The sequence below is a fragment of the Phascolarctos cinereus genome, unplaced genomic scaffold (assembly GCF_003287225.1).
Source record: "Phascolarctos cinereus isolate Bilbo 61053 unplaced genomic scaffold, phaCin_HiC Scaffold_5;HRSCAF=322, whole genome shotgun sequence".
Classification (NCBI taxonomy): Eukaryota; Metazoa; Chordata; class Mammalia; order Diprotodontia; family Phascolarctidae; genus Phascolarctos; species Phascolarctos cinereus.
In genome coordinates this window covers 446,846,971-446,915,813 of record NW_027555958.1, presented here as the reverse complement: position 1 = coordinate 446,915,813, position 68,843 = coordinate 446,846,971, and the positions used below count along the sequence as shown (strand labels likewise).

Here is a 68,843-nt window from a genome sequence, read left to right as displayed (position 1 = left end):
GATGCCCCCTAAATGTATTTTATACTTAAAAACAGAATAAGTAGGAGAGCCACTTGCTTTCCCATCCAGTACTCCTCAAACATCCGCTGCAAGGGGGCATCCAGCTTTGGCTTGAAGACCTCTCGTGAGGAGGAACCTCCCGCCACAGCAGCCTGTTCTACTTCGACATGGCCTTGCTGATTAAGAAGTTTTTACGTGCACATCAAGCCTAAATCTACCTCTGAAATGTGTACCCAGTGTCTTTTGGGGTCAAGCTGCATAAATCTACTGCCTCTTCCACAGGACAGCCCTTCAGACAGTCCCTTCCAGGTTTTCTCAACATGACAGCAAGCATTTTTAAAGCACCTCCTATGTTCCAGACACTAAGAAAGACAAGAACCCTGTGGCTGCCCTCGAGGAGCTCAGAGCACACCTGGTAGAGACAACCTGTAAATAACTATGTATGAACAAGCGGTGGCCAGGAAGGGCTCTGGGCCTCCTCATGGGCCTCTCCCATCCTGCTTGCCTTCTTGGATCCTCCAGCTTTGCAGTGTCTTTCCTAAATGATGCCCCCAGAACCCAACACTATCTTCGAGGTGTAGCTTGAACAGACGAGAAGACAGCGGTCTTGCCGTTGCTGTGGCCCTGAGCCTGGCGCCTTGTTGTGCAGCTTACGGGCCCATTGGCTGCCACCTCACACTGGTGGCTCCCTATCCATCCGGGCCATCCCCATCTTGCACTTAGAAAACTGAACTCCCGTGTACAGAGCTTCCCACTTATTTCTATTGAGGGTCATCTCACTCCATTTGCCCCAGTATTCTAACCCCGGGAGATCTTTTGGGTTGCATACTGACTTTGTCATCTAGCGTGGTAGCCTGCCCCTGTGACTTGGTGCCCAGTCATCGATAAAAATGATGAACAGCACAGGGCCAGACTCATGCTTCTGAGTATGTATGACAAATCTTTGGAGCTGAGCATCCAGCCAGCTCTGAGAGCTGCTGACATGCAACAGCTGGAATGTGACCAAGGCACAACATGATGTCAGACCTTGACTGGACAGGTCATTGTTACCCCTGGCTCTCAGTGGCCTCATTTGTGCCCTGAAGGGCTGTCACGAGATGCCTCTGTGTAGTGTTCCATAGCTGGGCAGCCTCTAGACAGCTCTTGACCCCACTGGCTGACAAGTGGCCGAGGTCAGCCTGGACCTTCCATGAACAGCAATGAAAAGTAAACCGTTCAGCAGCCAGGCCATTTCTCTAGTCCTTCTCCACGTTTTTGTCACAGTGAGTCTTCTCCACTCCATATGTAGAATGTGTGTCTTTGACTCTTCCTTCTGCATTGTGTTTAGTGTAACTTTCCGCACCCAAGCCCCAAGCTTTGTGAGGGACTGACGGGGGGTCCTGCCTGCTCTCATCTCAGGCACTGCCCCACTGCTGGCTTTGGGCCTGAAAGGCTACCCACAGCCCATGTAGCTAATGACTGGGATACCCATTAGAAATTACCCATTTGGGTGAGGTGATAAGATCAGGCATCCAGCACCCAGTAGACTTTGCTCAATTATTGGGTGTCATTTGAATTTTAATTACTCATGATAATTCTTATGTGGCTCAAGTAATTTTGGAAAAAGTAATTAAAATGTGGTCATCTGAGGACTAATCACCCCTCAGCTATTAAATCTGGGCTAAGCATTAGAGGGAGAGGGTCTGGATTTGCCGAAAAGTGTGGTTCCCATGGCCTGCGCTTTCTTGTCTCAGTTCCAAGCTATCTGACTCTAAAATGGGAAAGCTTATTGAGTTTCGAGACCAAAAACTGGAGAAAGAAATTAGTAATGAATTCCCCCAGAAGATGTGCAAGAATCCAGACTGGGCCCCATGGACCTTCTTTACAGCATTGCAGAAGTCTTTGGAATGGAAGAGGAGAGAGTCCGGAATGAGGGGCCTTGGTGACACAAAGATAATTATTCCCTCTTAGAGCTGGGAGGAGCCACATTCAAGAGTGGGCCGATTCCAAGTAGGCCGTGTCCTTTTCTCACCCATCCACATAAGGCCACTCCAGAGCCGAGGCTAGTGCCTCTGACCGTCAGCCTGGGGCTCAGAGAGGACAGCAGAGGCCATCACAGCCATTCCCACACAGGCCAACATGGATTGGGGGGCTGTGTACCACCTGCAGAGCCAGACAGGACGTTTCTTGTGATTCCAGGGCATCTGTGAGGTTCCAGGGCAAGTTCAGACTTTGTCTCATCTTCTCTTATCTAGACAATGGCAGCAGCCCCCTAACATCTCTTGTTGCCACTCTCTCCACTCCAGTCTGTCCTACCAAAAGTCATCTTCACGTACTACTGATCATGTTTGCTGCCTTACTCAAGTACCCTTAGTGGCTCCCACTGCTTCTTGAGTAAAATATAAACGCTTGATTCCAATATTTAAGCCCCACCATAGTCTGGATCCAAACAGACTTTTTTTTACCTTAACTCCTACTGTGCTGCCCCAAGTTGTATCCAAACTGGACTGCTCACTGTTCCCTTGAACTTGATTTTTAGCCTTCCTTTTCCATCTTTGTTCATACTCTTCCCTCTGCCTGAAATGTCCTCCTCCCCTTCCCTCCTTGACTGTGCTACTCAGCTCAGAGGACACCAGTATGGAGTCTCCTGATTCACCTTAGCTGGAAGTGGGCCTCCCTCCCCAGAGTACTTGGTTTCGACTTGTCCTGTGGTCGTTCTCGGCTGGCTAGAGTAGATCCGTTTGTGTTCACTAACCCCCTTCTCTGCTGAGCCCAAGACTTCTTTGTTACAAGCAGCCACACTATGGGCAGAAGCTAAGAAAAACAGAGGCGAACCTTCTGATTCTCTTCTAACAGCCCCCTCCTTCCCTTGGATGCCTACATGCCCATCCAGCACTGGGGGACTCTAGGACACACTGCAGCCTCCAAATGGGAGGTTTCTGCCCAGCAACCAGGGAGCAAACCAAACCAAACCGTCACTGACCCTACATGAAAGGAGACAAAAGGAAGCGGTAGTCAGTGTCCAAGTCAGCGTATCACAGGTTCTTCTCCAGGAGTTGGACAGGTGCAGTAAGTGGGGCACAGGATGTGATTTTCTCTGATGCCGTGACTTTGGCATGCAGTTCCCATGAGCCCATTTGCATGGTACGCACCAGCATCTGTCAGAAGGTGAAGGAGAGACATTGTACAGGGCACTGACAAGATCACCCAGCTGATTCAGCAACATACATCTTGATAGTCTGGGGAAAGTAGACCCAGGGCAGGACAGAGGAGACAGGTTCTAGGTTAAGAGGTGAAAAACCATTGAATAAGGGCCTGGGATAGGCCAGGCAAAGGAGTTAACAGTCTAGGCCTAGACTCTAGGGCCCTCATGGAACTTATGTTTCTCATAGGGGAGAAAGCTTGTGCATACCTAAGTAGATGTGTCATATGTGCAGACTGAATTCCAAGGTTTGGGAGGGAGGGCATGAGCATGGTGGGACCAGGAGAGGCTGGTGGTGGAAGGTGACAGACGCCGAGGCTTGAAGGAAATTCCAAGCATTCCAACGGACAGAGGAAAGAGGGCCAGCATTGCAGGAACACTGGTGCCAAGGCAACCCCACAGGCCATTGTGGTGAGGTCGCAGAAAGCATTGATGGAGTAATGTATAAGAAGGCCAGGAAGGTAGGAAGCGCTTGTAGCCTGCTGAGAAGCCTCACTCGTCTATGCCACGAGGAAGGAGGCAGAAGGTATTGGACAGATGGACTAGAAGTACAGAAAGTACAAAAATGAAATTGCCCATTTATTGACAGACAAGAAACAATGGTCACTGAGCCAGAACTATGTCAGAATAAGCGTCTAGGTGAAGTCCGGTTATTGGCTGCCTAGTGCAGTGTCCATAGAGGTTAAGAGAGGAAGGACAAGAAGACACTGCCTGCATTTACAGCACCTCCTGCTTAACCCTTTTAAACAAACCCTGACCCTGACAAATGAGAAATAGATAACAGCATTGGATCCAAAGATCTCCATTTCACAAAAGTTCTTTCAGAATCCCTGTGGGGTTGTGATCCCATCACTGGGGCCTTCATTTCTGCTCCTGTCACACTCTTTTAAACCCTTTGGAATCTGGCTTCCAACTTCATCATTCCACTGAAACATCTCTCTCCAGAGTTACCAGGTTTTTTGGGGGGGGGGTTGGTAAGGCAATTGCGGTTAAGTGACTCGCCCAGAGTCACACAGCTAGTGAGTGTTATATGTCTGAGGCTGGATTTGAACTCATGTCCTCCTGACTCCAGGGCTGGTGCTCTATCCACTGTGCCACCTACCTGCCCCTCAGTTCTTAATGGACAAATCTAATGACCTTTTTTCACCATTCTTGTCCTTGACCTCTCTACAGCCTTTAAGCCTACTAATCACCCTTTCATCCTAGATACTCTTTCTTCTCTTGGTTTTCGTGATCCTTCTCTCCCGGTTCTCCCACCTGTCTGACCACTCCTCTGTCTCCTTTGCCAGATCTTCGTCCACGTCGTGACCACTAATTGTGGATGTCCCTCTCGGTTCTATCCTAGGCCCTCTTCTCTTCTCCCTCCCTACTGTTTCCCTTGGTGATCTCATCAGTTCCCATGGATTCAGTTATCTCTATGCAAATGATTTCCGGATTTCTATGTCCAGCCCTAATCTCTCTCTCACTTGAGCTTGTCATGAATCAGCAACTGCCTTTTGTCCTACAGGCCTCTCAAACTCAATATTTCCAAAACAGAGCTCCTCCATCATTCCTCCCAAAGCCCCTCCTTTTCCTGACTTCTATGTTATTGTCAAGGCCACCATCGTCCAGTAACCCAGACTTATTATCTCTGTTATTCTCAAATCCTCTTTCATACTTACTCTGAATGTTAAATTTTGTCATTTCTGACTTAACCATACCTCTTGTGTATGTTCTCTTCTCTCCATGCACACAGCCACTACCCTTATCACTTCTCACCCAGATTATTGCAACAGCCTTCTCACTGCACTCTCTGACACTAGTATCTTCCCACTACAATTCTTGCTCCACCCATTAACAAAAGTGATTTTGGGGCAGCTAGGTGGCGCAGTAAACAGAGCTCTGGCCTTGGAGTCAGGAGGACCTGAGTTCAAATCCAGCCTCAGATGCTTAACACTTACTAGCTGTGTGATCCTGAGCTAGTCACTTAACCCCAAGTGCCTCCCCAAAAAACAAAACAAAACAAAAGTGATTTTCCTAAAGCCTAGGTCTGACCATGATATGACCATGTTATCTTTGTGGCTTCTTGTGTAATCTATAAATTTCTGTCATTTCTTAGTCTTGAACCATGTGTTCCGATATATTTTTTCATCATCTTCATAGGATGACATGAGCTGTCAGTCATCAAGTATTTCTTAAGTGCCTACTATGTTAGTCACTGTCTGTGTTAAGTGCTGGGGCTACAAAGAAAGGCAAAAAATAGCCTCTGTCTTCAAAGAACTTACATTCCAATGGGAGAGACAACATGGAAATAACTGTGTAAAATATGTATCTCTACAGTGTAATTGGGAGATAATCTCAGAAAGAAGAGGCTAGTGGGGAGGAGAGGGAGGAGGGAGACTTGGAAAGGGCTCCCCACAAAGTGGTGCTTGAGCTGAATTTTGAAGGAAGCCGTGAGGTGAGGCGAGGGTGAAAGGTGTTCCAGGCAGAAGCACAGCCAGTTCATAGGCTCAGAGGTGGTATAGCATTGTATTCAGGAATAGCAACCAGGCCAAAGTTGCTAGTTCATAGTGTGTGTGGAGAGGGCAACATGGGAAAGTACGGGCTAAGTAGGAAGGGGCCACATTGTAAAGAGCTTTAAAAGCAGAACAGCGGACTTTATACTTGATCCTAGAGGTAACAGGGAGTCCCCTGGAGTGTATTGAATAGGAGGGTGACAGTCTTCCGGGGGGGCGAAGCCAAGATGGCGACGTGAAAGCAGTGACTTGCGTGAGCTCTCCCCCAAACCCCTCCAAATACCTATAAAAAATGGCTCTAAACAAAGTCTAGAGCAGCAGAACCCACAAAAAGACAACCTGGATGATTGATCAGAAAGGTATATCGTGCTGGGCTGTGAGAGGAGCACAGAGTGGTGTGGGCACGCAGGCCTCAGCGAACCTGGAGCAGGCTTCAGAGGACTGAATCGTGGGCAGCTGTGGTGGTTTCCAGACTCCCCACCCGCTAAAGCCAAAGACAACTTAGAAGGTCAGTGGGAAAAGTCTGTTTCTGCGGTGAGAGAGGAGCTAGGTTTCAAAGCCAGTTCCAGAGCACAGAGCTCAGTCGCTGGGGGGGTGGCTGTGTCCTGAGCTTCCAGCCCATAGACTGAGGGGGAATCAAGTGGCTGATCAGAGGGGGATTGCAGGGATCTCTTTGCCAGTGCTGAGGCAGGAATCTCTTGCTTTGCCCGTGTTTGGATCTGGGTCACAGTTCTGGGCGGCGGTGCTGGGGTGAGGAGGAGCGCTGGCATGGTAGAGTTTGTATTGGCTGTGGAGAAGAAACCCTCCTCACAGTTCCAGGACAGAAAAGAGTGCTTGTGGTCACTAATAGACCAGAGCACAGGCCAGGAAAGGAGTAAACACCTTGCCCCTTGTCATACCACCTTGCAAGAACTGAAAATGTACAGGTCCCTACAAGTATCTCTGAAAACAGCTGTACAAACCCCGAAGCTTGGGACAGTACATTCTCCACATTGGAAGCAGACTGTTACCTTAACAAAGAGTTCAAAACTCAAGTAATTGGCCAGGATCATGAGCAAGCAGCATAAAAAAGAGTCAGACTATATTATCTTACTTTGGTGACAAAGAAGATCAAAACATACAACCAGAAGAAGACAACAAAGTCAAAGCTCCTACATCCAAAGCCTCCAAAAAAAATATGAATCAGTCCCAGGCCTTGGAAGAGCTCAAAAGGGATTTTGAGAAGCAAAGAATAGAGAAAAAACTGGGAAGAGAAATGAGAGTGATGCAAGAAAATCATGAAAAACAAGTCAACAGCTTGCTAAAGGAGACCCAAAAAAATACTGAAGAAAATAACACCTTAAAAAATAGCCTAACCCAAATGGCAAAAGAGGTCCAAAAAGCCAATGAGAGAATGCCCTAAAAAGAAAATTGGCCAAATGGAAAAGGAAGTCCAAAAGATTACTGAAGAAAATACTTCCTTAAAAATTAGAATAGAGCAATTGGAAGCTAGTGACTTTATGAGAAATCAAGACACTGTAAAACAAATCCAAAAGAATGAAAAATTAGAAACAATGTGAAATATCTCATTGGAAAAACAACTGACCTGGAAAATAGATCCAGGAGAGAGAATTTAAAAATTATTGGACTATCTGAAAGCCATGATCAAAAAAAGAGCCTAGACATCATCTTTCAAGAAATTATCAAGGAAAACTGCCCTGATATTTAGAACCAGAGGGCAAAATAGAAATTGAAAGAATCCACAGATCTCCTCCTGAAAGAGATCCCCAAAGGAAAACTCCTAGGAATATTGTAGCCAAATTCCAGAGTTCCCAGGTCAAGGAGAAAATATTACAAGCTGCCAGAAAGAAACAATTCAAGTATGTGGAAACACAATCAGGATAACACAAGATTTAGCAGCTTCTACATTAAAGGACCAGGGCATGGAATATAATATTCCGGAGGGCAAAGGAGATAGGATTACAACCAAGAATCACCTACCCAGCAAAACTGAGTATAATCCTTCAGGGGAAAAAATGGTCATTCAGTGAAATAGAGGACTTTCAAGCATTCTTGATGAAAAGACCAGAGCTGAATAGAAAATTTGACTTTCAAATACAAGACTCAAGTGGAAAATGAAGAGGTAAACAGGAAAGAGAAATCATAAGAGACTTATTAAGGTTGAACTGTTTACATTCCTGCATGGAAAGATGATATTTATAACTCATGAGACCTTTGTCAGTATTAGGGTGGTTGGAGGGAAAATTATATGTATGTATGTAGATAGATAGATAGATAGATAGAGAAGATAGATAGATAGATAGATAGATAGAGAGAGAGAGAGAGATAGAGCAGGGTAGTTGAAGATTAAGGGGTCATATCTGGAGAATAAAATTAAGGGATGAGAGGATTATACTAGAAGAAGAAAGGGAGAGGTAGAGGGGGGTAAATTATCTCACACAAAAAAACAGAAAAGTCTCTTACAGTGGAGGGGAAACGGGGGAAGGTGAGATGGAATGAATGAATCTTATTCTCATAGGATTTGGCTTAAGGAGGGAATAACATACACATTCAATTGGGTATGGAAATCTGTCTTACCCTACAGGAAAATAGGGGAGAAGGGGACAAGAGAGCAGGGGATGATAGAGAGGAGGGCAGATTGGGAAAGGGGTAATCAGAAGCAAATACTTCTGAGGAGGGACAGGGTCAAAAGAAAGAATAGAATAAGTGGGGGCAGGATAGGATTAAGGGAAATAGAGTTAGTTTTTCACAACATGTCTACTATGGAAGTGTTTTGCATAACTGCACATGTATAACCTATATTGAGTTTCTTGCCTTTTCAATGAGGGTGGGTGGGGTGGGAGGAAGGGAGAAAATTTGGAACCAAAGTTTTAAAAATATGTTTAAAAAAATGTTTTCACATGCAACTGGGAAATAAGAAATACAGGAAATGGGGTACAGAAGTCTATCCTGCCCTACAGGAAAATAGAAGGGGAAGGGGATAAGAGAAGGGGGGGGAGATAGAAGAGAGGAGACTAGGGGAAGGATATTCAGAATGCATGCCATCTTGGGGTGGGGGAGGGGCGAAATGGGGTGAAAATTTGAAACTCAAAATCTTGCAGCAGTAAATGTTGAAAACTAAAAATAAATAAATTTATATTAAAAAAAAAAAAATTAGGAGGGTGACGTGGTCAAGCCTGCGCTTTAGGAGGGAGACCAACCAGAGGGCTGGTATAAGCCAAGCTTGCTGTAGTCCACACAAGAGGTGTGGTCACTTTGTGAGTGAAAGGAAGGAAATGAATGGGTTTGACAGAAGATTGGGAAGGTGGGGGAATAAGGAATTCAGTTTAGGATATCAGATATCCAATTTATGCTCAAAGGGCGGTTGGTCATGTGAGAAGGGAGGTCAGGAAAGAGGTTAGAGCTGAGAATATATACAGATGAGGGAATCATCTGCATTGGGATAATGAAATCCATGGGAATCAGGTCACTAAGTGCAAGTAGAGAGGGACAAGCATAGAGGGGCTAATCCAGAGCACTAGGGGATACCCAGGGTTAACCATCATAACCCGGATGAAGACCCAGCAAAGAAGACAGAAGGAGCCGTCAGACAAATGGGAGGAGAACCAGGAGAGTAGAAGGGCCTTGAGAGTTCATCTAGTCCAACGTCATTATTTTAGGAGAACTTGCCCAGAATCCCACAGATAGTAAATGGAAGAGCCAGGGTTTGAATCCAGATCCAGGAGTCTTTCCCCTGCACCACATTGTCCCTCCCAGGCCTGTCTTACACATAGTAGGAACTTTTTAAAGTGTTTGCTGGATGTGGTTGAACCTGGTGCTCTTTCTTTCCTTCATCTTTTTTTTGCTTTTGCTTTTTTGGTGAGGCAATCTGGGTGCCCAGGGTCACAGCTAGTAAGTGTCAAGTGTCTGAGCTTTGCACTCAGGTCCTCCTGACTCCAAGGCTGGAGCTCTATCCACTGCACCGACTAGCTGCCCCTGCGGGGCTCTTTCTAGAGGGTCTTGTTGCCAGTCTGAGGCTGACTTTCTTCTAGGCAGGGATGGCTGCTCGAGGTTTTTGAGCAGAGGAGCAAATCCATTTGTTCAGTATGAACTGATGAAGTGCCTGCTACTGGGTGTTCAAAGAAAGTTTATTCTCCCAGGGAAAACAGCATGGACACTGATAAGTCAGTATGAAATCTGTACCAAGTAATTGGGATAGGGAACGAGTACTAATGACTAGGAGGTGGGGCTTGACCAGAATCTTGAAAGAAGCCTTGGATTCCAGGAGGAGGAGGTAGAGGAGGGATGCACTCCAGGCCTGGGGATCAGCCTGTATAAAGACATGGAAGTAGAAGAGCCAGATTGTGGAGATCCGTCAGTGCCAAAAAGAGGAGTGTGTATTTGGGTCTAGAGGCAAAAGCAATCCACTGAAGTTTCTGAAATAGGAGAGTGACATAGATCTATGCTTGTGGAATATCAGTTTGGGAACCGCTTTTGTTCCAATAAAATCAATGCAGCTAGGATAAGAAGGGAAGCTGTTAATTGGGGAAAAAATCTTTGCTGTAGATGTCTCAGATAAGGGTGTGATAGCCAGCAGCTTATCTAAGGAGCTAACCCAGGTATCCTGAGAGCAAGTCCAGTGGACGAGTAATCCAAAAAAAAAAAAAGGAATTTCAAACTATTAGCCATATGAAAGATGTCACTGATAAGAGAAATGTAAATCAGATAAACTTTAAAGTTTCACCTTATACCCAGCAAATTGGCCAAATAAAGAACAAAAAAATAGGAATGATCGGTGTTGGAGGGGTTGTGGAAAGAAGACCTGACTGCTCTGAAAAACAATTTGAACTTGTATTTTAAATGTGATTCGAATGTGCAGACCCTTTGACTGTCACCGTCCAAAGTCCCATCCAAAGGCCACACATAACAACCGAATGTTTGTAGCAGAACTATTTGTGGCAGCAAAGAACTGGAAACAAAGTAATTATCCATGCTGTGGCTCATGAGTGGAATGGAATGTCCTGCTAAGCCCCAGAAATTACAAATATGAAAAATTCCTAGTTGAATGGGAAGTCCTGAGGACTGATGGGGAGAGAAACGTGCAGAGTCGGGCAGTGACTGCTGACGTAGTGCCCATGGAAGGAGCAGGCACTAACCCGAGCTCTTCTGCGTGAAGAAGGGCTGGAGGAAGAAGACTTCTGTCCTTCCCTCCTCTCCAGGGAGGGGATGTTCCATAGGGATAAGGCGTGGCTGAGGGGCTGATCTGGCTCCGCAGCCTTAGCCTTTCCCTCTTTGTATCCTTTTTACAAGGGACAGTGAGCTTGAGGAAAGGGAGGAACATATTCAAAAATGGAGGTGATATTTTAAAAAGAGGCACAAAAAAAGACAGCAATAACAGTGTTTACGCTAAAAATGTGGGACTTTCGCTTTGGCAGCTGTGTGGGCTAAGTAGAGAGGGGAGAGAGTTGGGGCAGGGAGACTGAGGAGGATGCTGTTGCAGTAGTCCAGGTGAGAGATGGTGAGGGGCTGGACTAGGGGGTAACTGTGAGGGTTTGGTATCAGGGATGCAGCACTTAGCACAGTACCTGGCACATAGTAGGAGCTTAGTCAATGTTTAATACACCTAAAAACAAGACTGAGCAACAGACTGGCCATGGGAGGGAGGACAAGGGAAGAGTTGAGAGAGACACCGACATTGAGAGCCCGGATGGTGCTTCATTATTTTGCATGAGCTTCCGTTGGCCCTCCTCTGGGCTTTAGGACCTCTCCCAAGAGTCAGCGTGAGTTAAGACCAGGGGGATGTGGGTATAACCAGCGCAGCTTCCATCCTTGGCTGGCTGTGGGTCTCTGGAGGTGCCTAGTCTCCCATTAGGTGACTCACTCATTCCTGTGCCCCAAAGGTGGGGTAATGGGTAGGTAATTGCTTAACTGGATAAAACAAGCAGTATGCCCCGCCCTCAGGACCTCCATTCCTTCAGGCCTGCCCTGTAGCCAACCTAGGACCGCTAGGCCTCCCCGTGCTTATCCTTCCTGGGTCTGAGCAGCCTTGAGGCCTGGACTTCAATTATTTGAGCCCCTCCTTCCAGAAGTGCTCATCATTCTCATTGTAGAACCTCAAACCAACATGGGGAGGATGTAATTAGGGGTTGGGTTTGGAATTCCTGCTGGCGCTGCACATGTGGGCACCGCAGTCTCCCTTCCCATCTCCGCTCTGCACACGTAGTTTGCCCAGAGTTTCCAGCTTCTGCTTTCCAGGGTGGTCCTGCCTTGCCAAGGGCTAGGCTGGTTGCAGGCCATCCTCAGTTGGGAAGTTTATCATTCTGCTTCCTGGACTCTTCCTGCCTCATTTGGGAATTTTCCCAGGCCCTAGACTGCATGCTTCCCCTTGCTTTCCATGCCTCTGCTACTTTGCCACAGGGAAGAGGCAAGATAGGGTTTAGGAGGCCAGGCTTGCTCTCCCCTCCAAGCCCCAGCTTGTATGTCCTGGGACGGAGCCTTCTTAGCTGGGCCGCCCCCCCAGAACAGGCCAGGCACACCCAGCCCACACAAGAACAAGACTGTGTTTGGGGCTCTTTTCCCCTTTCATGAAATATCTGACCTTTTAGAAAAACAAAACAGTGATAAAGAAGGACCTGGAATGTTGCAGACTGTGTACATTTGTCTCTGGGTTTCTTTTGAGGTTTGTTGTTTACAATGGCCCAGCGGGGAGGGGGAGAGAGAGCAACTGTCCGCCAGACTGGCCAGCAAGCTAGGCCTTCCTGAGAGCGGGGCTGTTTCCAGGGGGGTCTTCTTCGGTGGTCTGCACCTTCAGTCCTTGTAAACCTCCCCCAGGCCAGTTCCCTCCCTTCCTGATGTCCCTTCCCCCTTTTCTCCATCTCTGTCTTATGTCTGCACTCCTGGTGCAAACTCCCATCCTGAGCTCCCTTCTCCTTTGGGAATACACGGGATCCTAGGTTTGGGGCTGAGGGTCCTCAGGGGCTGTCTGGTCTGACCCCCTCATTTTATAAAGGAGGAAACACGCCCAGAGAGGTGTTAGGTGACTTGCCCCAGATCACAGAGGTGTCTGAGCTGGGATTTGAACCCACGTTGTCTGACTACTGATAATAACTCACATTTATATGGCTCTTTAAGGCTTACAAAGGGCTTTACATACATTATCTCATTTGTTTCTCACAATCCTGTGAGGCAGACCCTGTTATATCCCCATTTTATGATGGAGAAACTAAGACTGAGAGAGGTTCAGTGACTTGCCTAGCATCACAAATCAGTAGGTGTCTGAGGCGAGATGAGAACTTGGGTCTTCTCGAATCCAATCTGGCAATCCCAAAGCCCACACTGCCTCCTCCCCACCTGGGACGCCCCACAGGAGGACTGCTGCCCAGACCCAGCTAGGGGCAGCTGGCACACCCAGGGCTGGGAAGGGCTCAGCAGAGTCTGCATGTACCCCTCGACTTTAGAGGCATAAGACAATGTCAGTATACCCTTTTTTTGTTCAATGAAGGTGGCTCCTGTTAGGAGTCAGACATTGAGAGTCAAGTGGATATTCCCACATGCACATACATACTAATGCACACACGTCAGGATGGGAGAGAATCTTAGCACAGTTCCTCTGAGGATTGCGCTAAGTTTCCATTTTAGTGGTTTGAGCAGCTCTGTGTCCCCTCTGTGCCTGGCAGAGCCTTAGGGTACAAAGATATTAGGGTGAGGCTTTGGGAAGTGACATTGACTCACACATGATAAAGGTCATTTCTCCTCCTGAAGGCTGATCTTCTCCAATGCCAGTAGCCTCTCCTTGAGGTACAATTCAGGGAGCCCTCACTGGCTGGTACAAATCTGGGGAGATTGGGCTTGGCCCAGATGTAAAATTTACTGTCTCCTGATTGCTACAAATAGACAGGGCTAGGTTGTAGTATTGTGTTGACATTTGGGTCCCAGTTTAGTTAGAGGATAAGCATCTGATGGGCAGAAGTTAGAATCCATCCCATTCCCTCAGCCTGCTGGCTCCTGGGGAGTGTGCCAGCTGGAAATCCTGTCTACGTTGGCCCCTTCCCAGCTCAGGCTTTGCCCATTCTTTATGCCGGTCTGCTGGATTTAGCCCATCGCTAATTGGGCCTGGCTCCCAGGTGTGTGTGTGGACACACAAGCACATGTACCCAGGGTTTGTTTGGGTCTCCCCAAAGGGGGAACTAATCCTCAGTCTGTCCCCGGCCTACTGGCACATCAGGCTTCTCCCAGGTGACGGGACCTCTGTGTTACAGGTGCAGCATCCAGGGCAGTGTGATCTGTAACAATGTTGTCATTGAGAAAGGTGCAGATGTCAAGGATTGCCTCATTGGGAGTGGTCAGCGGATAGAAGCCAAAGGTAAGGCCCTTCTGGAAGCAGCCTAAAAGGGCTGGAGCGGGGGTGGGTGACTGAGTATGTAGGACATGGTAGAATTACCAAGCCACACAGTCTAGTGTAATGTCAGTGTCAGAAAGGAGAATGGGGGCCAGATAGGGAGAACAGGGTCTGAAGGAAGGGCGATTCTGTTGGCAGATGGCCTGCCTGACCTTCTCTAGCCTCCTTTGGAATGTGGCTGCAGCAGTGTTACAGACATGTGGCTAAGGGGCTGATGGCTGCCGGGGAGGTAGTGAGGTGCCTAACCCCTCACTAGGTGTACCTCCTGCCCCCCCCACCCGGAAAGAATCCCAGTGCATTCTTTCTGGAGCTCCCCAAGCCCTTCGAGAATTTCAGAGTCAGGATCTCAGGTGTCTAGTCCACCCAGCATCTCACCAGGAATCCCTCCACAATATCCTTATCATCCTTCCCTGCAGTGCTTAGGCTGAGCTTATGCACAGGGAAGGAGGACTTGATAACCTTAGAGACCCCTTCTCACTCTAGTCTGGGGTCTGGGGGAAAGTTCCCAGAGGCAGAGGTGTGCTGAGGCCATCTTCAGCATGGAGTCAGCCAGGCAGAAGGAGGAGGAGCTTTTGTGGGCTCTCTTGAAACCTGCAGCAGTAATTTTTAAAAATGTAACCGGGGGTCCCCACATTCCAGCCATGGTTCCTCTACCTCTCATCCTAGGCCTTTAGGTGACCTAGAAACGGGGAGTCTCTGATGCTTCCAGAAATAAAGGGCATCATAGCTTATGTTAGAGCCAAAGCATCCCTGTCCCGTCCTCCCCCACCAGCTTGGCTTGTCTCTTGCTTTCTCTGCCACCATTGAGTTTGGGACCTCCTTCTTTGCCCCTTGTATTTGTATTGAAATGCTCCATGCTTTGAAAAGCCCAACCACACAGCCCCACCTTCCCAGAGGCAGCAGCTTCCTCCCAGTCTAGCAGGACAGCAGCTCTGGGGCAGCCAAGGACTGTTTCCCATTTGGTATAAAGGGTTTCTAAATTAGGGGATATAATGGAGTGAGTAAACACCATACAGGGCTGCCTCTCAGGGCCCCAGCTCCCTGGTGGGCCAGTGCCTGGGGCCAGGGCCACCCTCCTTTCCTCAGCCTCCTGCAGTGTCCAGAGCCCAGCAGCTATCTGCCTGCCTGCCTAGGTTGACTTTCAGCATGCCAGAGCTTTGGGGGGAATCGGGGGCCGAGCAGGCCAGGCCTTCCCTTATCCAGCCTGGGCCTGACCCCTCTGCTGACCTCTGGTCTCCCATCTCCAGCTGCCTCTCAGACATCTAGAACTGGACGGCCTGTGCACATCTTCCACCGAACCTGTCCAGAGCAGAACTCAATTAGCTTCCCCTGAGCTGCCCCCCTACTTCCTCCCTTCCCAGTGATTATAGAAAGCACCACCCTCCTCCCAGCCCTCAGGCTCACACCCCACATCTAAGTTGTTGCCAAGGCCCGTCCATTTTACCTTTGCAGTGTCTCTCGAACACAGCTCTGTCTCTCTGGCTCCACTCCCACCCTCTTGCTTTTTATTGCAGTAGCTGCCAGGGGGTCTGCCTGCCTTGAGCCTCTCTCACTCCAGTCCATTCTCCATTCAGCTACTAACAGGATTTCCCTAAAGTGCAGCTCTGTATTTTACCCCACTATTCAGTAAACTCCCATGGCTCCCTATGGCCTCCTGGACCAAATACAAAGTCGTGTTTGTCATTCAAGGCTCTTCATTTCATAACCTGTCTCTCCACACACCTTTCCAGGCTTCTTGTACCTTACCCGCCAGTGCAGGCCCCCACTCAGCACACACACACACACTCACACTCACATTTTCTGTGATTCCTTGACATTCACCGGCTGCCTTCCTATTCCTTGTACAAGACACTTTGCAACTCCAGGCATTTTTACTGACCATGCCCCAGGCCTGGAGTGTCTCCCTCCTGGCTTCCTTTAGGCCCCAGCTAAGTCCTTCCTACTTTCCCAGTTCCCTTAATGCTACTGACTCTTGACTGTCTCCCATTTCTCCAGTGTCAGTCTTGTTTGTATGTAGTTGTCTGCATATTGTCTTCTACCTGAGCTACTGCCATTTCATGACTGGTCTGTAAAAACGGGGTGGGAATTCTGCTGGCCACAAGGATGGTGCAGAGAGACCATGGCAGACATCCAGGATAGCCAAGCAGGCTTGTGGGAGTGCTGCCTCCAAGCTTATTGTGGGGGCAAGAGGGAGAGAAATGATGAGAAATGAGGCTGCAGAAGGGCTTTGGGAGCCACTGAAGGTTTGGGAGCAAAGGAGAAGTATGGCCAGATGATTCTGGCAGCAGGTGAGGGCTGCACTGGAGGGAGCACAGGAGAACAGCCCTGTTCAGAGTCCCCAGTGACTAGAGAGGAAGGCATAGGTGTCAGGGATGGGTGAGTGGGTGGATGGAAGCGTGTATGGATGCATGGATGGATGGATGGATGGGTGGGTGGGTGGGTGGGTGAATGGATGGGTGGATGGATGAGTGGATGGAAGCCTGGATGAATGGGCAAATGGATTGAAAGGTGTTGGTTAGGTGCTCATTATGTAATCAGTAGTGCTGTGTAAGTGCTAGGCATACCAAGAGAAAAGCTAGACAGCCGCTGCTCTCAAGGAGTTCCCACTCTCATTGAGGGAGGTGACACTCATGGAAAGTTTTAGCTTCAAGTCAGGTGGAAAGACCCAGTGGTCCTCAAAATACAAAGCAGACAGAAGCACTACACCCTCTTTCTTATCATTTCCACTGACAAGTAAAACATCATCAGTTCCTAATGCTAAGCTGTTGACCAGGGCCAGGGATTTTGGGAGGAGAACTTTCTTTTCCTGGTGATCAGGAAGAGGCATGGAATTCACCCATATGGGAGAGGCTGCAAGGGAGGGCCCGGGCTGAAGTGGAATGGATAGCAGTTGGAAGGCCACAAGGCACATGGGGCAGACTGGGGATCAATAAGGGTGGGCCCTGACTGGACAGGTGAAGCACCCAGCCGGAGAATGCAGGCCAGAGGGCAGGACTGGAGAAGGGCATAGGGCAGGTCCTCATCATCTACATGAAGGTGATGAAGAGGTGAGGCCTTGAGACCCAGCAATGAGGAGCGCTCCTCAGGGAATGTCCACATCAGGGTCCAGGAGGGAGGAAGCAGAGAGGTCACTTTTCTTCATCAGCCCTGCTGATTTGGCCAGAGAAGGAGGCAGAAGCAGCTTTCCCCTTCCCATGCCCCACTAACAAGGCAGCCTCTTTGGGATCTTTTGGAGATGCCTTGGAGGGGGGAGGACTCAGCAGCTCACCCACCTGGAACAAGCCACCCCCCACTGGCAGGCTGCACCTGGAACAGCTGGAGGTGCTGCAAGTCAGGGCCACGTCCTGTTGGCAGCTGTCTCCAGTGCTCAGCCAGGTGGTTGGAGGCCCTCTCTGTGCACATCTGGGCCCCAGGCTCCCTGCCCTGGCTCTCAACCCGAGAGGCCAGTGGCCTTCAGTTGGATTCCTTTTTCTTTATCTCCTGGCCACCCTGCTCTTCTCTCTGTGTGGTTACACCCTCCAGGGCCCTTGCTGGGCTTCTTTTCTGTTCAGCCAGACCTACCCAGCCATCTTTGCCCATGCCATCTCCAGGCCCCAGAGTCAGGGTTCTCTTGGGACCTTTTTCCTGAACCCCCAGTGTGATCTCTCCATTCTTAGGGACTTAGGCCATCCCCTGGACATGGTGGTGCACTGCCCTTCCATCTCTCCGTCCTCTACCGCCTCTAGTCTCTGCTTTGTTCTCCTTCCTCCAGGCTCCTGTGAAAGTGGCCTGTGGCCATGTAGGGTGGACCTGAGCTCACTCCTAAGGGGACGAGCTTGAGAAGACCAGCCTGAGTCCCTCAGGCCTCTCTCCCAAAGCACCAGTGCTAGGACACACATCCCTCCCAGGCCGGCTGGGCAGCCTCTGGGGTCCCTTCCCACCACAGCGATTCTAAATGTCATTCCTAGATTCTTGGTCATTCCTAGAGGCTCAGTGATGCTTGGGGGGAGGAAATAGCCTCGGAGGCTCCTTCTTGGCCAGGCTTATTGAGGGGCCATCAGTGGACCCTGGATAGGAGAGCAGGATTAGAGCAATGTCCCTGGGAGGGGCAGACTTGATATTTCCCAAGTCAAAGGTGGAAGTTGGGACCGCAATTGAACTACAAAGGAAGTACTGACGTTAGCTCTCAACAAGCCTATTCCCTTCCTTTTCTAGCCAAGAGAGTGAACGAGGTGATCGTGGGGAATGACCAGCTCATGGAGATCTGAGGTTGCCAGTGTCTGCATCCTAGGACTGGGCAGAGGCCCAGCCTTTGCCAACCACAACTACTTTCCTGTCTGGCTGTTTGTATTGATCTCCCAATAAAGACATGTCTCCAGTGGACTCCATCGACTCCTGGGGCTGTCCTGTCCTCAGACACATGACCCTCGGCCAGTAGGATTTCACCCTGAGGACCACACAGAGTCTGCTGTTGAGCAGTGACACAGACCATCTGTGCTGATCTAAACAGAGGTTCTCCCGCTGCCTGGGAGCTCAGGAGCCCAGCCCCCCCAGGACCCGGGAGCTTCCGGGTCACATTTCCTGCCTGCTAGCCTAGGATGAGCACTCCCAGGGATTAGCTTTTAGCTCTTAGCTCTCCTCCTTCCCCAGCCCAGAGAAACCTCTGGCTCTGTGACTTTGGGGTGGGGGCCCCCCCAGACCAGTTGTACTGCTCCCACTGGCGCCTTCTTGAGCCCCATCACCCCCGGAGGCTGCAGTTTAGCAGTGACTGGCTAAACTGGTTGGGATTCAAGGTCAGGCCTTCCCAAGGCCTGCTGCTGATGGAGCCAAGTCAGAAGGGCCCACGGGGGTTGGCTAGTGCCCTGAAATGCCCTCTTATTCACCAGCCCCAGCCCCTGTATGTCACAGAAGGCAGGTGGGCAGAGGACCCTCCCCTCCTTTCTCCTCTGCCCCTTTTTCCCTGCACAAGATGGGAATATGGGGAGGTTTCTTTTCCTCTGCTTTTATGACCTGCAGGTGTTTGGTGGGAGATAAAAGCAGGTCCTGGGGTGAGATTTCGTAGCCCAGAATTATCAAAGTGAAGGTCCTCCCAGTGGGTGGCAGTAATTAAGAAAAATAATTTGAAATAATAGTTTATACATTACTGCACAAATCCCAAGGCCTGGGGAGTTAACGCTGCCTTGCTGTTGATGCTGGTTGTTCCTGCCCTGGCGGGGGGAGGCGGAGGAGCTGCCTCCTCACCTGACCCACGATGAGCCAGCCCTTGTTTTCTTGTGTTTTCTCAGTTCCCACGGCTGGCCCCAGCCAGCTGAAGGGGGCAGGGATATTTTCCTCAGCTAAACTGGAGCACTACATCTGGGATGTGGGAAGAAGTGGTGGAAGGAGCCTTGCCCCTACCCACCTCCCCCAGGAGAGATCCCAGGGCTGAAGGGACCTCAGAGGGCTTTTAACCCAACAGCTACCCATTTTACAGATGCAGAAACTGAGGCCCAGAGAGAGAAAATGAGCTACCCAAGGACAGCTTGCCACACTAGTCAGACCATATTTTCTGCATTTCTGAATTCAGCTCTGGGAACCATATTTTAGGAAAAGCATTGATAAGCTTATAGAAGAGGGTGACCAGGTGGGGAAGGGTCTCAGGATCACACTGTGCCAGGATCCCCTGAAGGAACTGAGGCTGTTTAGAGAAGATCAGACTTAAGAGGGCCTGATGGCCTTCTTCCAGAGCTCGAAAGGTGACCCACTTGGTCCTGCTTGGCCCCAGAGAGCAGACTTTGGAGCAGGCTGACTGTCAGGATGCTTCCAACCAGGAGGTCTGTCCCAAAGGAGAAGGGGCTTCTTGGGAAGGCTGTGAGCACCTCTCACTGCTGGGCAATGACCCTTGTGGAAGATGCCTACCAGCTTGGACTCCATGGTCTCTGGTCTTTCATGGCTCCTTGAATGACCACATATTGACACACAGACTTGACTCTCCCAACGAGGCCTCCTGAAGGTCCTCTCCCTTCTGTCCCTTGGACTGCTGTCACTGACCTCAGGTACCTGTCTACACCCACGAGTGCAGGGGGCAAAGACCCTGAGGGCAGTGGTTGGGGCCCAGAGGGAAAGTCAGTATGAAGCCCCTGAGAAGCTCTTCCCCTCCAAGGGCACTGCCGGTGGGGTCTTTAAAAACAAAATCGGGCAGCCACTCCCTAAGCACCTTTCCAGAGGAGGGATGTGAAGGGGATGCTGGCAATGCCATCCCACACTCAGCAGGGCCAACTCCGTCCCCTCCCTAGACAAGCACTTCTTGATCACCTACCATATAGATGCACTGGGGCTGCACGGGTGAGAGGGACAAGGACCCCATTGTAAGTAACAAAAGGTGAGCAGTTTGCAGTGGATATGAGGAGGGACAGGTTATGCCTGGGAGGTGCTGGTACTGGGAGGACTCGGAGGATTTTAGCAGGTGAAAGGAATAGGGTGAACAAGGTCAGGGAGATGGGAAGAGTGGATCAGAGAGGCACTGGAAAAGAGCAAGAATAAAGCTGGGAGATGGGAGCTGGACTGTAAAAGACCAGGCTAAGGAGTATGCATTTGATTCTATAGGCACTAGAGAGCCATTGAAGGTTTCTGAGCAGGATGGTGACAAACTCGTACCCTTTAGGAGCCTCTCAGAATGGTCCAGGTAAGAAACCATGAGAATAGGAAGGGATAGATGTAAGAGATGGCAGAACTCTAGTGTGCAAGACAGCGTTTTTCATTTGACTGAGTGTGAAGGAAATTTCAGAGATCACTTGGCAGTTCCGGCCAGACAGGAAAACAATCCTTGGCCTTTTTGTGTTGCTTTATCCAAATATGATCTCATTTGACTCTCTCAAAAGGCCCAGGTGGTCGAGGAAGAGGGTGGTGCTTCCAACTGGCAGAACCCTCGATGTCAGTAAAGGGAGTAGATTGAGGGAAGAAGGTGTGTTTTAGAAATATTGAGCTCCAGAGGTCAGTCCGAAATCCAGGGAGATATGTCCTGCATCAGGCTGAGCAGCCTGCAGGCCCCTGTCGTCCTTGGGTCCGCCTGGCAGTCTCCGCAGCCCTAGGGTCCTCAGCTCCTGCTACATTGGACCAGGGCTCAGCAGACCCCTTAAGGCACTGGAGATGGGGTAGGGGATCATGGGGGAGGAATCAGAGCTTGCCCTGCCAAGTTGTACCTCAATCCTCCCTCCAGGGCTCCAGTTCATCCTGCTGGGAGCTGGAGGAGGAGGGCCCTGGGGGCTGCCAGATGGGGCAGTGGCTCAGCTGGGGCTGCAGCTGCTTCTCACTTCTCCAGGATTCTGGCTTGGTTATTAACTTGATAACGGGAAAGATGCTGACTCTGCTTTGTCCCGCTCCCTCCCAGACTGGCAGACACCTATCACCCCTTGCAGGTAGCATCCTGAGCTGACCTCTCTGGAGAAGGCTTGCAAGGAACAGAACTATATAGTTTTCCCTGAGCCTGAGGGTGGGGGTGAGGGCAAGACCATTGTACTTCCCCATTCTCTCTCTCCCTCCCCCAACCGCCAGCCCCCAGGGCCCATGAGCAGCCTGAGCCAAAGGCTTTGCCCAGAACGGAATGACTGGGGTTTTCACAGCCCTTCCTGGGGTGAGGGGAGGCCAGGCTGCAGGGGAGCCCACCAGCTGGGCTCTGCAGGCTCCTGAGAAAGGACGGGAGGGGGAGACCTTTTTCCAAATGGAGAGTGAGTAATTTGCCCCCAGCCCCCCTCCCCAAAGTGGCTGGTGGTGTCTGCCTTAAGCTAGGCCCTTGTGCTCAGGCTAAATGGTTAATTGTGTCTGAGGAAGATGTCCCAGCTCCGCCAGGCAGCCAGACCACCCAGGCGGTGGGCTGGAGAGCATGCCGACAGCATCCCGGGATGTGGGAGTGGCTGGGGCCACAGAGGGTGGGAGGGAAGGAGGGAAGGGAAAGAGGCTGGGAGGCCAGCGTTCCTGTTCGGGGGGCCCCCACCCCGTCGGCCAGCCAGGATGCCTGCCCACACAAGAACCAAGCAGGAAGTTCATAAAAAGAAAGCCAGGCCTTGGGGCTGCTATTTGTAGGGGACTTTTCTCCAGCTTCCTCAGCTGGCTTGCTTGGGCTCTTTGATGGCAGTGCTAAGAGCTGGGCCTGACCAGCTCTGGATGAAGGAAAAACCAAGACCAATGGGAAGTCCCTCTAGCCCCTGGCCCCAACAGGCAACACTCCCAGTGGCCCCTGCTACCTTCTGAGTGTGCTGGGCAAGCCGTCTGAGCCATGGTGGCTAAAAAGTTTCCTTTCCTGGAGGGTACATGTCATCCTATACCCCCCACTCCAATGGCCTCCACTCCTCCCCTGCACCACTACCCAGAAGCTGGTCCCTATAGGGGACCCCACATTTTTGGAACCTCTCAGGTTGTTTTGATACCCCGATTGGGGAGGGAAAGTCTGCTGCCTGGAGGCTGGGGAAGGGGGCTGATATAGGCTGGTTAGACTGGACCCCTTCCCCAAAGTGAAAGGAGGTGGGTATAGCTAGAAATAGCTAAATGGAGCACTGAGCTCATCCCCTCATTTCTCTTGGCCCATCACACCCCAGGGTATTGGTGAGTTCCCCTTGCTCAGTCACCTGGACAAGTCACTGCCCAGAACAAGACCTGACTTTGAGACTGACCCTGAGGTGGGAGGAGGGTTTCCTGGTAATCTTTCTATGAATGTGTGAGGGAGGGAGTATAAGTGGTTAAGTGTATCTGCTACTAATAACCCCTTTAGTTAGGATGGAGTAGGTGTCATTCATTCCAAACCTGACCAGTGCCTGTGTCTGAGCCCCGCTAAGGAAACCAGGAGTTAGCCCCCACAATGAACTCTCCCTCAAACAGTGCCTTGCCTTGCCCTTCTGCCTTTGTGCCTTTGCTTCTGCTGTTCCCCTGTGTGGATCACTCTCCTCTTTCAGCCAGCTATACAGATCTCCCCACCGCTACCCCTGCCTGTCATGGGAAAGATGAGAAGGCAAAATGGGAGAGACCTCAAAGGCCAGGACCAGGAGCTTAGACTTGGTCCTGAAGGTAGCGGGAAATAGTTTGAACAGGGGAGAGACATGACCAGATAGTACATTATGGCAGAGTAGAGACTGGAGGCAAGAGGTGACCAGGTAAGAGGCCATTGCAGCAGTCTAGGCACGAGTGACCTCAACCTTACAGGGTACTTGGGAGTAAACGTGTTTGCTTGTTAGAGGCACAGTAAGTAGAACTCTGGACTTGGGGTCAGGCGAACCTGAATTCAGATGTAACCTTAGACACTAACTAGCTATCTGTGTGACCCTGGGCAAGTCACTCAACCTCCCCCTCAGTTTCCTTAACTGTGAAATAGGGATAAAAATAACACCTACCTCCCAGGGTTGTTGTGAGGATTGAGGATCAAATGAGATACTTGTAAAATCACTTTGCACACCTTAAAGTTCCATATAGGTGCTTGATATTATTATTGTTATTATGTTAACAAGTTGTGTATACAAGGTAATTCAAGGAGAGAAAACAGCAGCATTTGAGGGGTCCTCGAAGGCTTCATTTTGGAAGGAGCCTGAGCTGAGCTTTGAAGGAAGCCAAGGATTTTCAGAGAAGGAAATGAGGAAGGGGAGAATCCCAGGCATGGGGCACACTTGGTGCAAAGCCACAGGGACGGGGCTTCGTTGTCAAGCTGGGCTAGAAAGTAGAGGGCATATGCAATGAGCCTGGAAAGATTGGCTGGAACCAGACCTCCCAGGGCTTTAAATACCACAATTGATTTTGCGTTTTACTCTGGAAGCAATAGCGCTGAAGGCTTTTGAGCTGGGAAGATGAGGTTACGGTCTCCCCAGCAAGGTGATCCCTTGTTCATTCAAAAACATTTCAAGCCTCTGGTGTGCTGAGGGCCCTGCGGGGACTACAGCTGGTTGAAATAGCGGGTCCCTGCCCTCCAGAATTTACCTGGAAGTCTCATTATATTAGGTAACCCTCCCCTTCCAGACTGCAGTCATGTAAATGGAAAGCTGACGAAACATGAAAGTAAACGGTGTGACTAAAGTTGGCCACAATGAAGAGAGGAGAAAACGCCCCTCACGGCCGTTCTTTGCAGAAGCAGGGGACTACGAATAGTGAGCACTGCATTTACTATCCGACTTTGGCTGAACTCATTGGATTAACTGTTATAAGGTGGGGCTGGAAGAGAGAGATAACTGAGCGATGAAAAGAAATAAAAACAGAAGAGAGATGCAAACATTGCTTTGTAAAGAATTTTTTTAAAAGAACGTTTGTTTAATTGAATTGAGTCGCTCTTAGTGGAACGGCAATGAATGGAGGTCCTGAGCCAATCAGAGCCCAGACTGCTGGGGGGAGCTGTCCTCGGTACCGCCTCTAGGGTCTCCTGGGCCCCCTCCGCTTAATCCCGTCTGAGTCTGGGAGCACCTGGATGGGGCGGGGGCAGGGACAGAGGGAGGGGGTCCTGGAGGAAGGGGGGAAACGGGGGAGGGGCTCTGCCGCCTCCGCTGCCTGGGTGGTCCCGGCCCCGCCCCGCCCCCCGCGGCGCCGTCGCCTAGCAGCGAGCGAGGCCTTGCAGCCAATGGGATCGTGGCCCTCCTCCGGGTCCGCCCCCTTCCCTTCCTTTTCTGGGGCCGCGGCTACTGCGGGCTGAGCAGAGCAAGAGGAGCAGAGCAAGAGGAGCTGGGCGGCGTCGGGCTGGGGCCGGGGTCAGCTGCGAGCGGAGGATGGAACCCGAACCCGAGCCCGAGCCGCCGTGCCGGTAACGCGGGGCTGCCCGGCCCGGCATGGCCCCGGGGGAGCTGCTGACCTCCGGCCCCGCGCCTTCCGCGCAGGTGAGCCAGCCAGGGGAGCGTGACAGGTGGGCGCGCATGGGCTTGGGTATGGAAAAGGAGGCAGCTCAGCTTCATCTGCCGCCGCGGCTGCCGGATGGGCATCTGTGGACATGCGTGGGGGATGTCCACGCGTGCGTGTGGCCCACCAGCTCACCCCTGTGCTGCCCCACGGGGCTCTCTCTTTGCCTCTCCCCCGCAGGGCCGGGCCCCTCTCTGGCTGCGCGCCCACGTGGGTGGCCTGCTCTTCAGCCTGGGCTGCGCGATCCAGCGGCACTGTGGCAAGGTGCTTTTCGTGGGGCTGCTGGCCTTCGGGGCCCTCGCCGCTGGGCCTGCGTGGGGCTGCCGTGGAGACAGACCTGGAGCGCCTCTGGGTGGAAGGTGAGACTACCTGGCCTGGCCTTGGGGGTGGGGCACGAGGGGCAGTCATGGGCTTTGATGGTTCGTCCCAGCTGACCTGTCAAACATAGGGTGTGAGCCCAACAGCGTGGACCTCAGCGGGCTGCGGGCACGGTCAGGCAGGAGCAAAGAGCTTCCTTTCCTGGTGGAAACGTCTGATCAAAATGGTGTCTTTATTTTTAATAAGTTCATCTGATTCCTTCTTTCTCTTCTACCCGGACCACTGGTGGTCCCCCACCCCCCACTCCTCCTTCGGTGGGAAGGTGGCATTCCTGCCGCCTCCCCCCCAGGTCGGAGTCTCACCCCCCTTATCAGTGCAGGGTTCAGACCAGATGGTTCTTTCCCAATGTGCGCCTGCCTCCTCCCAGCCAGGCTTGCTTCAGCCTCAGCGTGCACTTGAGCCCCACGGCTGCCTGGGTGGTCCCAAATGGCTCCTGGATTTCCTGCCATAATAGAAGCCTCCTTCCTCCCCCTCCCCTGCCCAGCTCCATGGGGCTGCCCCCCTCCAAGCAGCTCAAGCGGCCCCCCCACCTGCTTCCCAGGCTCAGCAAGGGGCCTTGTTCCTAGAAGAAACTTTTCTCCTCCTGGGTGGCACCCAGCTCAAGGGGCTTTGCTTTATGTCCCAGGGACAGGACCCCCCTGAACCTCCATGGCCCTTCATCCTGGCTGGCAGAAGGAGCACAAATCTTGCCCAACTCTCTACTGCTCAGATTTAGAGGGTCCCCAAGACCCCCCTTATTTTTGTGTCCCCCACCTTCAAAGCTGTTCCAGCTGAGGCTTTGCTCTAGGGTCTCCTAGGGAGTGGGCTCAGGGGTCTGACCTACCCATCAATATCAGGGAGAGAGATGAAGCCAACTGGGAAAAATAGGGGCTGTTTCCAGGCCCTCCTGGACTGGGAGAAGAGGCACTGGACTGTAGTTTCTCCAGTGACCTTCTTCCTGCTTGGGTCTCCTATATCCTTACTCAGGGTGCCCAGTACAAGGGCTGCTGTTCCTCATCCTCCATCTCTGAGTATACATAAGCCCTTCTATCTTCCCTTTACCATCCAAGTTAGCCTGGTTATGCAGTTTCCCCACCATCCCACGCATCTCACACTTACACGTGAACATGGCCGTCACTGTTCAGCTTTGTGTCTCTCTTGTATCACAGCTATCTCTGTATGATAGGCCTTTCTCTTCTGACCTGGAGACTTCTCTTGATCTCTCTGTTGACTTTTCCTCACTCTCTCCAGGTCATCAGTCCCTTTCCTTCATCCCCATCCTGCTCACACAGGGTCTGTGTTCTCTCCTTGTCCCACATCACACACATTACAGCTCCTTTCTGACCACAGTGGGGCTAGGCATGCTGCCCTCACCCTGGCTGAAAAACAAATTGCAAGAAAAACTACAGTGATGTAGCACGTGGTGTTGGGGACAAATGTGAGTATGGGACAACACTGGGAAAGGGGGGCTCAGGATAGTCACAGTAGTAGTGTAAGGAGTGACTTGGGGTGTGAGTGCTGGTAGCATTGTGCTGGCAGCATAGATCCAGTTTGGTCTGGAGACCTTAAAGTGGGGGAAGCATTAAGAGATAAGGCTAGATAGGGTAGACTGAGGGATAGGGAGCAGGCCTTATCAGGCCCCAGGTTGACAGGCTGGGTCTAGATTCTGACTGTAGCCAGTAAAGAGCCACTGAAGACTTTTGAGTGGAGGAATTAAGTCAGAACTGAGCTTTAAGTAGCGAAAAAGCCAGATGAGTCAGGAATGTATTGTGGGGGTCCCAGTGGTCGCTATTAAAGATCCAAACTGGGGTGGCAGCAGTGGGAATGGAAGATCTGGGTGGTCTCTCTGGGAGGGTGACATTCTTAAAGCCTGGAGACATGGGAGGAAGGGAGGGGCCAAAGAACACCCAAAAGCACTGGAAGGGGGGAGGGAAGAGGGGAAAAGAGCTGGTTTGGGAGGCCCTGCCTGTGGAGAAGACTTCTTCTTGAGTTATGTACCCCTTCATGAGCCTCCCTGGCCTCTGTGTCCAAGGCTCTGGTGGGGTCCTATGTCTGGGTGCTGGGGTGGTGGAGCCTCGCTTATGGCAGGTGACACAGTATCTCCCATCCTTCAGACAGAAATGTTGCTACCTATGACTAGTGGAGCCATATCCTTTTGGACCTGAAAGCCTAAAGCAGCTGGCCCCCTCGGCCCCATGCTAGGCTAGCCACAACACCTGCTTCCCTTGCCACCACCCATATCCTAGATTCTTGGGCATCCCCAGGGTACTCAAGTTTAGTGAGAGTCATCGGTATGAACAGGAGGCTAAGGAAGGGGAGGACACCTTAGGCCAGTATGGTGGCTCTGAGCAGGAAGGTAATGGGCCCAGTGACCGATCACAGCTGGAGGACAATGTCCACTTCTGCCACAGTTTAGGAAGGACCACAGGCTCATACATGTGGAAGCTGGAAAGCACCAGCCACCCCACCCCTTATTTTGTGGGCAAGGAAGGACTCAAGACCCAGAAAAGTCAAGGGATTTACCCGGGGTCACAGTAAAGTGATCACAGGTCCTTTAACTCCAGATCCCAAAGCACATTGCATAATCTGGGGAGCACCCCAAGGAGGGAGGAATACAAGCATGCTGAAGGGCCTCAGTGAAGATCAAGCTTGGAGGGATTTGTGATATTGGGGCTCATAGAACATCATAGAGAAGAAGGGACTCCCCTTCCCCCTCACTGTACAGATGCAGGGACTGAAGACCAGAGAGAAGTTATGTGACTTGTCCAGGGTCATTCAGCTAGTTAGTACTGAGGGCAGGATTTGAACCCAGGTCTTCCTGTTAACAGCAAGTAGAACTTTTAAGATTTGCAAAGTAATTTTCATATATGGGTGAATAGATATAGTGTATAAACTCATTTGATTTTTATAACTACTCTGTGGGATAGGTGCTATTATTATCATCCTTATTTTACAAATGAGGAAACTGAGAGAGAGGTTAAACATTTTGTCTGGGCTCACATACCTAGCAAATGTCCAAGGCGGGATTCAAACTCGTGTCTTCTAATTCCAAATTCTGGGCTCTATCCACTACATTAGCTTGGAAAAGAGATGGTCCTTGGGATGAGGGGGTGAAAACTCGGCAGAACGTGGAACTGTTGGGGTACATGAAAGTCAAGGGGCCCTGGGGAGCATAGATTCAATAGTAGGAATTAACTGGGGGCAGAGGTGGGGAGCAGTACAGAAAGGCAGGTTGAGACGCTGACCCAAAGTGGAATTGGCTGCCTCAGGAGGTAGTGAGCTTCTCATCTCTGGAGGTCTATCAAATGAGAGAATATTTGCACAATGCTTTGCAAACTAGTAAATGCTAGCTAGTTACTATTTAAGCAGAGGCTGGACACTCACTGGCCAGGGCTGCTATCTCTAGAGACTGAACTGGGTACTTCTGAGGGCCCTAAGCACTCTGAGGGCATCATTCTTTCTCTCATTCATCCCTTCTCTTTCCCTTATTTTCAGTCTCTCCCTTTCCATCACTAATTCCTTCCCTTCTGACCAGGAGGGAAGCCGTCCCTGGTTAGACCTCGTCTGTCCCTCGGACTAGTGCAGGTGGACTTACCTCCTCTCATTTGCTGCTTGCCAGCCTTCTGTGGGGGAAGCCCAGGGCCCTTGAGTCTCCCCTTCCTCACTGCCATCTCACTGAAGTGTTCCTCAGCCTTTAGCATTCTTGCTGCCATCCTCAGCCTGCTAGCCTGCCTCCTAGAATGTTTCTAGAGCCCCAAGGTCACTTGGATAGGCCCAAACTCATTAGGGCAGGACCCTGGACCTTCTTTTATCTCCAGATGCCCAGCTCTATGTCCCTCTTCTCATCTGCCACCATCATCCACGTCCCTCCCAGCAAAGCCTGGTGCAGGAGGATTTCTCAGATGGAGCCTTTTCGGTCCCGCTGCAGCAGCTGTTGCCAGTGATTCTCCCCTGGATTCAGTGACACTATTCTCTGGGTTTTTCTAAAAATTACTTTTCCCCTACATGTCCTGACCTTTCTTCCATCTAACCCTAACCCTTTAAGAAAGGGGGTGGTGCAGAGGGCATTGCCCAATGCCTTTATAATCTTATTCCCCTTTGGTAGCTCACAGCTGGGTGGGCCCCAGAAGCACATATAACTCATAGCCATCCAGACGCTTTTTGCAGACTTCTTATGCAGGGGAACTCACCACCTTCCTGAGCAGCCAGGTGCTCTTCAGGGGGCACTCATCATGAGGAAGGTTTTCTTTACATTGAACCCTTTCATCTCTTTGCACCCTTCCTTGCTCCTGGCTCCCAGCTCCAGCCATCATTATCCCCTGTATGCTCATAACCTCCAAGCCTTTAGATCTCTCTCCCCGAGCCTCCACATTACATCTGGTGGGCTAAGGACTATATTGGAGTTCAAATCACTCCAGCTATGTGACAATGGCCAAGTGACCTCTCTCTGAGCCTCAGTTTCCAACACTGCAAAATGGGGTTAATAACACCTGTGATATCTGCTTCCCAGGCTTGTGGTAAGCTTCGCTCAAACGGAAGTGAGTTTTTTAAATAAGATTTTAATTTTTCCCCAATTACATGTAAAGACAATTTTTAACAATAATTTTTTAAAAGTTTGAATTCCAGATTTTCTCTCTCCCTCTCTTGCCTTTTCTCCCTGAGACAGTAATCAATTTGATATAAGTTATACATATGCAATCACACAAAACATATTTCTACAATTGTCATGTGAAGACAGACCAAAAGGGAAAAAAATCCACAAAAAAAAAATTAAAGTAAGTAAAAAATGGCCTACTTCAATCTGTATTCAGACTCAGTTCTTTCTCTGGAGGTGGATAGCATTTTTCATTATAAGTCCTTTGGAATTGTCTTGGATCATTGTGTTACTGAGAATAGCTAAGTCATTCACAGTTGATCGTGGCACAATGCTCCTGTTACTGTATACAATGTTCACCTGGTTCTGTTCACTTCACTTTGTGTCAGTTTATGTAAATCTTGCCAGGTTTTCCTGACCTGCTCATTATTTCTTATGGCACAACAGTATTCCATTACAAATGAAAGTGTTTGTAAAACACCAAAGAACCTTGAGCCCTTATTGTAAGCCCCTGGAGGTACCCTTCATCCAGCTGAGTACTTTCTGCCAAGCCTCTTCCACACCATCCAGCCCAGGCTCAAGCCTTCTCTGTATCTACTCTGACGATTCTTACTTACTGACCTCATGAGCACCTCCGAACCCTGAACTCTCCCCCTCCTCCACTTTCTTCTGTAACTCTCTGGTCCTAGGCATATAGACTTTGTTTCTCAACCTTCCCTGGCCCCACACAGTTAAGTGAATAAAAGCCCTGGGGTAGCTCAGTCTGAATCCCAGAGCCATCCAGAGTCTGGCTGTCCGGCCTCATTTCTTCCTTCTGTGGTCCCATTGGCCTCCAGGATCTCCCCAGGAGATGCCTCCTGTCCTTTTTTCCTTCCCTTCCCTCCTTGACCCTGTGTCCTCTGCTCTTAGCATCTCTTCCTAGAGAGCCAGCGCTGATGCCCTCAGCTAGGCAGTGATCCTGGCCGCAGGCGGCTTTCGCCTGTGGATGTTTGAGGGGTTTCTGTCTGTGCCTCCTCCCCTTCTGCTAAGCTATGAGCTCTTCAGGAGAAGAGCCAGCTGGGCTCCTTGTATCTCTCCCACTGCCATGCTTAGGGCAGGGGGCTTACTGTATAGTAGTGCCAAAGCCAGGACCGGGAGTGAGTGGGCTGGGGCAGGCTGGGGTCACCCAGCACTTGGGGCTGACCTGGTACCTTCCTCCTCCTCTGTGCTGGAGACAGTGGGCAGCCGGGTGAGCCAGGAGCTACGTTACACAAAGGAAAAGCTTGGGGAAGAGGCTGTGTACACCTCCCAGACCCTGATCCAGACTGCCCGTGCAGCCAGTGAAAGCGTCCTCACTCCGGAGGCTCTGGGCCTTCACCTGCAGGCCGCCTTGGCAGCTAGCAAAGTCCAAGTTTCCCTCTATGGAAAGTGAGTCTGGGGCCTGGGCCAGAGTTGGGGCGGGGTGGGGCTAGGCCAGGAGGACTAGAGCTGGGGGTGACCAGGGCTTGGGATCGGGGAGGGCCTTAATTCAGGGACCCCTCCTCACAACCCTTCCATCTCACCTACTTCCTTCTAGGTCCTGGGATCTGAACAAAATCTGCTATAAGGCTGGTGTCCCTGTCATTGAGAATGGGATGATTGAGCGGGTAAGTGGTCAGAGGAGTCTGGCAGGAGGCAGCTGGGGAAGGGTGGAGGGGAAAGGAGGCTAGCAACCCAGGCAAAGGAGCCTGACCAGGGCACACTTTTCTGGCAGATGATCGAGAAGCTGTTTCCTTGTGTGATCCTCACCCCACTGGACTGCTTTTGGGACGGAGCCAAACTTCAGGGGGGCTCTGCGTACCTGCCGTGAGTGATACTGTCTTTCTTCTCCACCCTGGGTTGAGGGGGCACCTGGCCATCCAGGACAGGGGAGTGGCCCAGGGCTACAGCCGGGCCTCTGAGCATCCTCATCCTGGCAGAGGCTGTCCTGCTGGGTATGGTTGGGAAGTAAACTGGGTGACAGGTGCTCCTACGGAAGGGCACACCACACATGCAATGCATGGCAGACTGTCTCTGGCCAGACCTATGGGCATCGGTCTGTGTCTAGGCATATGCACATAGGTAGAAATGAGGGTCATGAACCAGCCCCTCCCTAGCCAGGAGCCCCTGCCCAATCTTAGCCAGTCAGGCCTCCACCCTCCACCTTGTACCTCCACTGTGGGTTGGGGGCTTTGGAAGATCTGTCCCCTGTCCCTCAGAGAGAGGTAGTTATGCAAATAATGAAACAACTGAAATTTAGGGGGAGAAACCAGGAGCAGGAGTGAGGGTCCAGGGGTAGAAGTGGGGATTCACAAGCCTTCCTCCCTCTTTCCTGGTCTAGGGGCCGACCTGATATTCAGTGGACCAACCTGGACCCTGAGCAACTTCTGGAAGAACTGGGCCCCTTTGCCTCCCTCGAGGGCTTCCGGGAGCTCCTGGACAAAGCCCAGGTGGGCCAGGCCTATGTTGGGCGGCCCTGCCTGCACCCTGATGACCCCCAGTGCCCAGTGAGTGCACCTAATCACCATAGCAGGCAGGTATGTGAGTGTGGGAGGAAGGGATCATGAAAGGGAGCCCAGGGACCCCCACCCCAAGGGCCACCAGCCCCACCCAGCAGCATAGCCCAAGTGAGGACCAATCCTTTTTCCCCTTGCTTCACTTGAGCTTGGAACTTTTCACTTGGAGCTTGAACTGTGAAATTAAGAGAAAGGAATAGGGGGAGAAATAAACAAAAACTAAAAACAGATGAGTTTGTGGAACCCAGGCATGGGTCCACCTGCCCCCACCCACCCCAGGTGCCTGAGCTGGGTGGTCAATCAGGGCCCATCCAGGCTGGCTCTTTTTCTAGGTCTGGGACACTCACCGACTATTTTCTTTACCAAGGGCTTTCTAAGTGGGTCCAACCACTAAGAGACCCCAAAGTTTGAGAGCTCCTGGGCTAGACCATTCCAGACAACATCTTCCCAAAGGAAGGAGAGTTGTCCCTGTGCCAAGTCCCCTGGGCATCAAGCCCTACCCATCTGCTCTGTCACCCCCAGGGTATAGCCCACCCTCTTGGTCTTCCTCAGGTCCCAGACATTGCCCGGGAGCTGAGTGGTGGCTGCCACGGCTTCTCACGCAAGTTTATGCACTGGCAGGAGGAGCTGCTGCTGGGGAGCCCGGTGAGGAGTCCTCAGGGCCGGCTGCTCAGGTGGGGAGCCCCCGAGGGAGGGGGGGTGGGGGGTCCCTGTGGCTCAGGGGCTGCTCAGTGGGCAGGGTCACGAGGGCTGGGCGGGAAGGGGGGCAGGCAGCATCTCTGGGCAGCCAGGTCAGTGACACCCTCTGCTCCCCTTCCTCTCCCCCAGTGCGGAAGCCCTGCAGAGCACCTTTCTGCTCATGAGCCCTAGGCAGCTGTACGACCATTACCGAGGAGACTATGAGACCCATGACATCAGCTGGAGCGAGGCCCAGGCCGGCGCTGTGCTCCAGGCCTGGCAGAGGCGCTTTGTGGAGGTCAGTGGGGCGGGGCAGAGATCTGGGCCTGCCCTTTCCACCCATCCTTGGACCCCCCCCAACTCCCCATCTGACCACCATTACCCCTTCATCCCCCATGTAACTGCTGTTCCCACTTCATGTCCCCCTAATCCCCATGCCCCTCCATCCTTCTGTCTGACCCCCACACCCCCTCTATCCCTCTGGCTGGCCCCACAGCCCCTCCATCCCTCTATCTGACCCCACACCCCCTCCATCCATCTGGCTGGCCCCCACAGCCCCTCCATCCCTCTGGCTGGCCCCCATGTCCCCTCCATTCTTCTGCCCACTGTTTCTCCTTCATCCCCCCCTCTGACCACCGTGCCCTTGTCCCGTTTTAGCTGGCACAGCAATCAGTGCCCCAGAATGCATCTCAGCAGATCCATGCCTTCTCTGCTACCACCCTGGATGACCTTCTACGCTCCTTCTCTGACATCAGCGCTGTCCGTGTGGCTGGTGGCTACCTCCTCATGGTAAGTGGGGCCATGCCAGCTTGAGAAGTACCCCATTGCTTAGGGCTCCTTGAAGCGGGGATGACCTGGTACCTCCCTGACCCAGCCCTGACCCCTCTCTCTCTCCTCAGCTGGCCTATGCCTGTGTGACCATGCTCCGTTGGGATTGCTCCAAGTCCCAGGGGGCTGTTGGCCTGGCTGGGGTCCTGCTGGTTGCTCTGTCTGTGGCCTCTGGCCTTGGCCTCTGCTCACTATTGGGTATGACCTTCAATGCTGCCACAACCCAGGTATGGTTTCTTTCCCGAGGGGCTTGAAGGTCAAGGCTGCCCTTGAAGACTAGGTCCTATCCCTGGAGCCTCCAGCCACTGACACCCACCCCTCTCTCTGACCCTCCCCCAGGTGCTTCCATTCCTGGCCCTGGGCATTGGGGTGGATGACATGTTTCTGCTGGCCCATGCCTTCACTGAACCCCCGTCTGGCACGCCCTTGCAGGTGAGCCCCTGGCTGGGTCCTGCTCGTCCCCTCCCTGATCCTAACACACACCTCCTGTGGCAGCCCTAGTAACAGCTTCTGTCCATGGCAGGAGCGGACAGGCGAGTGTCTGCAGCGCATGGGCACCAGCGTAGCTCTCACCTCTGTCAACAACCTGGTTGCCTTCTTTATGGCAGCCCTGGTCCCCATCCCTGCCCTTCGTGCCTTCTCCCTGCAGGTGAGGGGCCCTGAGGCTGCCCGCAGCTGGCGGGGTGGGGGTGAGGAGGAGGAGGAAGGAGAGCAGGGCCCACATGGCTCTGAGCCCCCCCTTGCCTCCCTTCACCCTTCTAGGCTGCGGTGGTGGTCAGCTGTAACTTCACTGGTGTCCTGTTCATCTTCCCGGCCATCCTCAGCTTGGATCTGCACCGGCGGCATCGGCAGAGGCTGGATGTGCTCTGCTGCTTCTCCAGGTATGTGGGGGTGGGCTGGGGGCTGGGGGAGATCCCTTGGGAGGCACAGGTTCAAGTTCCTCCCTCTGCCTCCCCCCCAGCTCGTGCTCTTCCTGACTGTGCCTCAGTGGTGTAGATGGGCATTCAGCAGCAAGACTGTGCCATCCTGGAGCCAAGTCCCTCCCTCCTGCCCTGTGTCCCTCCCCAGCAGAGGACATGGATGTGTCATGGGGACCTTCCCGTGTCTCTTCCAGCCCCTGCTCTTCCCGGGTGATTCAGATCCAGCCCCAGGAGCTAGGGGAAGTCCAGATGCCCAGAAGTGGGGCCCATCTTACAGCTACAGTCCAGGCCTTCGCCCGTTGTGATACTGCCGGCCAGCACGTGGTCACCATCCTGCCCCCCACAACACACCTGGCACCTCTCCCCACTGAGCCTCTGGGCTCCCAGCTCTTTGGCCCCATGGGTTCAACAAGAGACTTGCTGGGTCAGGTAGCTGGGACAGGACGGGGGCAGGTGTGCCGGCCACTGCCCTGTGCCCGCTGGAACCTGTCTCGATTTGCCCGATGTCAGTATGCACCCCTGCTGCTGCAGCCGCGAACCAAGGTACCCATAGTGATAGCTGAGCAGATTAAGGGTGGGGAGGGTCGCTCAACTTTGAGTCCCTGGGCGATCCCTTTTGCCTGCCCAGCCTTCATAGACATTCTCCCCCCAGGGCCTGGTCCTGGTGCTGTTCGGGGCCCTGCTGGGACTGAGCCTGTATGGAGCCACCCGGGTGCAGGACGGGCTGACCCTGACAGATGTGGTGCCCCGGGGCACGAAGGAATATGACTTCCTGGCTGCCCAGATCAAGTACTTCTCCCTGTACGAGGTGGCCCTGGTGACCCAGGGCGGCTTTGACTATGCCCGCTCCCAGAGGGCCCTGCTGGATCTGCACAGCCGCTTCAGCGCCCTCAAATCTGTGCTGGCACCACAGCCTCCCCGAAGTTGGCTGCATCGCTACAGTGCCTGGCTCCAGGGTAAGGCTCCAGGGATGACTGGGATGGAGAGGGCCCAGAGGCCTGGGCTGGCTGGCCTGCCCCGACCTTCTATCTGTCTGCCCTCCCTGCAGGAATCCAGGCTGCCTTTGACCAGGACTGGGCAGCTGGCCGCATCACACGCCAGTCATGCCGCAACGGTTCTGAGGATGGTGCCCTGGCCTACAGGCTGCTCATCCAGACGGGAGATGCCAAGGAGCCCCTGGACTATAGCCAGGTGAGTGGAGGCCTGGTCCCACAGGCAGGGATGAGCCAATCCAATCCAATCCACATTTATGAAGTGCCTCCTACGCGTGAGGCTCTGCAGTAAGCCTCTCATCCAGTGTTCACTCACGGCCTTTCTACTGAGGAGGGCTAGTCCTGAGGGGAAGGGGTTTAGGATGTGGGATCGAGACCGTCTGGCCAGCCCCTCCATGCCTTCCAGCGCCGAGCTTCTGGGAGGGGGGCTGGGGCCGGCCTTCAGCCCTCTCTTCCCTCCTAGCTGGGCAAGCGCAAGCTTGTAGATGCAGAGGGCCTCATCCTGCCTGAGCTCTTCTATGTCGGGCTGACCGTGTGGGTGAGCAGAGACCCCTTGGGCCTGGCAGCCTCCCAAGCCAACTTCTATCCCCCTCCCCCGGAGTGGCTTCACGACAAATATGACAGCACGGGCGAGAGCTCGCACAGTGAGTGAGGAGGGCCTGGGGGGCAGGCAGGCCCGGGAACCTGCGCTGGCTCCCGTGCTCACCCAGTCTCCCTCCACAGTCCCTGCAGCCCCGCCCCTGGAGTTTGCCCAATTCCCCTTCCTGCTGAGCGGACTCCGAACGACGGCGGACTTTGTGGAGGCCATTGAGGGGGCCCGGGCCGCCTGTGAAGAGGCGGGCAGGGTGGGATCCGAGCCTACCCCAGTGGCTCCCCCTTCCTCTTCTGGGAACAGTACTTAGGCCTCCGGCGCTGCTTCCTGCTGGCCGTCTGTGTGCTGCTGGCCTGCACCTTCGTGCTCTGTGCCTTGCTGCTGCTCAGCCCCTGGACGGCTGGGCTCATTGTGAGTGCCCCTTTCCCTCCCACTTTGGCCCAGTGCCTGGCCCAGAGTAGAGCATCTGCATTCCCGTCCCTCAACCCTCCTCCCCTTCCTCCTCCCTTCCAGGTGCTGGTGCTGTCCATGATGACGGTGGAGCTATTTGGCATCATGGGCTTCCTGGGCATCAAACTTAGTGCCATCCCTGTGGTAATTCTTGTGGCCTCTGTGGGCATTGGCGTTGACTTCACGGCTCACATGGCTCTGGTAAGTGGATGGCCTTTCCCCAGAAGCCTGGGGCCCAGGAGGGCTGTGTGTTGGCCCAGTTTGGCGCCATGGGATCCTGTGTGTGTGTTGGGGGGATCCCCTAGATGAGGTGACACCCTCCCCTCCCCATGTCTATCAGTTGAGTCTCAGAGGGTGACAGGGTCCAGTTGGCTTTCTGAGCCATCCCAGCTCTGCTTCGCCCCAAAAGACCCCAAGGAGAGCTTGGGCCACTCCTGAGAGGAGTGGCTTCCCCCTCCTTGGAGGCCCCCTGCTCAGTGGTGGGATGCTCATTTGTCAAGGATGTTGTAGCGGGATTTCTGATCGGGTCCTAATTGGACTAAGGTGTTCCCAAAGGATCCTTGGGCTCTGAGATGCTGGAGCTAAATCACCCCACCAGCCTGGCTGATCCCAGTAGAGCCCCAGCCCCTGCCATGCCCTGGAGGCTGGGAAGGGAACCTCAGCTCTCCCCTCTTCTTGGGGCTTTGCAATAGCCAGGCCAGCTCAGACTTTGAAGGCCTCCCCTCAGATTATCCCTAGAAGTGTCCAGCCCAGAGGCTTAGTTCAGGCCAGTTCTGGGCCCCTTCCCCCTCCAGGGCTTTCTGACAGCCACAGGCAGCCGGGATGTACGCTCAGCCCAGGCCTTGGAACACATGTTTGCACCTGTGATGGATGGGGCCGTGTCCACGCTGCTGGGACTACTCATGCTGGCTGGCTCAGACTTTGATTTTATTGTAAGGTATGGCTATCTCCAAACCCTTGTAGCTGTCCCCTTTTCCAGCCCCGGCCCCGGCCCCCAGCAAGACACATCCCCACCTCCTCCCCAGGCCCTGGGCAATATGGGCACCATGTGATGCTCCCCTGGGGGGTGCCCTCCTTACACAAGGACCCCCCTCTGCCCCTTCCCCCAGGTACTTCTTTGTGGTGCTGACGGTTCTGACGGGCCTGGGTCTACTTCACGGGCTTGTTCTGCTTCCTGTGCTGCTGTCCATCCTGGGACCCCCACCCCAGGTGATTCCCCAACCCCCTCATCCACTGCTGTCCACTGGGGGATTGCCCCCCTCCCTTATCTCCATCATGGGGCCTTTGTCCCAGTGACTCCTCCATACACACACATCCATTATTGCCCCATTCCCTATGGGCACCCTGGCATCCCTTGCCCACAGTCTGGGGACCTCTCTTGCCTGTCTCTGCTGCCTCCCTCCCCTCTCAGAGATGAATCAACAGGAGGAAGTGAGCCTGGCTCACCTCAGCTCTGGACCCATATTTCCCTTCTGCTTCCCCCAGGTATCTCTGCCAGATGGAGGCAGCCACCCGCCCTGCCCTGACCCAGTATCACTGCCCCTCAGTCCTCCTCACTTCTTCCTGGGCCCGAGCCCAGCCTTCAGGGGCCCTGAGACAGGAGCAGGGGATGCCTCCAGCACCTTTATCCTGCCCCCAGCTCACTCCCACATCTTGGTGGAGGCCAGCAAGGACCCCAGCTTCCCGACCATCACGGTGAGAGTACTTGGCTGGGTGGCAGGCAGAGTGAAAGGCCGTGGCTGAAACCCCACTGGGGCTCACCCCCTGCCCTCTGTCTCCCCCACAGGTGGTACAGACATACAAGGACAGCCCTCCTGGCCCTGGCCTCCCCTCCCTCACAGCCACAGGGGGAAGCGAGGCCCGCTGGGGGCCGCATGCAGGCCCAGGCGCCTTTACCACTCTAACGGCCTCAGTCACTGTGGCCCTGCACCCGCCGCCACTGCCAGGCAGCTATGTCCAGGAGGTGTCTGAGGAGCCCAGGCATCCTATGGCCACAGAGCCCAAGGGACCTGGCCCCCGCTGCTAGGATGGACCTGGCAGCATCTGTGCAAAGCAGCTCGAAGCTGTAGTATCACCTGCCTCCAAGGGAGGAGTGTGTGAGTGTGTGTGTGTGCGTGTGCTCCTCCACCCACCTGTTCAGGTGTCCCTGAGCACCTCGGCCCAGGCCCCTCCACAGCTGCCCTGAGGGCTTCAGGGACACCTGCCCAGGAGCCCTGTCCTTTCCTCTGAAGGGTGGGAGCCACTGTCTGTCTGTGTCTGTACCTGCCCCTCTCCTGTCCCAGAAGTTATTTATATGAAGAGATTTATTTTTGTAAAGCTGATGGCTCAGCTGTAAATCTTATTTTTAAAGAGTAAATATATACTTATCTATTCTCTATGCCCTCTGGGATGCCTTCCTGGTGTTGGGGAGGGGAGCCGTGGTCAGGGCCTAGGTCCAAGCACCATCCCCTGAGGCTTGGCCTAGAGCTGGATTGGCAGCCCCAGAACCAAGGCTGATACTTGGGGGCCCATCTCAGCCCTTCAGGTAGTGACTCCTTCTGGATGGGGTGGGAAGGCTGGGACTGGTTATGGGGCGGGTCAGTGGCTCTGGATATGAGTCTGATAACCCCCTGGTGTGCTGGCCCCATGGCTCCAAGTACTCGGCCAGCTTTCCTCAGCTCCCCCCTGCCCCTGCCCTTCAGTGGGAGATCTTGTCTCACCCACCCCTGACCTGATGGAGGAGGAAACTGAGACCTGGAAAGGGGCTGGGCCTTGCCCCAAGCTGTCCAGCAAGTCTGTGGCCTGGCAGGGACTTCCCAGGCCAAAGCTCCCTCATAATACACATAATATACATGCTGTGGGGCAATTCCCGACTGCTGCACAGGAGTTAGCCCCCACGTCCCTAGCAGCCCTGCTGGGGTCACTTGGTTCCAGACCCCTCTGGTTCAGAGCCCAGGTTCTGCTGGCCCTCAGCCTGTGTCCCAAGTCAGGGAGAGGGGCAAACAGCTGGGCCTTCCAGCTCCCCAGGAGAGGCTGGGCACCAGACTGGCTTAGTGATGGTACCCAGGAGGTGCTGATACCCATACGTGCCTGCCTCTCCCTGGGCCACCCCAACACCATAGGCCCTGTAGGCATAACCTCCGCCCCCCAATGAGGCAACATGACTTGGAGACTAGAAGCCCAGAGTTCAAATTCCACTTCAGACACTAACTGGCTGCATGACCCTAGACCAGTCAACCTTTCTGGCCTCAGTTTCCTCATCTATAAAATGAGGATATTGGACTTGGTGGCCACTGAGTCCATCTTCCAGCCTTAGAACTGGGCTGCTTCACTACTCGGAGCCTGTTTGTGGACATGAAGGTCTTAATTTGCTTGCCCATTTCCATGGCCACTGAGGTCCAGCAGGAGGTAGGTCTCTGGTCATTGACCCCCCAGAACAAATGCCTAGGACCGTAGCATCCCTGCTTAATTTGAGGTGCTGCCTAATGGCTCCTCTAACAGATGTGATAAAAACAGGGAGCCAGGGCCATCCCTAGTGATGTTTCTGCCCCTGGTGCCCTCAGGGAGCCACTCACCCGGGCGCAGCTACTGACAGGAGGCTGACAGGAGGCCAACAGGACGTCAGGAGTCAGCCTGCCCCCCGACCCAGGACAAAGCTCCAGGCGCCCACCGGCCCCCTTCCCCTCCAGTCATGGCTCCAAGTGGTCCCCACTGCACACGCCTGGGAGCTTGGGCACTTCCTTCCTCTCCCAGCCAAGATGCCTTCCTCTGAGACCTGCTTCCTCCTCCTCCAGAGAATTGTCCTCACAATCATCTCCTCTCTCTAATCTTTGACTTCTCCCCATCTGCTGGCTCCTCCCTTACTGCTTTCCTCTCCCGAGATACTCAGTGGATCCTGCCATCCCCTCCAACTGTCATGCCCTCTCAGCCAAACCCCACCATCTACAGTGGGTGCCTCCACTTCCTCTGCCCTCTTCTCAGCTCTCTGCTTCAGACCTCATCATTCAATGGAAACAGTTCTCACCAGAGTCACCAAGGATCTCTTAACTGCCAAAATCTAGTAGCCTTTTCCTGTCCTTGTCCTTGGGCTTCCTGCAGCATTTGCCCCCCCCCCCTGCCTGGATATCTTCCTCCTCTGGGTTTTTGTAACACTGCTCTCTGTCTCTGTCTCTCTCCTCTCTGTGTGTGTCTCTGTCTCTCTCTCTCTCTCTCTCTCTCTCTCTCTCTCTCTCTCTCTCTCTCTCTCTCTCTCTCTCTCTCTCTCCTCTGTGTGTCTTTGTCTCTGTATGTCTGCCTCTGTCTCTGTCTTTCCTTTATCCATCTGTCTCTGATTGTCTCTGTCTGTCTCTCTCTCTCTCTCTCTCTGTGTCTGTCTCTCTGTCTCTCTCCTCTGTCTTTGCCTATTTCTGTCTCTTTCCTCTGTCTGTCCCTGTCTGTCTCTCATCTCTCTCTCTCTCTCTGCTGTCTGTCTCTCTCCCCTTCTGTCTCTGTCTCTCTCTCCTCTGTGTGTGTCTTTATTTCTGTCTGACTCTGCCTCTCTGCCTCTGTCTGCCTATTTCTGTTTCTTTCCTCTGTCCCTGTCTGTCTCTCATCTCTCTTCTCTCTCTCTTTCTGCTGTCTGTCTCCCTCCCCTTCTGTCTCTGTCTCTCTCTCCTCTGTGTGTGTCTTTATTTCTGTCTGTCTCTGCCTCTCTGTCTGCCTCTGTCTCTGTCTCTTTCCTCTGTGTTGTGTCTTCTGTCTGTCTCTGTCTATCTCTATCCATCTCTGTCTGTGTGTGTCTCTTTCTCTTGCCCTTCCCTTCTGGGAAGGGCTCTCCTCTCCAAGAAACCGAGCCAGCTGGTGGTGCTGTATCCACTCCTACACATTTCCCATACACGAGGAAGCTGTGAAAAGAAATCAGAAACTCGAGTCCACACCCAGAGATTACACTCTGCAAATTATAGCCTGTTTCAATATCTCCCTTCCTTGGACATGTTCCCCATCCCTTTTTCTCAGGAATCTCAACAATAACGCGAATGTGTCAGCAGCTTAACAGTATCTCATTTACATAAGATTCGTAATGTACATTGAGATACTTAAGCAAGGAACTAAACTAGAAAAAAACCCCCCAACAAACAAGGTTAACTGCCCAGTCCCCAGAGGGAAAGGGGGTGGGTATCCGCTCCACATGCCTCTTACTAACTTTGACTGGCTCCCTCCTTTGCTTCTACCCTCTGGCTCCCCCTGCCCCCACCTCCTCTTTGTCCAGCTCTGCCTGACTCTGAGCCTATAAGCCATCAACCCCCCTCTTGCCACTCCCAAGGTCGGGGCACACCTCACTGGGGGACACAGAGAAGAAGAGAGGAGGCTGGAAAAGCTGCCTGGTCGGTATCCTGATTTCCTTGGCAATGCCCCTTCGTTCACTGATGGAGAAACAGCCCAGAGTCAGAGGCTCCGTACTTAGTTACAAAGGGTGTAAACGGGAGAGAGGGGATTCTGGCCCCTTGCTCTGACTCTTGCTTGCCCTCAGGGAGTATACTGTACAGTAGGGGATAGGGGACCGGCGTGGATAACTAGAGCACAGCCTTATAAAATCTTCAGAGATGGGCAAAGTGTAAGGTCTGCCTGGGCTGGAGAAATGGGAGAAGCTAGGATGGGAAGGTGGGAAAGGCAAGCTCAGTGGAGGGTACAGCCTGAGCAAAGACATAGAAGCTAGAAAGCCCAAGGTTCTGTTCAGTGGGCAGAGAGTAGTTTGTTTGGATGGGCACAGAGAGTATGACAGGACAGGAATACATAGAGCTGCAAAGTAGGGGCACACCATATTGTGGAAGCCCCTAAGGTCCAGGCTGAGAAGTGTAAACTTTATTTGGTAAGCAGTAAGAAGTCATTGAAAGCTTGGGTAGAAAGGAGGTTCAAAAAAGTTTATTTGGAAAAGATCTGAGGGTTGTAGTGGACCACAAGCTCAACATGAGTGAACAGGGTGATGTGGCAACCAACATACACCATGGGATCCTGGAATACATGAAGAGGGGACCAGCTTCTAGGAACTGGGAGGAGAGGATCCCCCCAGTATCTAGGTGGTGCCAGAGAAGATACAGCACTGGGTCTGAAGTCAGGAAAACCTGAGTTCAAATTTGACCTCAGACTGTGTAGCCTCGGGGGAGTCACTTAACTTCTGTCTACCTTTTTTCTCATCTGTAAAATCTGTAAAATGGGCTCTATCAAATGAGATGTTTGTAAAGCACTTAGCACGGTGCCTAGCATATAGCAGGTGCTTAATAAATGCTGGTTTTCTTTCTCCCTCCTTCTGTCCTCAACACTGGACAGACTTCACCTGGAGGATTGGGCAGTTGGGGGCACCACAGTTTAGGAGAGATATAAACAAAGTGTATATGTCCGGAAGAGGGCAGCCAGGACAGAGAGGGGACTGCCAGACACCTACTGGGTGAAATAATCGGGGCTATTGAACCTGAAGAAGTCCATGGGGGTGGGGGAGAACTACCTGCTAGTGAATGCTTCAAAGGCAGCGGCACCTAACAGAGGGATGGCTTGCAGTCAATGGACTTGTGTAGGGGGGTGGGGCTTGGAAAAGAGATGGAGGGACCAGTACTCTCAGGGGATGGTGAGTTTGCACATCTCTGGCACAAACAATTCACCAGGGGTAAGGATAAGGGGGTTGGGTGGGAGGGGAGAGTTTTTGAAGTCACTGGAGGGAAGGTTGGAGAGCCTGAGGATGAGGGTGGGGGAGGTTGAGGAGGAGGCACAGATGGAGGGCTGTCTACCCACTGAGGTGAAAGGGAGGGAAGGGCCAGGAAGGCACTGAGCCAGGGCCCTGCGGGAGGATCAGGGTGATGGCTGAATTCCCCCAGAGATACAAAGGAGGCATAGGGACGCTTCTGCAGCCCATGGCTGGGTTGGGGTGCAGGGAGTTGCTGCCCAAGGTGTGCTAGAAAATGTTTAACAACTGGCTCATTAAAAAAAAAGATATGCCCTGACAGACACACTTTTAAATTTAATATGCATTATTAAAAATTTCTCCTTCACTTTCTTCTAGTCTGGATAATTGACATAACACAAATGAAGCCCTGATTTGTAGCATTTGGGGACTTCCAAGGTATAAATGCTCACGGTGAATATTTAACAATACTCTGCACCTTGGGGGCAAGGTGGGCGCAGAAAAGAGCCCCTTTTTCTTTTGGGATCCTGGCCAAGATTAAGCACCTCATTCCCACTGAGCATGCCTGTCCAGGTGACCTATTTGTATTTCTTCTTTTCTTTTTTAAAAAGTTGAAGGCCTGTTATACTTGTAACCCAGTGGTGGAAAGGGGGTGTCCTGCTGCTGCCCAAGGGCGCCCCTCCAAATCACCCTACCTCCTTGAGAAAGCCTCTATACCAGAAGTGTCAGACACAGAGCCAGTGGGTCTCCTGAAGGAGAGGCCAGGAAACACACTTAAGAAAATAAATAAAAAATGATAAAACATACGGTAATGGATACTCTCCATTCCTATTTGAATTAGACACCATTGACGTCCACTCCCCATTTCAACCCTCTACAACTTCTCTTCAGTCAGTCAGTTGGTCAACAAGCATTGATTAAATGCCTACTGTTTGCCAGGCACTGGGCCTGAACATTGGGTTACAGAGGAAGGCTCCAGGAGCCTCTGATGGGGGAGGGGCAGGAAGAGGGGCACAACATGCAGAGCATGGACACTGCCCTGGGACTCCCTATAGATGGAGGGAGTTCAGCGGGTGGCTGAGTCACACTCAGTCTGGGTGGGTGATTCCCTCCTTGTGCAGCCCACACTAAAAGGAGCTGCCTGAGGTCTCAGGTCCCCAAAGTGCCTTCGGGGATGGTCAGTGACACCCACCTTCTTAGGCAGAACCCTGGGAACCCCTCCTCTTCTCCTCAGCCAGTGTCAGCCCCTAGCCCTGGCCAGCTTCCGTGGGCAGTGATATGAGGTAAGGGGGCCGGCAGAAGAGAGATGGGAGAGCAGGCTGAGGCAGAAGTAGGGGCAGAGCCAGCTTCAGTTCTAACCTGCTCAAACACAGCCTGGATGGTCTAGGATCAAAGGAATGGCAGTTGGGGTGGGGGGAGAGGTTAACAGAAGTGGGAGGGTGGGGAAAACAGAAGGCTTCTGGGGAACAGCCAGAGAAAATCAATGTAGTAGGAGAACCCAGGATCAAGTTGCCCCAACTACCCAGAAATCTGATTCCCCCAACTACCCTGGATCCTACCCTCTCCACCTATCCCAGACTTCCCATCTACTTTGGACCTCATCCTCTCGTCTATTCCTGGACCCCCATCTACACTGAACACTCCCATCTACACTGGAGCCCTTCCCCTCCATCTATCCCTGAACACTTCATCTATACTGGACTCCATCACCATTTGTCCTCAACTCTCCCCCATCTACATTGGACACCCCCATCTACACTGGACCCCATCCCTTCTATCCATCCTTCCCATACACACTAGACCTCATCTCCTCTCCTCTCTCTATTCCTGAACCTGCTCATCTACACGGGACTCCAACCCCTCCATCTGTTCCTGAGCCCTGGACACTTTATTTCTTGCATACTACCAATCTACTCTTCCTTTGCGCCTAGGGTTGACTTTAAGGGCTCAGGTGCTGGTTTCTCACCAGCAACTCACGCCTGCAGGTCCCTGAGGCATGCGCATTCTGTCACAGCCTCCAGCTCTGGGGAAGCACCTACCTCTGCAGGGGCGGGACCGCGTTCCTCATTTGCATACCCATGATGCCTTGCTAGGGGGAGCCATCTCCTTCACTCTGGTTACTCAGCTCCGTCCTTCGGAATATTTTTCGGGGCTCTTGCTGCACACCGGGGCTTAGATCACGGGCGGTATCTCCTTGGATGTGGGCGGGGGGGGTGCGGCCGGCGAGTCAGGAAGCGCCCTGACTATACCCGGGCCGGGGCTCCTCTGGGAGGGGAGCCCACAAAGTGTTTGTATACTCTGGTTTCTCTTCAGATCGCATAAATCTTTCGCCTTTTACTAAAGATTTCCGTGGAGAGGAACAGTTATGAGTTTGGAACCAATTTTTTGAGGTCTTGCTTCGGCAAGACTATCTTTAACAGTTGGAAAAAAAAAGGTGAATGCGTGTCGATGTGCTGCTTTTTCGGGTTTTTCAGGGAGTCATGCCGTGAATTTGCTTTTTTGCGTTTTTTTCACGTCACTGTGACATTTTTTTGTTGTGTTCAGATTATTGAAGCACTCGATTGCGTTCGCCATGCTTCTAACGCCCAAAATTCGGTCTTGCTTTACCAGTGTTTTTCTCAGTTTTAACTCGCTGCGGGTTGGTTCCGTCTTTAGAGACTTTAAACAGTGTTTTTGTTGGAGGTAGTGCGGAACCGCACCTGTGCCGGGGGGGGGGGGGAGGCCAGGTCGCCCTGAGTTTACCCGGGGTGCCGAGGGAAGGCGAAAGGTGCTGCACGTTCAGTGGCTGGTCTTAGAATGTTATGTACTTTTTGTCTTTGCTGGTCATAGGATGTTTTGTACTTTCTGTGAAGAAGCTGGAACAAATGTTCATCTATTGTTGCAAAGTATTGTTTCTCCGAGCCTTTCTGCGTTTGAAAACAGGTTCTCAACTTTTCAACATAAGTAATGGAAGTTACTTGCTTTCAGAGGTAGGCATTTATTATGCGTGCTTTAATTTTTGTAGTTCTCAATTAGCTACGAAGCTACTTGAGGGAGAAAATCTGTTTTCAGATATTTGCTAGCTTTGTGATCTCGGGCAAGCCCCTGAACACTGCCTCAATTTCCTCCTCCAAACTACTCAGTATTTTTGCCAAAAAACAAAACAAAACAATACCAAAACAAACAAAAACAGATGGGGTCACAAAGAGTCAAATGACTAAAACGACTTCACAAAAATATTATTAGCAAATGAGGATTGGTTTCCTAGTTAGGAAAGTAAAATCTTTTTGAAACCAGAGGGTTTGTCCTACAGGATTTCAATTGGGGTCCCCAGCAACTAAGCAGCTAGTTTGTCCCCTCAATGGCCTGCATCTCTCTCATCTGTCCCCAGACCGACTCTGTGTTACTGAGTAAGTGAGCTTTCTTGGGCCTCTGTTTTCTATTCTATAAAGGAGGTAGCATAATTAATTAGAGGGTAGAGTTGGTGGACTCAGGAGGACCTGAATTCCAATTCCGACGAAAATATTTGCTTACAGGTTGTGTGTGACTCTGTCCTTTCTCAGCCTGTTTCTGTAAAATGTGGTCACTCCACATTTGTGAACCTTCAAATGCTACAGGTAAGCTATTATTACCAGAGAGCCTCAGTAACAGTAGTAGTAATAATAATAACAATAGCTAACTTACTGTGTGCCAGGTACTGTGCTAAACACTTTACAATTATTATCCCATTTAATCCTAAAGACAACCCTGGGAGTTGTAGGAGCAGTCTGTAATAATAGATACTATTATTATTATTCCTACTTCACAGATGAGGAAACTGAGATTAAATGACTTGCCCAAGGTCACAAAGTTTAGTAATGAGAAATGAGGTTGGGGGGGCTGAGCCAAGATGGTGGAGTAAAAGCTTGTGTGAGCTCTCCCCCAAACCCCTCCAAATACCTATAAAAAATGGCTCTAAACAAATTCTAAAGCAGCAGAACCCACAAAAAGACAGAGTGAAAAATTTCCAGCCCAAGACAACCTGGATGATTGATCGGAAAGGTGTATCGCGCCGGGGTGGGCGCGCAGCGTGGCGTGGGCGCGCAGGCTGCAGCAAACCTGGAGCAGGCCTCACAGGACTGAATCTAGAGCAGCTGTGGAGGTTTCCAGACTCCTCAATGCACGAATGCCAAAGACAACTTAGAAGGTCAGTGGGAAAAGTCTGTTTCAGTGCTGAGACAGGAAGGTGGGGTTTCAGCTCCATTCCCCAAGAGCGTGGCCCTGGGGTGGGAGGAAGCTGCTCCCGGAGCTTCCGGCCCACAGACTGAGGGGGAATCCAGCCGCTGATCAGAGAGGGATTGCAGGGATCTCTTTGCCAGTGCTGAGGCAGGAATCTCTTGCTTTGCCTGTGTTTGGATCTGGGCCACAGTTCTGGGTGGTGGTGCTGGGGTGAGGAGCGCTGGCGTGATGGAACTCGGAGTGGCTGTGGAGAGGAACCCTTCCTCACAGTTACAGGACAGAAAGGAATATTTGTGGTCACAGGCCAGGAAAGGAGTAAACACCTCGCTCCTTGTCATACCACCTTGGAAGAACTGAAAATTTACAGGGCCCTACAAGTATCTCTGAAAACAGCTATTCAAACCCCTGAAGCTTGGGACAGTACACTCTCCACATTGGAAGCAGACTCTTACCTTAACAAAGAGTTTAAAACTCAAGTAATTGGCTAGGATCATGAGCAAGCAGCGCAAAAAGAGACAGACCATAGAATCTTACTTTGGTGACAAAGAAGATCAAAATATACAACCAGAAGAAGACAACAAAGTCAAAGCTCCTACATCCAAAGCCTCCAAGAAAAATATGAATCAGTCCCAGGCCTTGGAAGAGCTCAAAAGGGATTTTGAGAAGCAAGTAAGGGAAGTAGAGGAAAAACTGAGAGTGATGCAAGAAAATCATGAAAAACAAGTCAACAGCTTGCTAAAGGAGACCCAAAAAATACTGAAGAAAATAACACCTTAAAAAATAGCCTAACCCAAATGGCAAAAGAGGTCCAAAAAGCCAATGAGGAGAAAAATGCCCTAAAAAGCAAAATTGGCCAAATGGAAAAGGAAGTCCAAAAGCTTACTGAAGAAAACACTGCCTTAAAAATTAGAGCAATTGGAAGATAGTGACTTTATGAGAAATCATGACACAGTAGAACAAATCCAAAAGAATGAAAAATTAGAAAACAATGTGAAATATCTCATTGGAAAAACAACTGACCTGGAAAATAGATCCAGGAGAGAGAATTTAAAAATTATTGGACTATCTGAAAGCCATGATCAAAAAAAGAGCCTAGACATCATCTTTCAAGAAATTATTAAGGAAAACTGCCCTGATATATTAGAACCAGAGGGCAAAATAGAAATTGAAAGAATCCACTGATCACCTCCTGAAAGAGATCCCCAAAGGAAAACTCCTAGGAATATTGTAGCCAAATTCCAGAGTTCCCAGGTCAAGGAGAAAATATTACAAGCTGTGAGAAATGAGATTGGATTTAAACTCAATCAATAAACATTAATTAAATGCCCACTACATGCAAGATGGGACAGTCCCTGCCCTCAAGGAGCTTACACTGGAATAGAGAAGACAATATATAAACACAAATGTACAAGGCAAAGCTATATACAGGATAAATAGGAAGTAAATAAAAAAGGGAAAACACTGGAATTAAGAGGGTTTAGGGAAGGCTTCCTGTAGATGGGATTTTAGTTGAGACTTCAAGCTGGTCAGATCAGAGGAGAGAGAGCTTTCCAGACATGGGGGACAGTCAAAAAAATGCCCAGATTGGAAAGATGGAGGGTCTTGTTCCAGAAACAGTCAGGAGGACTGTGTCACTAAATCAAAGAGCATGTGTTGGGGGGTAAAGTGTAAGAAGACTGGAAGGGAAGGAGGGGGCCAGGTTTTGAGGGGCTTTGAATGTCAAACAGGGCATTTTATACTTGCTCTTGGAGGCGTAAGGGAGACATTAGATTTTACTAAGCAATGGTGGTGCTTTAAGAAAACTGAATGGAAACTGTATGGAGGGGGAGAGAGCAGGCTTAGGACTCTCTACCCCCCAGGTTATTGATAATCCCAGCATGCAGTGATGAGGGCCTGCAGTGGAGTGGTGGCTGTGCCAGAGGAGAGAAGGAGGCATATTTGAGAGACATGGCCAAGGTGAAATTGACAGTCCTTGGCAGCAGCTCGGACGTGGGGGTGAGACAGAGGCAGAAGTCCAGGATGACTCCTGGGGGCTGAAAGGATGGTGTATAGCATAGGTATAGTAACAGAGAAGGGAGGGAAAGCAGATGGTTTGGGGGAAAGAGAATGAGTTCAGTTTTAGACATACTGAGTTTAAGATGTCTACTAGACAGCCAGTTTGGTTGGGATGACTGAAAGGCAGTGGGAGATTGAAAGTTGGCGGAAAGACTGGGGATTCGAGAATCATCAGCAAAAGTAAACCTATGGAAGCTGATGGGATCACCAAGTGAAGTATTATAGAGGAAAAAGAGAAGAGGACCCAGGACAAAACCTGAGGCGCACGTATGATTAGAGGGTGTGATCTGGAGGATCCAGCCAAGGAGAGCGAAGGAGCCATCAGAGAGGTAGGAGGAGATCCAGGAGAGAGGGGTGTCCTGAAAACCGAGAGAGATGAGAGTGATTGATGGGGGCAAAGGCTGCAGAGAGGTCAAGGAGAATGAGGATGGAGAAAAGATCACTGGATATGGCAGCTAGGAAATCCTTGGTAACTGGAGAGGGCAGCTTCAGTGGAATGATGAGGTCAGAAGCTGGATTGTAAGGGGTTAAGAAGAGAGTGAGAGGAAAGAGGAGGCGCCAGATCAAGGAAACGCCTTTTCAAGGAGCACAAAGGGCAGAAGGGATATAGAATGATAGGGATGGAAGGATCAAGGAAGGGGTTTCTTTCAGGATGGAAGAAACATGGGTATGTTTGTAGGCAGTAGGAAATGAGCCAATGGAGAAGGAGAGATTGAAAACAAGTGAGAGAGTGGAGATGACAGAGGAGACAGTGTGCTGGAGCAGATGGGATGGACCTGGATCTCTTGAACAGGCAGAGGAGTCAGCCTTGGTGAGGAGTAAGGCCACTTCATCCTGAGACAGGGGTGAAGGAGGAGAGATAGGCAGAAAGCTCTAAGGCAAGAAATGAATGAAAAAAACAGTTATTCAGTGCCTACAATGTGCCCATTCTCCCCTTCCTCCCTTCTACCATAGACACCAAAGTCATCTTCTTCCTGAAGGACTACTCTGATCTCTTTACTCTCCACTCAAGAAATGCTCTTGGCTCCTGGCTAGGATTAAATTGGGGCTTCTGGCTTTGACCCCCAGCCCTATTTATTACTCACTTTGATTTAGCCTGACTCCCTTGCTGTTCCAACCGAGACCCGTTAAAGACCTTAGCTTGAAAAGGCCAAGATCCCTCACTGCATCGGGCCATGTTCAGTCATCCTGATCTATATCTGGCCACTGGACCCAGATGGCTCCAGAGGAGAGAGTGAGGCTGGTGACTTTGCACAGGCCGCCCTCACTTAAATCCAATTCACTCGCAAGTCATGGCATCACCTCCCTGAGGTCATGGGCCTCTTTCAAGAACGAAGGACAAACAACAGCTTTGCTGCCCCTCCATGCATGCATGAAGATTTGTCTGGCCATGAGGACTCCTCTTCCTTCTCCTCCTCTCCTTCCTCTTTTTATCTCTCGTCTCCCCCCTCCCCCTCCCAGCCATGTGAACTGAGAGGACTCCGAAGGTCTGGCTGGCAAATGGAGGAAAATCAGTAATTAACATTTATAATCGATTACCATATGCCAGGCACTGTGCAACCCTGGGAGGTAGTACTATTATTATCCCCATTTTACAGTTGAGGAAACTGAGGGAGACAAAGGTTAAGTAACTTGTCCAGGGTCACACAGCTAGAAAGTGTTTGAGTTTGAATTTGAATTCAGATCTTCCCGACTGTACCCAGTGGGCCACCTGGCTTCTTGCTGGTCAGTGCCCACCGACTGTGCTGGGAGATGCTGGGAGAAGGCTCAAACAGAGGAGGCCCAGGATGGATGCATTTGGTCTCGAGCCTCGGGAATCTAAACTGAAGCACCCAGAGCAGAGATGAGGAGGGAGGCTAAAGTGAGGAGGGTCGTTGGGTGGGATCGCTTGGGGGAGAGGAAGCAGTCTGGGGCTGTCGAGAGTCCATCTGAGAGGAAAGACGCTACCTGCCTCGGTCACCCATCAGCTTTGTGACCTTGGGCAGCCTCCTTGCCTTCTCTGGGCCTGTTACCCTTCCTTACTAAGCTGGGCCTCACAAGCAATAGACTGTGGTGCCAGGGAGAGGGTGAGGAGAGCCTTAAGAGAGGTGAGTGTCATACGGAGGAAGACTGACAATGCGGGGAAACTGAAGCAGCGACCGAGCTCATCTGCATACCCACAATGCAGTGCGTCTAGGCTCGCCTTATCCGGCCGCCTGCAAGTGGCTTCTCGGGCGTCCAGGGGCCAGGGTCTGTCCTGGGCCGAACTGTTCCGCGTGGGGTCCCGAAGCAGAATGAAGGGGTTGCTGTCCCCCTGAGGGAGAATGGTCACCATGACCTTATTCGATATGACCACCGAAGGGTTTGGGCAGAGACCAAAGTCTGAGGTATACTCTGGTTTCTCTTCAGATCGCATAAATCTTTCGCCTTTTACTAAAGATTTCCGTGGAGAGGAACAGTTAAGAGTTTTTTATTAATTTTTTGAGGCCTCGTGTTTTGCGAGGCTCATATTCTAAAAGTCTTAAAAGTAGTTGTAAATTGCGATTTTCTTAGCACTTCCCGCTTCGCCATTAGGTGGCGTAGAAGGTAGTGTTATGATTTAATCGCGCAAAAGCTCTTAAGTAATCTTTGAGTGCGGTAATGGGGGTGCTTTGTTGAAGTGTTTTGGTGAAATTTAGGTGGTTGGGGTGCAGGTTTTGGATAGCAAGTTTGTAAGTGCGTAGTTAAGGAGGTGTTGGGGTATTCTCTGATCTTATGTATTTTTTTGTCCTTTTTCAGTCTGGTTCCCAAGATGTGGCGAGGGTATGGTTCTTTTTTTTTCCTTTTCGGGCGACGTATTGTAGTGGTTTTCCCTTTCGTTGTCCAGCTAATTTGACAGATGAAGAAACTGAGACAAACAGAACTAATGTATTTGTCCAAAGTAAAGCACAGCTAGTTAAGTGTCTGAAGTCAGATTTAAACTTCATGAAGACCAAGTCTTCCATGCTCCAGGCCCGGCCGTCTATCCACAGCGCCATCTAGCTGCCTGTGTGTGCTTTATGAAGTGAGTTTCTGAAGCTGGCTGAGAAAGGGAGAGGCCAGAGACAGATCAATCAGGACAGGTCGGATGGGTTTGCTCCTATTTTGTTGGTAGAGCTGAAGTTAGTGCCGCTTACAGAAGAACAGTCTGGTGATCTGTAACTACAGCCACAGAACTCATCGGACCCTCTGATCCGCTTCTGGGATGAAAGCCTACGGGTGGTTGTTAAAAGCTATACACAATACACAAAAATATTCCTAGCAGCTTTATTCGTAATAATGGAAAAATGGAAACCACCCACGTGCCCAGCTGCGGAATGTCTGAATCGAGAGGCCTGTGAGCGTCAGGGAATATTATTGTGCCAGACAAAATGACAAACACGTAAGACCGATACATGAAAGGTCATAGGAGGAAGAAGACTCAACATGCAATTAGGCCAAGAGGAGAACCCAGTAGACGAAAAAGCCGGAATCTGACAGCGCAGACCGGAGGGAGCTGGGGGGAGGCCCTGGGCCCCGGAGGCGGGGCTTTGCTGTGGGCATTTTGGTACATCCCACTCTATTCTCATCAGAATAGACGGGTCCCCGTCCAGTGACACCGTCTGGATTTTATGGTTTGATCACTGCCTTAACTTTATTTTTGGTTTCTAGACGATACTGAGCTGATAATAAAACATGCTTAAGAAAAGAGAGGGCAGGTTCCGGAAATGTGAATATAGGCACTGCCAGACTTGATGGGTTGGTTATGGTGAGGGAGGGAGAGAGGAGTCAAAGATTACAACGGAACTCCTAAGTCTAGGTGACAGGAAGATGATGCCCCTTGCCAGTAAGGGAGGGGGTTGGGGAAGGGGAGATAACGAGTTCAGTTTGGGTCATGTTGAACTTGAGATGTCTAGGGGACATCCAGATGGAGATGTGTCGACAAGATAATTCGGGACTGGGACTGAGGAGAGAGGTGAGGAATGCGTGTATAGATCTGGGAGTAATGTGAGTAGAAATGGTGATTGAGTTCATGGGCTTTGACAAGCTAGAAAGAATGTAGCGAGACAAGGGGACAGCTCTGGGCTAGAGGTCGACACACCAGGATTCCGAATCCTGTCTTTGCCACCCACTAGCTGTGTGACCTTGGGCAAGTCATCTGTATCTGGGGGGAGGGGGAGAGATTAAAAATCCTGAGAATGGGTGCAGGCAGTAAATAAAGGACCTGGCGCTGAGAGATCGGGGAGAGGGCTTGGCTGCGATAGTAGCCGCAGCCGCATGCTGAGGTCTTTATTACGGCCCAGCGCCAGTCCGGGTCAAAGACCCTGAAGAAGGTGCTGGAAAGCCGTAATCCTGGGCCTAGGTGTTCAAAACGGGGAGGGGGGTGGTACAGCACGGAGGATACCGGCAGCTGTAGTTCAGAGAAAGGCGGGGGAGTCTCCAGAGACCTGGGGGGCGACCCAGTCTAACTCGGTCACTTGGGCAGCTGCTCCAGGAAGTGGTGGTGCGCTCGGGGTGCGGTCCCCTTTCGTCGGCGGCCCTGGATGCCCCGGGTCGTTTCTCCTCGGCCCAAGGCGTGGTACTTCCAGGCCTCGGCAATTTGCTCCACCTGGGGGGTGGGGAGCGTGGACTGTAATTGTAGAAACTCTCCCGAGGGAAGGGGTTTCAGGGACGCACAGGAGGTTGGGGGTGGGGCTCCCTGGGGAGAGTGCACAGTAGGGACTCCTTGGGGGGAACACTCCTGGGGGGGCACACAGTAAGGGGTCTCTGGGAGGTGCACAATAAGGACTGTGGAGTCCTTGTAGAAGGCGGGGGGTCGCATGGCAGGGGCATCCTGTGGAAAACGCACAGTAAAGGAAGCCTGGGAGGTGCACCGTAAAGACCAGGGCGAGGGGCACACAGTAGGGGTTTTCTGGGTGGAGAGGCTGAGTCTAGCGGCCAGCGAGTGGCTCCCCTGCGGCCGCAGGGAGTCGTCCCCTACCGGTATGAAAGGCTCGACCCGGTTTTGCTCCTCCAGCGAGCTCAGCTCGGAGGGGGACAGTAGAGGCAGCCGCAGCTCTCCCACTACGGCCTGTGCCACCTGGCCCATAGGCTGCTCCAGCACCGCCTGAAAGAGAGCCCCGCCCCCGCCCCGGCCTCGCATCTCGGGTCATTCCATCCCTGCCCCCGCCCCGGCCTTGCATCTCGGGTCGTTCCAGCCCTGCCCAGGACCAGGCCCTACCCTGCTCTGCCCTGGGGGTCCGCCTCCCCCGAATCCTGCCCCGGTCTTCTCCGGGATGCTTTCTCAGAGATCAGCTAGTCCACTCCCGTCGGGAAGCCTGAGGCAGCCTAGAGAGGGCGGGCAACTCGCCCAAGAGGGGTCCCTGGCGCACTGGCCCAGGCCCGGGGCTCACCGAGCTGACCCTCGCCCAGTGGCGGGTGGCAGCCACAAGCTCGACCTCGTCCACTGCCAAGTGGTCACTGTGCAGCACTGCTAACAAGGCGGCCGGCGAGAGCTCGTGGAAGGCTGGGGTCCTCAGCACGTCCTGCCAAGGCAGCTCGGGCTCAGGGCGGTCCCCTCCCTGCCGCCCTCCCCTTCCCTACTCCCCCTGGGGCTAGGCGTCTTTGGCGGTACCTGGGCATGCCGCTCGATGAAATTCAGGCACTTCTCCCGCAACTGCCGCAACCCAAAGGTCACTGCCACCTGTCCAGGACACAGGCAGATGAGGCTCAAGCCCGGGCTGCCCCAGATGGGAGAGCAGGCTTCCTGTCTAGCCTCTCTCAGGAGGATCTGAGTTCAAATGTGGTGTCAGACACTACCAGCCATGGGCAAGTCACTGAACTCCTACCTCAGTTTCCTCCCCTCTAAAATGAGGGTAATAGCAGCACCTCCTTCCCAGGTGGTATGGGTCAAATCAAATATATCTTTCTTTTTTTAATTTTAATTTTATTTTATTTTTAGGCAATTGGGGTTAAGTGACTTGCCCAGGGTCACACAGGTAGTACTTGTCAATGTTTGGTCTGAGGCTGAATTTGAACTGAGGTCCTCCTGACTTCAGGGCTGGAGTTCTATCCACTGTGCCACCACACCACCCCTCAAATGAAATATTTCTAAAACGGCTCCTGGCACACTTAATGAATGCTTGTTCCTTTCCTGTGAAATGGGAGGGAGTGGAAGTCTGGCCTAACAGAATGGATCACGGGAACATAGCTTTAGAGCAGGAGAGAGTCTTTCTAGAAGCTTGCAGATGGCTGCATCGATGGTCCTGGTTCAAGGCAAACCTAAAGGTTCATGGGAGAGCTGAGAACAGACCTCTGGCAGACACAGTTTGCCAGCCAGGTGGAGGGTGGAGACGCGGAAGGGAGGAGCGTCAAAGCAGCATCAGCACCAGCAGCTGCTGACGCTGAGACAGCTTCATATCGGGGCCAGGAATTATTCATAACCACCCCAGCTGTGGCTAACAGGCTTTCTGGTTTACCTCGTGTTTTCTGAACAACAGGGGTGGGGGGGGAAGGGAGAGGGGAGAAGGTAGGGATCCTGATCATACCCATGACACAGATGGGCCAAGGACAGACTGAGGTGTCCTCACCCCTTGGCCCCTCTACAGGTCTCAGAGAGGGATGGGGAGGCAAGGCCAATGCTGAACATTTACAAATGAGGAAATGGGGGGAGGGGCAGCAGGCTGAGGGGCTCGATTCATACAGCTTCAGTCACAGCCCACAGCCACCTGTTCATCACAACAGGAAATAGTGAAAGGTGAAGGTCAGGAGGGTTACAGCTATTCTTAGCCCTGGGGCCTGAGCACCTGACCCTTCTCTGGGACTTCCGGGGGTGCCCAGCTGAGTGAGCAATCCCTAGGGTTGTGCTTGGCTTAACAAGTGGCCAGGGCAGGGGCCAGTCCCCAGGGCCCTAACAGGCATTTCCCATCCTCACAAAAGCCAGGTAGGCAGGGTCCAGCCTCATAGGCACCTTCATGATTATTTGACACACTTACACCCCCCCCTCCACCTCCTCCCCCACACCTCTCTTATGAGAGAAAGAGTCATGACAAGCTGTCTCCTGCCCTTAGGAGGCTCCTAGTCCGGAGGCACCGAGAAGGAGAAGCCTTAGACCCTGCCCTCAGGGGGCTCCCAATCTAAGGGGAACAGGAACAGGAATCGGGCTCTGGTCTCAGGGGGCTCTCAGTCTGGGAGACAGAAAAAAAAAAAAAGGAGGCTGCCTGCCTATAGTCAAGGAGGATCAGAGCTCTGGAGCTGGGCTTTGAAGGATGAGAAATTGCTGCAGGTGCAGAGACCTAAGGCCAGTCCAATGAGGACCTGCCCAGGGCTCACAGAAACCCATCATTCTGAGGCCCCTTCGCAGGCATCGGGGGTCCCTTCCACACCTACCTGCACTCAACCAGACTGGACTCTGTGATCATAATCATGAGGCCTGCTGGGCCCTTGCTTTCTCTTCCTCATGTGGCTGGGACTAGGTGTGGGGGTGCATGTGTGGATGGGGGAGACTGGGGCTCTGGACTCACCTGTAGGGCCTCACAGACCAGCTCCATGTCCAAGTTCTGCACCACAAATTCTACACACAGCTGGGGTAGAAACAGAGGCAGGGGTTTGGGGAGAGGGGAAGAAGACAAACCCTCTGTAGCCCCCCCAGCTCCCTCCAACACCATGGTATGTCCCCGGAAAGAGGCGGCCCACACATTCAGGCAGTGACAGAGAGGTCTGGGTGTTGGTGACCTTCTGGGGGGACTGCAGACCTGTCCCAGGCTGGCCCCCAACAAATGACATGAAGATATCACACCTAGGTTCAAATCCTGCTCGTTATGTTACCTTGGTCAAACCCCTGCCCTGTCTGAGCTGTTTCCCTCATTTAAAAACAAGGTCCTTTCCTGCCTTAAATCTGTGATCCTCACTCTTCAACACCATGTTACTCAGGCCCCAGCTGTATAGGGAATATTCTCTGTCCATCCCTGGAAAGAGGTAAAAACACCTCCATGGGGTAAGCAGGGGCTCCAGGGGAGGGGCTGAAGACTGGGGAGCTGGCCAGGCCTGATGAGGTTGGCTCTTCCCTGGATCACCAAGGGGGACTATATAGGGCCTAAACTGCATAGGAAGTATGTATGTGGGGTGAGGGTGGAATGAGCAGGGTCTGCCATAGGAAATGTCCCTGAAAACTGGGGCTCTTGAGTCCTGAGGCCTCAGAATCCCCTTCAGACTGAAGAAAAATTATTTAGATGGGCTAGGCCAGGAGGTAAGAGGGTGCAAAGGTGTGGAGGTGGGAATTGTTCAGAGACAGTACATTGACCAGGACTTCTGGGGGCCCCAAAGGACCAGTGACAGTAGCTCTTCAGGGCTTTCCCGTGGCTTTAGCTGCTGCTGCTACTGCTGCATTTAACAGGCTTCCTGAACTCATGGTAATCTCTGATCATTGCACAGGGGGTCCATCAGTTCTAGCCATTCTGCTGAGGGCCTCAGACTGATGTGGGGGGTCTTCTGTGCAGGAGTAGATAGGAGATGAGGCTGCAAAGGCTGGGCTCTAAGGTTGGGCAGCTTCAGGCCAGCTGCCATCAGCCCCATTCTATGTCCATACATACTCACACCCCCATCCACATAAACATGCCCATTGCACCAACTTAACACACCTAACTTCTGGGGGGCTGAAGCCTGTTGTTGTGCCCTTCCTGGGGGCATCAGGGGCTATGAGAAAGGGAAAGGAGGCAGCAGGAACAGGGACTGAGCCCCAGGAGAATATGGCCACTAGCAGGCTCAACAGGGCAGGGGTGGTGGGGGAGGGTCGGTGTATACTAGGGCAAACCTATCCTCTGCCCTATCACCCTGGGATGGGGAGGGGCAGCCCCATCTTACTAGGTGCCAGCCCATAATTGACTATGGAGCCAGGCAGGACTGGGCACATTCCCAGGAATTCCTGAATAGGCCTCTCGGTCCTGCCTGCCTGGACCTCCACACATGGTGAGGGCTGGGTTTGGAGGCATTCCTAACCCCTCACTGTCATACCCCTTCCAACTTAGGTCCAAGCTCCCAGCCTGCCCTGCACCCTTGTCTCCTTAAACCCCCCACCCAAAGCTCCAACCTCTCCCTTCTTGAAGATTCCAAGGCAGCTGATGGGGCAGCAAGCTTGAAGCCAGACAAACAGAACTAGGGAGAATGAGTTCAAAAGGCCTCTCATTTTACAGAGGGGAAAACTGAGGCTAGAAGAGATGACCTATTTGGCATCACAAGGGGAGTGGGGAGTGGGTCAAGATTCAAACCCCTGTCTTCTACCTCCAGACTTATCACTCCCCACAATGTACCTTCCTGCCCCTCTGGGTCCATCTCAACTTCTTCAGGCCCAGTACCCACATCAGACCCTTGCCCTCTCCCTGCCCAGCCTGGCCAGGAAGCGGCTCATCTATCCAAGGCTTGGAGGTTGCCCTAGGGGGCCCTTACCTGGCATTGCCAGCCTGCCTTCCCATCCCCCCTACCTCTCGAAGCTCAGACAGCCCATATTCCAACGATGAAATCAGCACTTCCAGGACCTGTAGATGAGGAGGGGTGGGGCCGAGGTCAGAGAGAGGCAGGGTCCAGAATGGATGGCCCAAGATGTGACTCCCACCCCTGCCAGCCCCCTCCACCTACTGTGCGCCTGTCCAAGGTGATACTGTTGGTGTAGAGGAACTCCAGCACCGTTAAGAAGGCCTCAGGAGGTACGTCAGCCAGGACTACGGGCTCCTCTGGGGCACCCCCCCCAGGGTTCTCAGCACTCAGGAGCTGACGGAAGTAGTCGCACCGGGAGCTCAGGAGGCAGCGGTGGGCCCACACTTCCCTCCGGTCTTGGCCCACCAAGAACCGCACATCACTGGGAGAGATAAATGTTGGGGGCCCCCGCCCCACCCCGGTCATCCAGGCCTCAGCCCCTCAGGTGTGGCTGAACCACCCTGGGGAACTGGGCCTGCTCTCAGATAGGAATCAGAATAGGATGCTCGGCAATGCTAGGCAGCCATGGGACAGTAACAGTCAGTGGTCTGCAGGGGGCAGAGAACAGCCAGCCTCCCCCAGCCTGAGCTGGCCTTCTCTAGGGATGGAAAGAGCTTTCCAGCCTCCCCAGCTGTGTGACTCATGCCTATCCTCAGGCACCTTTGAAAGGCAGGATGCAGAGAGGTGCACACTGGGGCCCTGCATCCTGGGACCTTGAAGACAAGCCCACAGCTTTTCTGGGGCTGCTAACTCAGCGTTTCCTCACTGGGTTCCATCACCGCCACCGCAAGGAGGCCCTTCCACCCCCTCCTAGCCAGATGTTGAATCTTGTCTGAGGTTATGTTTAGGGTGTGGGTGGGGGCAGAGGTGGGGTAGTTAGGCCTGAGGACCCGAGGTCCTCCAGGAATCCACCAGGCTCTCTTCACTTCACTCTCCCCCAGATGGGGCCCAGCCACCAGCATCAGGAGTGGAGCTTGGGTCTTGGAAATCGGGGCTGAGTAACTGTGGACAAATGCCTTGCCGTCTGCCCCTCAGATCAATCAGTTGTGAATGAGGGACTCATCTTGGACTTCAGGACCAGGACGGGGTCTTTGGGGGTCAGGGCCTGGGTGGGGGATTGGCCACTCCTGCTACTGAAGCCCGTGGCTGCTGGGGGCTGGGGTCAGAGGAGGAGGGAAGGAAATGCTGAGGGGTTGGTAAAATTTGCCACCCACAGGTTTCCACTGGAGACCTGGCTGGGCTGCGCCCACTTTCCTAACATGCTCTTTGAAAGGGTTAAGAGTTAAAGAGAAATCGGAAAGCCTGGGGTTCCACACCAGAGCCAGCGGGGGTGGTGCTGATGCAGCTGTAGCCCCTGCTGGGGGGGGAGGGGAAGGTGCCTCCATCCTCCCAGCTCCAGGGAGTCCCCTGGGAGGCCCAGTGAGCTGGGGGGCAGCTCTCTCAGGCTTCAGCTGCCTAGCATGTTCCTCGGGCCACTCCTTACATGTGCTACCATACCACCTTCAAGAACCCAGGGTCACCCTCAAGAACCCAGACTGACTCAGAATTGGAGGAAGGCATCTGGTCCAATCCAGAGCCATAGAAAGGGCGGGCATCCGGCCTCACCTGGTTCCGACCACTGCCTGAGACTGAACCTTCCGCCCTGGGACAGCTCCCATGGCAAGTCCAGCCTCAACCAGTCTCTGTAGCTTCTCCTCCAAGGGTCCTATTCCTGCCTTCTAGGAAGGCTGAGCCCTCTTCCACATGCAGCTTGGGGAAGCTTGAGGACAGCGACCGTGCGCCCCTGTGTGACATCACCCGGTGATGCAGATGAGGCTGACCTGCTAATTGACTGACTGACTGACTGACCAAGGCAGAGTCACTCCGGGCAGGAGATTCCATGTTCCTATGCAGGCCATTTGAATTGTTAAATTCCTTTTCTTGGCTGCCCCCATCACCCTGATGTCTCATATTGAGCTAGGGGTCCACTCAGACCCCAGATCTTTTTCAGAACAAGAGCTGTCTAACCACTCTCCTCCACCCTCCATATGGAAAATTGATTTTTGAGACCAAGTTTCAGGCTTTCCGTTTGTAATGAAGTTATCCTATTAGATCTGGCTCAATCTTGCCCGTCAAGATTGTTTTGGGTCCTATGTCATCCAATGCGCCAGTTCTGTATGTTACCTAAAGATATGATAAATGTTTGATCTCTACCAGTATCTGAGCCATTGATTAAAATGTTAAACTGAGGCAGCTAGGTGGTGAGGTGCATAAAGCACCAGCCCTGGAGTCAAAAGGACCCGAGTTCAAATCCAGCCTCAGACACTTTCTAGCTGTGTGACCCTGGGCAAGTCACTTAACTCTGATTGCCTTAAAAAAAAAAAGTCAAAAAATGTTAAACAGCTCACAGATCAGCACAGATCCCTGGGGCACTCCTGCCAAGCTGACATTGACACTGAACCTCTCATTAATGGTTAACCTGCCTCCTCAGGGTATTTGAGGCACCCCCTTTTCCCAGCTTCTGGCCCTGCACAAAACCCAGACAAATCATCCATAAGGCTAGAAAGACTTGTTTGTTCTTCTGGCCTAGGTTTCAGCCCCCTCTGCCCTGCCTAGAGGAGGTACCCGAGCTCAGGGTCTGAGAAGGAGGACAACAGCAGGGGGTGCTGGCCGGCCTGCCCAGTGCACCCCGCCTCCAAGGCACCTTACTCCACTGCTTTTCCCAGGCATCTTCCAGCCCCTGGATTCCCTAGCCTGGGTCTGGTGGTTCCAAGGTCTCTGTCAGCTACAAGCAGCCTTTTGAAGCTCCCAGGCTACCCTGTCCAGCAGAGTCTCCATGGCTGGGATCCTGGCAGGAGACCTAGAGCAGGCCAAGGAGGAGCCCAGCTGCCAACCCTCCAAGGGAGGGGGGAGAGCACTGACAGGCCCCATCTGTGTGGGGCAGGAGAAAAGAGGGGAAAGTCACTGAATCTGACCTTCATAGGCCCAGCCCAGAGCACTGCCAGGGACCTTGAAGTCGTCACAAAGTCACCAGGGTCTCTAATCCAAAACCTCCCCCTTACCCTCAGGCAGCCTCTCTGGACCCCAGGCAGGGTTGAGGGAGGAGAGGCTAGAAAGGAGGGAGGGCAGTCCTAGCTCTAGGGCTGGAAGGGGCTGTCTTGTCTAAGACCCTCATTTTACAGAAGAAGAAACTGAGTCTCAGGGAGAGACCAAAAATCATATAGCTAGTAAGTGCAAAGCCAAGATTGAAACCCAAGACCCTCGATCCCAAATCCTGCATCATTCTTGCTACCACTGGAGGGGAGAGGAGAGGGGGCCCGGGATGGACCAGACAAGAGTAGAACAGAAGTTGTCTGTCCCAGTGGGTCCTTCCCCCTCAGCAGGGATGCTGGGAACTCCTTCATCCTCTTTCAATGGCAGTAACAGGATGGGACCAGGGACATACCTGCTGGTGTCCATCACCCTGGGGCTAAGTTCAGTGTAGCACTCCTGTTCTGCTTGGAGTGGAAAAGCAGAGGCCAGCCCAAGAGAGAGCCAAGCTGACCTCCCTCCCACCCAGGGATCTCCCCTCCCCATCCCACTCCCAACCTGGCACTTCCCTGGATTGGGCTGTGCAGGGCAAGGACATTATGCCAATAGCTTGCTCGAGGCACTACCCAATTGGACCCCAGCCAGGAAAACCAATCAAGACCTGGGAGACGGCCAGGGGCAAGCACCATAGGGAAAGTGGGAGAAGCAACCTGCTGATCCAGCCCTGCCCTGCCTCCTGATACTGGTCTCCTGACAGCCCAGCCCACACTAATCACCGCCCTCCCTGGCCTCTTGCCTTCAGAGTCTGAAGCACCCATGGGGTCATAGCATCTAAAGCCTTGGAGGACAGGATCACAGAGGAAGGCTCAGAGATCATGTAATCCAACCTATAACTGACCAAGAGACTCTATAGCTGCAGCCTCCGTGGAAGGGGGCACCCAGCCTGTACTTGCAGACCTCCACTGACAGGGAGCTCACTTCCTCTACCGGCAGCCCTTCCACTCTGGGATAGCTCGAAAGGTGAGGAAGTTCTTCCATAAATGGACCCTAAGTTTGCCTCTTGACAAATCCTCCCTCCCACATTGCTCCCAATTCTGCCATTAGGGCCCAAACAGAACAGGTCTGACCCTTCTACTACATGAGGATGTCTCCCACATGACTTGATCTTCCCTTCTACAGCCTAACAATGTTCAGTTCCTCCAACAGGTTCTCTTCACAGGACTCCAGGCCCTTCCTCTGGACACACTGCCCCTCGATCACATCCTTCCTATTCTGGAATGCCTAGTACTGACCACAGCACTGCAGAGGAGATGTGCCCCAAGCAGAGCTCAGGGGAACCATGGCCTCCCTGTTTCTGGAAGCTCTGCTCATTAGCCTTCTCATCCACCATGCCATACTTTGATGTATATTGAGCCTGGGGTCCCTTAAAACCTCCAGATCCTTGGCCTCTCCAATCCGGTATTGATGACATTGGTTCTCAGAACTGAGAATAACTCCACTGGTGCCAAGTACAGAGCTGGGCACATGGGAGGCATACAGAATATGACAATAAGTCCCAGGGTGTTAAAGCTGGAAGAGGGTAATCTAGCTGAAGCCCCTCAGAGAACAAGCAGAGAAACAGAGACGCAGAGAGCTAGGCGATTTGGCCAGGTTCAGAGGCTAGCAAAGCAGGCTTCCTGCCTCCAGGCATGAAGCCAAATTAGACTATGTGCTGCTTGAGGGCAGGACACAGCTCTCCTCCTTTTCTTAGGCCTCTTCCCAGCACAGATGGAAGATCAGTCTTTGATGGCCCAGAAGAGCCAGTCACCCCTTGTCCTCTCTGGTCCTGGGCCATCTCATTAGGCTGCCTATTCTAGAGCACTCCCCCCACAGTCAGTGACCCAACCCTCCAATCCCCATTAGCCAGTCAGGAAGTTTCCTGGGGGCTGAGCACCCCTAGACATCACCTGGTACCATACTGCTTCTCCTGAGAGAAGTGTGGGCAGGGACCTCATTGACCAAAGTAGGAAAATGTCCCTTACCATCCAAGGCTCCAACTAGACCACCACACACAGGGTCTCTGCCTCAAAAATGTGTGTGCCATTGGGTGCCCTGGTTAGGTTGCAAAGCTGGGTAGAGGAGGAAAGGTTAAGCTTCTGCAGGTAGACCCAGCCATGTCCAGAGCCAGTCAGAGACAAGGACCAAACAGGGCCTTCTCTGAGTAGACCCAGACAGGCACCCCCCCATCCCACAGGGAAACTGGAAGATCATGGAGTTTGGAAGCTTTGGAACCCAGGCTGAACTAGGGAGGGAGCGTTAGTGAACAGCAAGGAACAGCAGAGAGCCAGAGGGGGGACAAGCACAGTCCCCCTCTTTTGGGAAGAACAGCTGAAGTGAGAACTGAAATAACGAGGGATGGGGGTGCCTAGCCCCACCCCCAACCTTTGTCATCTGCCCGGCTCACGCTCACAGCCTCTGGGGCACCTCACCTCTCAGCAGTGGTCCCCCAGCTCAGCAGGGCACCCTCATCTCCATCCAGCCCCCAACTCATTCTCTTCCTCCCACAAACCTCCTCATCCTCTGAGTCACCAAGACTGAAACCTGAGTCACTTGCCTCCAGCCTCCAGCCCTTTATCCAATCCTTCCTCCACACTAGTCTTTCTTCAGCACTAGCTTCATGATGTCATTCCTCACTCTCCAACCTCTTTAGCTTGGCATTTAAGACCCTCCCCAAGAGGATCCCTTTGTCCCAAGCAAACAGGTCCCCCCGCCCAAGTACTGCCTGGATGCTTCTGTCTTTCCTTCCATGGTTATCCCCCTCCTCTGAGGCCCAGTTGGGGGCCCCCTCCTCTGAGAATCTTTCTTTGCCCCCTCCCCCAGCTCTTGGTGGCTTTATCCTTCCTCTTTCCCTCCTCTCTCCCTCCCACCAGGACAACAGACTGTCCCAATGACTTGTCACTCAGCACTGGGCTTGCTTGGACTCAAACATAGGTGCCTCTGCCAAGGGTGGGGACATGGCCATTGTGCCTAACCCCTGCAGAATCAGAATCATTGAACCAGAGTCAGAAAAGCCCTCAGAGGCACTTATCCAAGATGTATCTGAAAGAAATGCCCAGCAAGTAGTCATCCAGATTCTGCTAGAATATCTCCAGGAAGGGAAGCTCACTACTTCTTTAGGCAGCACACAATACATTCTCAAAAAAAAAAAAAGGTGCTCTTGATAGAAGGCTGTGGAGAGAGCCCTGGACCCCAGCTCTTAACTGTTTGTGTGGCTCTCATTCCCTCTCTGGTGTTCAGTTTTCCTATCTGTAAAATGAAATGCTGACCTGGGTGATATCTAAGGATCCTCCTTGCTGTCTGGAGTCTGAAGACCTGGGCTGGACTCAGGTCTGCTACTTAATGTGTAAAGCCCTTTCTCTGAATCTCAGTTTTCTCCTCTATAAAATGGGGAGCATAATGGTTTCCCTAGCAGTGCTATGGTCAAGTGCTTTGGCAAGCCTAACTTCTCTAGGAAGTGTAGGGCTGAGCAGGAGACTCCCAGGGCACCAACAGGGTAGAAGTGCCAGGAAGAAGAGCTCAGAATAGCCTTGTACATATGACACCCTTAGGTTTACTTTGATCCCTAGGCAAGTCATGAGAGCTGGACAGCTCCTTTCCACTCCGGACCTGTCCCTACTGGTGTCAGATGCCCACTGACCTCTTCTCCCTGCTGAGGCTGACTGCTGTCCACCAGCCTCACTGTGCCCCATGCCCAGTGTGCCCACACCTCTGCCTGGACTGGAGAACTTATAGAAACCTAGACTGAGACAAGCAAGGGCCCTATGCAGAACAAATGGCAGAGCTAGGATTCGAACCCGGGTCTCTGGCTCTAAAACTTATGCTCTTTCTCTTATGCCATCTGTGGAAGCCCCCAAGCTGGCACTGCTGCCCACTACTAGTGGTCAGAGTCCCATCTGAGTTTGAGAAGGCCAGTTGGGATTGCCTGAGGGGAAGGGAGGGTGATGTTTGGAGTATAGAAGGGTCCCATGAAGCTACCCTCTAGGCTGAGGAGTGATGGAGGTGGGGGAGCTTTGAAGTCAGGGGCCCCACCTTGCAAGTATGTTCACCCCCCCATCTCATCCCACCTGTTACCTCAAGCAAGTCCATTTCTCACTCTGGCCTCAGTTTCTTGCTTTGTAAAATGGGAAAGTTCAACTTGCTGATTTCCAAGGATCCTTCCAGATTCAATAAGACAGTAGGAGTTGGAGCTTGGGCTGCCTTAAGAGAGGCCAAGTTTCCAGGAATAAAGAGGGGAGAGTTCTCCTTGTCTAGGCCCAGGGCCAGCCACTCCTGGGAGACTTTGGCTCTGGGTCATTCGGTTGTTGGAGGGCATTAATAAGCTGGACAGCATCTGGGGAAAGTGACTAAAATGGGCAGGAGGAGGACTGAGGGAAGGAGCTAGCCACGTTTGGGGGGAAACTCAGTCTAGCAGAGAGGTATCTTCAAGTATCCTTGGGACTGTGCCAGAGGTCAGAAAAATGGGCCTTCTTGGGTGAGGCTCCAGAGGGCAGAGCCAAGAGCTATGGGGGACGGTGGGGGTGGGAGTGGGGGAGACTACAGAGACTGAATTGCAGGGGAAGCTTCCCAGCGCTGAGAGCTGTCCAGAAGTAGAAGTGGTTGCTACAGAAGGCAGTGGCCTCCCCATTGAAGGGAATCTTCAAGCACAAGTTGCATGACCCCTTGTCAGGGATGCTTTGGGGGTGGTGGGTAGTCTTAGTCAAGGGCAAGTTGGAGGCTCAGGGAAATCCCTGGCAGAGCTGAGAGAGGGCGTTCCCCTGGCACACGCAGGGTCCGGTTCCCTCGGGCACAGGTGTGGTGCACACATGCACTCACACACCCTGTCACACAAGCACTGTCTCACACAGTAAGTGTGACACTCACATGCCTTGTAGACCACTCGCCCCCGGGCACCCTGGGCCCAGCCCGTGGCCCCTCGTTCCTGAGCACCGGCTTTGCTAGCTTGCGCTCACACCAGCATACTCAGGCGTACGCTCAGCCTGTGCCCAAGCTTCTCCAGGGTTACACCTGGCACTGACCGCTCCCGCCCACGTCGCAGGGCTCACCTGAAGCGCGCACAGTTGAGCAGACCCCGCAGGGCAGCCCTGAAGGTGGCTGGGTCTCCTTGCACCGAGTGGGGCGGAACCTGGGCCGGAGCTCCGCCTGGCGGCCCTCCGGGGGGTCCCATGATCCAGGCTGGGAGGGACGAGGTTAAGGGCGCGGCGGCCAAGCCCGCGCCCAAACCCAAGCCCAAGCCTTAACAAGAAGATCACACCGGGCCCGAGACCTGGAGTCTTCCTGGCGGGAACGGCAGCGGACGCGGGCTGGATACAACAAATGCTGTTGCCGCCGCAGTTGGCGCGGGGGGTCCCGGCCCCAGACAGCCCCGGCCGGGCCCCCCCCAAGAGCTCCCAGCCCTTAGGCATGGAATCCCCGTGTTGGCGTCACTTCCGGTCACTGAGGTCCGGGCCAGCCCCTCCCGGGCGCTGTGCGCAGCGCCCCGGGAACCTCCCTCCACGCGCCCTCCTCCCCTGGGCAGCGCCGCAGCCACCACCGGGCTGAGCTTCTCGAGCCCCGATAGAGCAGCCTGACCCATGTGCAGCCAGGCCCGGTTCCGCTGCCCAGGACCTCAGGAGGGCCGGGCTCAGCAGCCTCGAACAGGTCCCCTGGGACCCTGGCCTGGTCAGGCAGGGGCAGCAGCTCAGGCCCCTGGGCCCCCGTAGCGCCCCCTATCCCAGGCTGGGACGGGGGCAGAAGCCCTGAGGTCACAGTGAGGGGAGTGCTTGGCATCTCCTCCCACCCCCACCCTTTGGGTTGACTCATTCCAATCAATGGGTGACCCTTGGGGCTGAGCTCAGGTGATAGCCGTTCTCTCCCTCCTGACTCATCCCTGGCACAAAGCTTAGCTCTCCCAGGAATGAGGGAGGGAGGAAGGAGGAGGCAGGCCCTCAATACACACCCCTCAATAGCCCCAGGGGCAGAGTTATGGGATGACTGAGAGTCTGAGGGCCTGGGTTCAGAACCTGTCTTAGCCCACCACTCCAATATCTTTGCCAAGAAAACCACAAATGCCGTGTACCAAAATACAGTCAAAATGGGTACACGATTTAGATATAAAGACTGATACTATAAGCAAAATGAGAGAGCAAAGAATAGTTTACCTGTCATATTTATGGAGAACAGAAGAATGTATGACCAAACAAGAGATAGAGAACATTATGAAATGCAAAATGGATGATTTTGATTACATGAAATTGAAAAGTTTTTGCACAAACAAAACCAATGCATAGGAGGGAAGCAGAAAACTGGGAAAGAAGTTTTACAATCAGTGTCTCTGATAAAAGCTTCATTTCTAAAATATAAAGAACTGAGTCAAATTTATAAGAATACAAGTCATTCCCCAGTTGATGAATAGTCAAAGGATATGAACAGGCAGTTTTCAGAGGAAGAAATTAAAGCTATCTATAGTCATATGAAAAAATGCTCTAAATCATTATTGATTAGAGAAATGCAAATCAAAACAATTCTGAGGTACCACATCACACCTATCAGGTTGGCTAACATGACAAAACAGGAAAATGATAAATGTTGAAGAAGACGTGGGAAAATTGGAACACTAATGCATTGTTGGTGGAATCGTGAACTGATCCAACCATTCTGGAGAACAATTTGGAACTATGCCCAAAGGGTTACAAAAATGTGCAGACCC

General features: G+C 52.5%; 3 protein-coding genes, 1 long non-coding RNA gene and 2 other non-coding genes across 7 annotated transcripts in view; 5 read left to right on the top strand and 1 right to left on the bottom strand.

Annotated features, from left to right (window-relative positions):
* Positions 1-18,415, top strand: part of EIF2B3 (eukaryotic translation initiation factor 2B subunit gamma) — a 95,844-nt gene extending 77,429 nt beyond the window's left edge. The window contains exons 11-12 of the mRNA XM_020987571.2: positions 13,914-14,017; positions 18,248-18,415. Of these exons, the coding sequence (XP_020843230.1) occupies positions 13,914-14,017; positions 18,248-18,300 (157 nt within the window). The 3' untranslated portion in view covers positions 18,301-18,415. The remainder of the gene's footprint in view (positions 1-13,913; positions 14,018-18,247) is intronic.
* A 6,248-nt stretch (positions 18,416-24,663) lies between these two features.
* PTCH2 (patched 2) lies at positions 24,664-39,175 on the top strand. The gene is given in 25 exon segments (XM_020987570.2): positions 24,664-24,855; positions 25,055-25,177; positions 25,179-25,233; positions 31,043-31,232; positions 31,381-31,450; positions 31,558-31,649; positions 32,164-32,359; positions 32,891-33,012; positions 33,167-33,314; positions 33,674-33,805; positions 33,916-34,071; positions 34,184-34,276; positions 34,368-34,493; positions 34,607-34,725; positions 34,959-35,307; positions 35,417-35,720; positions 35,813-35,955; positions 36,220-36,400; positions 36,480-36,590; positions 36,593-36,759; positions 36,862-36,999; positions 37,593-37,735; positions 37,908-38,007; positions 38,284-38,493; positions 38,585-39,175. Coding segments are annotated over 25 exon segments (3,756 nt in total). The 5' UTR covers positions 24,664-24,807; the 3' UTR covers positions 38,825-39,175.
* Positions 39,176-45,522: 6,347 nt separating this feature from the next.
* LOC110209266 (uncharacterized) lies at positions 45,523-53,373 on the top strand. 2 transcript variants are annotated; one of them, XR_013487417.1, is made up of 5 exons: positions 45,523-45,866; positions 46,262-46,401; positions 46,948-47,028; positions 47,422-47,597; positions 52,442-53,373. It is a non-coding gene; the product is annotated as an uncharacterized LOC110209266 (long non-coding RNA). The 2 variants fall into 2 exon arrangements; XR_002324770.2 differs by lacking the exon at positions 47,422-47,597.
* LOC144458157 (U5 spliceosomal RNA) lies at positions 45,726-45,841 on the top strand. The gene has a single exon (XR_013487704.1). It is a non-coding gene; the product is annotated as a U5 spliceosomal RNA (small nuclear RNA).
* LOC144458156 (U5 spliceosomal RNA) lies at positions 52,053-52,169 on the top strand. Its single transcript, XR_013487703.1, has one exon. It is a non-coding gene; the product is annotated as a U5 spliceosomal RNA (small nuclear RNA).
* On the bottom strand, positions 53,289-67,408 carry BTBD19 (BTB domain containing 19). Its single transcript, XM_020987569.2, has 8 exons — positions 67,201-67,408; positions 59,273-59,492; positions 59,119-59,172; positions 57,163-57,222; positions 55,275-55,343; positions 55,054-55,185; positions 54,642-54,767; positions 53,289-54,269 (listed from the first exon to the last, which is right to left on the bottom strand). Exons 1-8 carry the CDS (start codon positions 67,320-67,322, stop codon positions 54,135-54,137), a joined length of 918 nt encoding a protein of 305 aa, XP_020843228.1. The 5' UTR covers positions 67,323-67,408; the 3' UTR covers positions 53,289-54,134.
* Between the last annotated feature and the right edge of the window lie 1,435 nt (positions 67,409-68,843).

Bases quoted from the DNA above. Each gene is read 5' to 3' on its own strand.
- BTBD19 (XM_020987569.2), bottom strand. From the start codon at position 67,322: ATGGGACCCCCCGGAGGGCCGCCAGGCGGAGCTCCGGCCCAGGTTCCG. The intron at 59,173-59,272 runs GTAGGTGGAGGG...CCTCATCTACAG, and splicing joins TCACCTTGGACAGGCGCACA to GTCCTGGAAGTGCTGATTTC. The intron at 55,344-57,162 runs GTGAGTCCAGAG...TGTCCTGGACAG, and splicing joins TGGTCTGTGAGGCCCTACAG to GTGGCAGTGACCTTTGGGTT.